This window comes from Gossypium arboreum, chromosome 9 (genome assembly GCF_025698485.1).
Source record: "Gossypium arboreum isolate Shixiya-1 chromosome 9, ASM2569848v2, whole genome shotgun sequence".
NCBI classification, from domain to species: domain Eukaryota; kingdom Viridiplantae; phylum Streptophyta; class Magnoliopsida; order Malvales; family Malvaceae; genus Gossypium; species Gossypium arboreum.
The window spans coordinates 9,525,882-9,597,970 of record NC_069078.1 but is presented as its reverse complement, the minus strand read 5'-3'; the positions used below and the strand labels follow the sequence as shown (position 1 = coordinate 9,597,970).

Below are 72,089 nucleotides of genomic sequence, written 5' to 3'. Positions count from 1 at the left end.
TCCAATTCATTTTACAATTAATACCCTTTTATTTTTCAAATTTATGTAATTATCCCAAACTTTTTCAATTTTTGCAATTTAATCCCTTAATTAATTAATCTATCAAATTAACTAATTTTCTCAATCAATAATCTATCCAAATATTCTAGGCCTTCATACAGCCCCTAATAAAGCCAAAATTCACTATCAAACCCTATTATTTTAACCTTTTCACAATTTAATCCTAAAATCAGTATTTAACAAAATCACTTTATAAAATCATTATACAACAAAATAAAAGCTCTAAATCCATGTTATTCATAAAAAAATATAATATTTATCAATGGAAACTTCCAAAATTTTTAATAAAATAAAAGCGAAGTTAAAGTTTAGTTAGACCTAATTGCAACAATCTCAAAAATATAGAAATTACAAGAAACGGGCAAGAATTGAACTCACATGAAGCAAAAATATGAGAAACCAGCTTAAAGCTCTCTCTCCTATGGCGGTTTAGGACGAAATTGAAGATGAATTGCATAGAAAGTTTTAAAATTCAATTTGTTGTTTTAATTTCATCAAAATTACCATTTTGCAATTCCATCACTTTATTTTATTATTTTATCTTCATATGCCGCCTCATCATTTTAATTTAGGTATATTTATTAATCAAGCCTGTAATATCCTGATTTTGGGCCTAGTCGGAATAGTGGTTTCGTGACCACAAAATCCGATATAGAAATAATTATTTTATGATTATTTTAAGGTCTATGATATGATTGCATGATTGTGTGAAAATTTCGTGAAGAAATTTTATGCATAAAGTGCTTAATTTGAAATTTGGGACTAAATTGAATAAATTGCAAAACTTGTGTTCTAGAAGTATTTTGCATAAAATTGAATTAGATTATTAATTAGAGGTCCTTAAAGAGTAATTTTACCAATTTCTAAGTCTATGGACAAAATTGGACATGGATGGAATTTTGGAAAGTTTAGTAGTAAGGGCATTTTGGTCATTTAGGGTAAAATGAATTAAAATACAAAATTAAAAGCCAATTTTGCTCATCTTCAACCCCATGGCCGAATATAGCAAGGAGAAACCATGGCTAGGGTTTTTCAAGCTTCCAAGCTCGATTGTAAGTTCGTTCTAGCCTCGCTTTTAATGATTTTTACGTTTTGGAGTCCCAGAGCTCGATTTAGCTTATGCTAGCAATAATTTAACCTAGGGTTTATATTTGGAAAAATACCCATAGGTGAAATTTGTGTATTTTGGTGTTTTATGATAGAATATGAAGTTTTAAATTATGTTAGACAACTTGTGCTACTCGGTTTTAAGTGAAAACGAGCAAAAGGGCTTAATCGGTAAAAATACCTAATAGTCATAAGTACATGTTAGAGTGAGAATTTGATGTTGCCATAGAAGGAAAAATGATCAGCATGTCATAAAACATAAGAAAATAGGCTGAATTTTAATTTACGAGCTTTGGGGCAAAAGTGTAAATATGCAAAAGTTTAGGGGCAAATTGTAATTTTTCCAAAATATGATTTTGGGTCAATTTGAATAATGTGAGTCCTAATTAGACTATATTTTAAATGATAGAGCAAGGAAAACTGAAATTCGGGCTAAAATGGGGAAAATACCAAGTGGTGGACGAAATGGTAAAATAGCCATTTTCAGCATACGAGGTAAGTTCATATGTAAATGTTGGTAACATAGTTATTATTTTAAATTTTTAATGTTTTTAAATGATATGATAATTATTATGAAATATTATACTTGTGATAATTGTTTGATAATATGTCAAATTATGTGATATACTTGGAAAATGTGAAATACTACCGAGTATCGATCGGCATTCCGTAGAAGATGGTTGAGACACATGATTGGGAAAAAGGTCCCGTTGAACCTCGGAATGGATTAGGATACAAGTGACATGTCATCGGGATATTTGGGCATCCGAACTCGTTGAGTTGAGTCCGAGTTCACTTATGGATGCGAGCGTCCAACTCGTTGAGTTGAGTCCGAGTTCGTGAGATGTAACTAGGCATCCGAACTCGTTGAGTTGAGTCCGAGTTCACTTATGGATGCGAACGCCCAAGCTCGTTGAGTTGAGTCCGAGTTCACTTATGGGCGGGTTACATGGTAGCTTGGCTACATATGTGGCACTTATGTGCAAGTTATCCATGTATCCGAATTATATTCCGATGTGTTCAACGGTAAAGTTCTACTCAAATGGAGGAATACTCAAGATGAAAGGGACGTATTGGTAAGTGTTGTGAAATGGATAATTTGAACAGGTATGTACTTAACCCTCGGGTTGAAAACTCGATATAACAACAATATGGTAAGATGATAAATGAAAAGGTGATATGAATGTCTTGGTGATGATTATGCAAATGATGTTTTATGTTTGCTTATATGGTTATGTTACTTGCTATTTGCATGTGAGCTTACTAAGCATTTATGCTTACTCCTCCTTTTCATTCCTTGTAGTGTTGACAAGCCAGCTCGGAAATCGGAAATGGTCGGAGGCACGCCACACTATCCGTATACCATCTTGGCATAATGGCTTGTATATTTTGAGTATGGCATGTATAGCATTATAATCATTTTGTATATATGGTCTTATGATATGGTTATTGAGTGGTATGGAAATAGAAATGCTTGGTAATGATTAGCCATTGGAATGGCTAATCATGATCATATTTGGTATTATGTATGTCAAATTGCTAGCTAATCCATGGAAACCATGAAATAGGTAAAATTTACCATAAAATAGATTCAGACAGCAGCAGTGACGTGAGTTTAAAAAATCACTAAAAATAGTATAAATGGAATTAAATAATGAATAAGTTATGGAATCGAAGCTTGATGAGTCTATTTTCATATGGAATAAGCGAAACAGGTATATGAGCTATATTTTATGAGATGTTTAAATTTTTGTGAAACAGGGCCAGAGCGATTTCTGGATCCCCTGTTCTGTCTTTGGAAATTCACCATAAATTTTACAAAGATAATTAGAAGTCACGCTTTATATGTACAGATTCCTTATTGAGTCTAGTTTTATTAGAGACAAACGGTATAGTCATTGAAGCTCTGTACAGGGAGATATCTGATTCGTAATACACAGAGGTCAGAGTAGTTGAACTCTGAAACAGGGGAGACTTTAACTAATAAACTGTACTAATTGGCCCAACCAAAAATTCTAGAAAAAAATTAGTAGATATATATATGAGTATAGTTTCAGGAAAAATTTACAGAATTGGATTTTGAGTTTCGTAACTCGAGATATGATTTTTAAAGCGACTGTGATGCAGTTAGCCAGCTTGTCTGGAAATTTTAAAATGAATTGTATGAAATGTTTAATTAATGAATTAAGTCCGTTAACACCTCGTGTTAGACTCCGCAACAGATCGGGTATGGGGTGTTACATTTAGTGGTATCGAGCAGGTTTAGTCGGTTCTCGGACTAACCTAGCATGTGTAAAAGTTTAGCTATACATGCCAGCGATCCGTGATAGTGTGATATCTTTCGACGCGTATGAGTACCGTCTTATTTAGACAGGTACTCTCCAACCGAAATGTGCCGACCATGTTCACGGTTATGTGAAGGTATTTGAGTAAAGTTATGATTATGATAAGTCTCGGTTCAGAAAAGTATGAATAAAAGTTTATGATACATATGTGATAATATGTGAGATGAAAGTTCATGTTGTGATAAATATCCATATTTGCTTAATGCTCATACGATGTAGTGTATGTGGCTTACTTGATAAGATGAACGGAATAAATAGAAAGTAGTAGAGGTATGAATAAAGGTCATAATATCATAATACGGATGAAAATGTCCTTGTCTTGATTGGACGTTGAATGTTGATGAATGTTAATGATATACAATTTTTATGAGATAAAGGATTATAATGAAATGAACTTATCTATGTTAAATTGTTGGACCTGAATTGTATGATTGTAATGATATGTACATGATGATGCACGAAATGAAAGTTGTGATTGTGATGCAAATATCTATGTTTGTTTGGCCTTATATAATGTCATGAGCATGAATTAATTTAATTAAATGAATGGATAAGTAAAGTCGTCTAGAAAACATAGAATGTATGCATAAGTATATTGTCTAAATGGGACAATAGGAAAATTGGTGTAAGCCAACATGAATGAATGACATGATTTTGATGATGTTACTATGATGATGGAAGTTGTGTCATATGTGTATGTATAAGAAAGTCGAGTCGAGGTCCTACAACCCTCCCCTTACCAAAGTGGTACTTATAATGGAATTTCATGAGATTTGTATTGAATAAGTTTCCGGTTGAGAACCCAAAGAGTTCAAAGGATAGAATAATTATAAGTATGATTCGAGATTGAAAATGAGCTGATAAGTAAAGTCGAGCCGAAAAGTATCGGATTGATATAAAGATTATTGGAATTATGCATCGTCCCAGTTAGAGAAGGAATTCTCTTTGGTAAATCGAATTACTCAAGTGCAAGGTCGAGAAAAGTGTAAATCGAAATTTATTCAGAACCGACATTCTTTAGTGAATGATTTAATATGAAATTTGTGACGGCAGAACTAGTTGGGGAAATGATATTTCAAATGTGAATTATCTCGAGTGTGATGATTATGACCGGACATATTTAGCGATCTCTTTTGAGATGTTCTATGTGTTCACCCGTTCTCGAAATATTTCTATGGCTATTGATCTTCAAGAAATTCTTGTTATATGGGAATGTCTTCTAATTTTGGTGTTGGATGAAAGCATTGGTAGTCCTGATGGTTTATAATTTATATTGCTCTATTTCATTGGGTATTCTATTTCATTTCGTCGATAAGAATTGATGAGAGAATTCATATGATATTATGATTCCGTTTCTTCTACTTGATGCTTCATCTGATATATATGTATGGGAAGATATATTGATCTTGTTATATTTGATTTCAGTGGGATTAAATGATGTTTTCTTTTGGACTTTCTTTCTTTGAAGAATTATCAGGGTATTCTGTATTTTCTCTATGAATTTGGTTTTCGATTCTCCGGCATAGTATCGTATCTTGGGTTTCTTTATCCTGGATCTCTTTATTCTGGATTTCTTTATTCTGGGTTTCTCTATCTTGGATTTCTTTATTCGGTTTTCTTGTTATCTTTGTTCCATAATTTGTCAATTATGACTCATGTTCGAAGTACGTTCTTCAGCTCGTGATAATCATGTCAAATATGACTATACTTCTAATTTGATCTTGGTAATGTGGTGATTTTAGTATTGGGATTTTTTCTAATTTCTGTGTAAGGATTTGACATCAAGAAGGCATAGGTGATAAAAGCGCGAGTTTTAGTCGGTATGGTAAATTATTTATTTGAAAGATTTCATGTGACAATTATGTCAGGATTATTTTTCCCAAGTCTGATAATAGAATTTCATTTTGTACGAATAAAAGAGTAAATAGTTTGAACGAGAAGTGTATATTTAATAGAAAGAGTTGAATATTAGTTTAAGTCACTACTGAATGATAAGGTTTCCATCTTGTGAAAGTTGAAAAGTTTATTACATGTTGACAGAGTTCGGATAGATGAGAATATTGGTAACCAAGGCGTCGAACTAGACTAGTCTACATTGAGCAATGACTTCGACTTTCAAGAATGTATTGTTGTATGAATTGTGATGTGTTTCAAGACGGTGAGGTAATGTGATAGTTTAGAGCATCCGATGTTACATAAAATCGGAGTTGTTAAAGGGTTAAAGCCGAGCATTGGGATCTATCAAAATTATCCTTGTCAATGTTGATATTGGGATGGAAATGAGAAGGATTATTCTTGAGGCCATATCGAATTATTTCTATGGCGGAAAGAGAAAATGTGATGTATCCTATTGTTAAATGTTTGGCGAGATCTATAAATCACATCAGATTGAATGAATTCCTACTCATCGATTCATGGAATTTCGTGTCTCTTTGATTGTTGGATTTCTTGGAATTCGGTCTCCATTAAATCAAGTTGAGATCCGGGTTTTATGTCATGATATCATGGGAAATTGAGAAGGGTTGAAAATTTAAGAACAGTTGAGAGTTGAGACTGTAAGCTTTTAGATCATATGAGAAATTGAAGAGATGTATTGGAGGTACAGTCTAAGTGCAAGTTCTTCGGCACCAAATATGAGATTAAAAGTGAAGACCACTTTTCTGGTAAGATTTTCGGGGACGAAAATCCCTGAAGGGGGGGAGAGTTGTAATATCTTGATTTTGGGCCTAGTCGGAATAGTGGTTTCGTGACCACAAAATCCGATATAGAAATAATTATTTTATGATTATTTTAAGGTCTATGATATGATTGCATGATTGTGTGAAAATTTCGTGAAGAAATTTTATGCATAAAGTGCTTAATTTGAAATTTAGGACTAAATTGAATAAATTGCAAAACTTGTGTTCTAGAAGTATTTTGCATAAAATTGAATTAGATTATTAATTAGAGGTCCTTAAAGAGTAATTTTACCAATTTCTAAGTCTATGGACAAAATTGGACATGGATGGAATTTTTGGAAAGTTTAGTAGTAAGGGCATTTTGGTCATTTAGGGTAAAATGAATTAAAATACAAAATTAAAAGCCAATTTTGCTCATCTTCAACCCCATGGCCGAATATAGCAAGGAGAAACCATGGCTAGGGTTTTCAAGCTTCCAAGCTCGATTGTAAGTTCGTTCTAGCCTCGCTTTTAATGATTTTTACGTTTTGGAGTCCCAAGAGCTCGATTTAGCTTATGCTAGCAATAATTTAACCTAGGGTTTATATTTGGAAAAATACCCATAGGTGAAATTTGTGTATTTTGGTGTTTTATGATAGAATATGAAGTTTTAAATTATGTTAGACAAGGTTTTAAGTGAAAACGAGCAAAAGGGCTTAATCGGTAAAAATACCTAATAGTCATAAGTACATGTTAGAGTGAGAATTTGATGTTGCCATAGAAGGAAAAATGATCAGCATGTCATAAAACATAAGAAAATAGGCTGAATTTTAATTTACGAGCTTTGGGGCAAAAGTGTAAATATGCAAAAGTTTAGGGGCAAAATTGTAATTTTTCCAAAATATGATTTTGGGTCAATTTGAATAATGTGAGTCCTAATTAGACTATATTTTAAATGATAGAGCAAGGAAAACTGAAATTGGGCTAAAATGGGGAAAATACCAAGTGGTGGACGAAATGGTAAAATAGCCATTTTCGCATACGAGGTAAGTTCATATGTAAATGTTGGTAACATAGTTATTATTTTAAATGTTTTAATGTTTTTAAATGATATGATAATTATTATGAAATATTATACTTGTGATAATTGTTTGATAATATGTCAAATTATGTGATATACTTGGAAAATGTGAAATACTACCGAGTATCGGTATCGGCATTCCGTAGAAGATGGTTGAGACACATGATTGGGAAAAGGTCCGTTGAACCTCGGAATGGATTAGGATACAAGTGACATGTCACTGGGATATTTGGGCATCCGAACTCGTTGAGTTGAGTCCGAGTTCACTTATGGATGCGAGCGTCTGAACTCGTTAAGTTGAGTCCGAGTTCGTGAGATGTAACTAGGCATCCGAACTCGTTGAGTTGAGTCCGAGTTCACTTATGGATGCGAACGCCCGAGCTCGTTGAGTTGAGTCTGAGTTCACTTATGGGCGGGTTACATGGTAGCTTGGCTACATATGTGGCACTTATGTGCAAGTTATCCATGTATCCGAATTATATTCATGTGTTCAACGGTAAAGTTCTACTCAAATGGAGGAATACTCAAGATGAAAGGGACGATTGGTAAGTGTTGTGAAATGGATAATTTGAACAGGTATGTACTTAACCCTCGGGTTGAAAACTCGATATAACAACAATATGGTAAGATGATAAATGAAAAGGTGATATGAATGTCTTGGTGATGATTATGCAAATGATGTTTTATGTTTGCTTATATGGTTATGTTACTTACTATTTGCATGTGAGCTTACTAAGCATTTATGCTTACTCCTCCTTTTCATTCCTTGTAGTGTTGACAAGCCAGCTCGAAATCGAAAATGGTCTGGAGGCACGCTCACACTATCCGTATACCATCTTGGCATAATGGCTTGTATATTTTGAGTATGGCATGTATAGCATTATAATCATTTTGTATATATGGTCTTATGATATGGTTATTGAGTGGTATGGAAATAGAAATGCTTGGTAATGATTAGCCATTGGAATGGCTAATCATGATCATATTTGGTATTATGTATGTCAAATTGCTAGCTAATCCATGGAAACCATGAAATAGGTAAAATTTACCATAAAATAGATTCAGACAGCAGCAGTGACGTGAGTTTAAAAATCACTAAAAATAGTAGAAATGGAATTAAATAATGAATAAGTTATGGAATTGAAGCTTGATGAGTCTATTTTCATATGGAATAAGCGAAACAGGTATATGAGCTATATTTTATGAGATGTTTAAATTTTTGTGAAACAGGGCCAGAGCGATTTCTGGATCCCCTGTTCTGTCTTTGGAAATTCACCATAAATTTTAAAAAGATAATTAGAAGTCACGCTTTATATGTACAGATTTCTTATTGAGTTTAGTTTTATTAGAGACAAACGGTATAGTCATTGAAGCTCTGTACAGGGAGATATATAATTCGTAATACACAGAGGTCAGAGTAGTTGAACTCTGAAACGGGGGAGACTTTAACTAATAAACTGTACTAATTGGCCCAACCAAAAATTCTAGAAAAAAATTAGTAGATATATATATGAGTATAGTTTCAGGAAAAATTTACAGAATTGGATTTTGAGTTTCGTAACTCGAGATATGATTTTTAAAGCGACTGTGATGCAGTTAGCCAGCTTGTCTGGAAATTTTAAAATGAATTGTATGAGCTGTTTAATTAATGAATTAAGTCCGTTAACACCTCGTGTTCGACTCCGGAAACGGTATCGGGTATGGGGTGTTACAAAGCCATTTAATTACTTAAATTATTATAATTAGTAAGTTTTGCACATGTTTCAATTTAGTTTTTGTTAATTAATTAAGTATTGAAACGTTAAAAATTTTTAACGGAACTTTAATACCACTACACTCCGTAAATATTTATAAAAATATTTACGACTCAGTTTATAGAAATGAGGTCCAGATACCTCACTTTGTAAAACCACTTGATCTAAGGTATTACCACTCGAACCTAATAAATCATTATAAAATATAAATTACCAATTCAAAAACCTTTTTAAAACCATATTTGACTCGTAAATATTAAATAATAATATTTACGAACTTACTCGCCGGATTTGGTGGCTTCGAAACCACTGTTTCTGACACCACTAAAAAATCAGGCTATTATAAAAAATAGAACCTCTTTCGATGGATTCTCACTCAGATGAACACTAAATACTTTACCCAAGATGGTGTTCTCACAAATATGATTGTTTTCGAATAATTAAACTAACTGATCTTTTAAGAAGAACTCAATAATGACCTTACCTTTGGCAAATTCTCATACTAATTCTGGTAATTATCATAATACCAATCAGATTGTATCTCAAATCGACCCAAAAATCATAACTTAAACTGATAATGATACGTTCTAAATTGCTTTAAAGAATTCCAGACAGCTATGTTACAAATCATGAGAACGCCCAACTTGACAAAACAACTTAGATTCCAAATGACCTCTATACATGACGTGAAAATAATTCAGACTTGGCGGTTACTAGATAGCTCAAATTACTCCCTTAAATAGCGTAGACGAACTTAGGACTGTCGATCAGTTACTTATTCATAGTTTAAAATACACCAAATTTCCTATACTGACAGACTAATATGGCGAATTCACCATTCTGATAACACTGTTGGAGACTCTTTTAGAAGTTTTAATTAAATCACATTCAAATTCTGTCATAAGACCAGCAAAGCTAAGAGATCATCAAACGTACCAATTCTCTATCATCACATTAGTTGGCAAAGAAGTCTCGAAGTTTACCCGGAACACGACACAGAAGCATTAGACCAGACTTCTCCACAAGGGCATTACAGATTACGTAACACAAATAACATAGAATAAGCCACGCAGACTTCATCGAATATGCCATAAAGGCATTACAGAACATGTCACGAAAGCTTTCTTTATATAGGGAGAGTTTAGAGAGTTCAACTATGATTAAACTTAATCACTTTAATATTGAACTTAATCCAATATTTAATTAGATTAAAGTAAGATTAATATTTATCTATAAGATAAACATTAAATTAAATTAAATATTAAGATAATCACTTTAATATTATTAATAAAATACTATTAAGATAAGTATTAAATTAAATTTAATATTAACTATTAAAATAATATTATTTTTGGAATAATTAACCAGAAATTAAATTTTTTGGTAGAGTCACAATAGGAGTGTAACCCTTCTACAACTCAACCACCGATTACCAACCATTGTCAGCCATCGGGACGCCACCGTCGTAGCCACCGGCACCGCGGTATCTGGTGATTAGGTGTGACACCCTTATGGCACCCTGAGCCGGTTCGGCTGGTACCGGTTCAATCTAGGTTAATGGCAACTGGACCAGTTCAGTCTAGCCACTGGTTGGATCGTCAGCCTATTTTCACATACCAGGCCTAGTTCGACCAGTTTTTGGGTCTTGGTATCAATTTTGGGCTCCCGAGCCCAATTTACGATCTTAGGTCCAATTTTCAAGTTCAATTATCCATTAAGCCAATTGTCTGACTTGAAAATTAACTTCCAAAAATATTATATTTATTTTAATTAATTTGATTAATTTAATTTTGCATAATCAAAATTAATTTTTCCAAAAATCACTCTGATTTTCCAAATTAATTTTTTAAGAAAATTCTTTAATCAAATTCTCTAGTTGAACAATTCTCATGACCACATAATTTAATTCCACATCGAATAAATTGACTCAATTAAATTATTCCCAAAGTCATAGAATTTTCTTCTCATTCAAATGCAGTTCGATCGAGCTTTTGTTGAGCTAGCTGAAGGACCAATCGGACATATACAATTAGGCTCTAGTGATTGTAATTATGTCCAAAAGCATCGTTCAGATAATTCGTAATTACTTAATCATGGAGTCAGTCTACAAGTAGTACCATGATTGAAAACTCCTTATTGTATATACTTTTTACAAAAGCAATTCATCCAACTTGTAACACCCTTCACCCGTATCCAACTCTGGGACAGGGTTCGAGGCGTTACCGGACTTAAACATTCACAAACATACAAAACCGGGTTACCAAATTTCGCCCAAAATTAAAACTTTTCAAACACATGCATATTGTCCCTTATACAGGCCTTTAAAGCCCATAACATATATCGAGGTGGTTCGGGACTAAACCGAGAACTTTTGAAAGTCTTTGGGCAACTTAACAATTTTCTAGCTTTGGAGAGTTACACGCCCGTGTAGGTTGGGCCGTGTGGTCGTACACGTCCGTGTGGCTTGGAACACGTCCATATCCTTAGCCCGTGTAACTCTCTGTTTATGATGTCAGCAACCGTTTAAGGGCACACAGCCAAGGCACACACCCGTGGCCAGAAGCCATGTCCTCCATACGGCTGAGACACACGGCCGTGTCTCTACCCGTGTGGTCAAGACTTAGGCTAATTTCCAAGCCTTTTTGTCATCTTTACATACACACACATACATGATTTCAATGGCATTCATCATGTACATATGCCATATACTTCTCATACATAGTGAACAAGCACAACCACATAACTACATCACAAGACATTAACACATATCATGGATAAATAGGCTTACAAGCCAAAATCATGATAAGCCATATCTCATGGCTATAAACAATAAATCAATATAAACCAATACCTTTGGCTAATCACAACAATAGTCATCATAGAGAAACTAAGTCCCTATACATGCCACTCACATGAAAACATTTAACATACACATGCCCATACTCCAAGGATAATAGCTCGATAGTGTGATGTTGCCTCTGACGATCTCTAACCCCGAGCTGACCTGACAAAACTAAAAGAAATGGAAAGGAGGGAGTAAGCTTTTCACTTAGTAAACTCGCATGAAAATAATAAGTAATGCGATAACATGCTATTTTCATATTCTTTCTAATTATTCAAATTCCAGCTAAGCTGTTTTCCCAAGTCACAGTCATTAATTTATTTATATCTGAAGCTACGGAACTTCAAATTAAGATATGTTAATTTTACTAGAAAATCATAATATTTTCAGAATTTTTGGTCTAGCCAATAAGTACAGTTTATTATTCAAAGTCTCCCCTTATTTCTCTATTTGACAACTTCGACCTTCTTTCACTAAATTTATTTATCTCATAGTACGAGAATCAGATAATGTTCTTGTGTCTTTCTCCTAAAATTAGACTCATTAATGATTTCAGAAATATAAATTTTAACTCATAATTATTTTTGTACAATTTCTAGTGATTTTCCAAATTTGAGATAGGGGAGTCTAGAATCACTCCGACTCTATCTCACAAGAATTCAAATATCTCATGATACAGAATTCTTTTGCTTTCACCGTTTCCTCTATGTGAAACTAGACTCATTAAGATTTAATTTCATATTTTATTAAGCTTCTAACTCAATTTCCACTATTTTAAGTGGATTTTCAAAGTCGGACCAATGCTGCTGTCCAAATCTATTTTGGTACAATATAATGATCACTATCATAATATCATTTCCAACTATCATGAACTTACCATTTCATGGATCCCTTACTCATTTTTCACAATGGAGCTCAATATAAAAGTTATTATTTCTCATGGGCACACGGCCGTGTAAATTTAGGGATTAGGGTTTCAGACTAGTTATGGGTACCATACGGACTGGCCACACTGGCGTATGGCTGATTTGGGGATTTTTGTCGAAAACCACACAGGCGTGTCACCTAGGGCACACGGGCGTGTGAGTTTGAAAATTTAGGGATTTGAAATTAGGGTCACACGGCCTGGCCACACGACCGTGTGACTGATTTGGGAATTTTAGGGTTCTCACATGGGCGTGTGTTTCGGGACACACGGTTGTATAGCCAATTTGGGGCTTAGGGATTCTACCCGGGTGTGTGTTGTGAGATAAACAGCCGTGTCTGATTGCCACATGGGCATGTGACACCTTCACACGACCGTGTCTACTCTGCACTTGAATTTAGCGAAATATGACAGGTCTTACACGGCCTGATCACACGGCCGTGCCTCTGCACCACATGGGTGTGTGCCTCTGCCACACGGCCGTGTGCTACTCCTTACACGGGCGTATAGATCCCCACACGGCCTGGATTACTCCATATGGCTGGAGTACACGGGCGTGTGGCCCTATTTCGCCAAGTTTGATTTTAGGATTTAAGTGTATTCGTGATCTCTGTTTGTTCCAACCTTTCGACTAAAATTTCTGTGGGTGATTATTACTCTGTTCTCACCTTGATTTATGTACTGTTTGTGATTGAAGTGTGACATGTTAGGTATCGAATCTGAGTGCACAAGTGTGCATGTTTCTGTAATTGATTGACTGATTGCAAGTGAATGTTTCTGAATGTCTATCTAAGATTGTATTGAGGATTGTGTATATTTAACTGCATACATACATACATTTGCATAAATATTTTTGGGTGGGATGTTGAAGATAAGGGAGATTTACGATCTGGTAGTTGATCTGCATTCTGAATGCCTTAATAACACCCTGAGGGTCATAGACGGTCCCAATACCCTGAAGGTCGTGGACATTTTCGTTAACGATATAGCGGTTTACCACCTTGCACTGTACCGCATGTACGTTAGCTACGCTACATACTATTATTTGATCTGCCAGTTTATATTGAACATCTGTACTGTGATTCACCGCATAACACATACAGTATAAGCTAGCTTTGCTGCGTAACATATCTGATCTGGCAGTTATACTACATGGTTGTACCGCGGGATCTGCATGGTACTGTACAGCTTTTTGATAGTCCCAATTTCCTGAGGGTCATGGACAATGTATAGGGGATATAAGGTTGGATGGGCCTTTCGAGGTCCTAATTGAAGTGATTGGTTGGATGAGCTTACAGCTCTATTGAGGTTTGATGGGGGATGGAGATGGTGTGTTGGTTAGATGGGTAGGTTATTTTATAACTCATTCGCACTCATATGCATCTGTTTGATTCTGTGACTGCTATATCTGTTTGACTGAAACATTTCTGTCTGATTGTCTAGGAAATCTGACTGCAATATTTGACTTGAGACATTCGTACCTAAAGAAATTTTGTGTGATGGGCTAAGGCCCAATCAACTCAGATTTTGGAAAAGGGCTTAGGCTAAGTTCGTGACTTTTGAGAATTTTGGGTATTGTGTTTAACAGAGCCATATAACTGTAAAGTTACATATGGTCTATTTTGTTAAGTCCCTCTGTAAGTATGTTCCGCTACTGAACTATTTTTTGGTTTACTGTATCTGTGATGGTTAGTTAGTTTGATCTCACACTAAGCTTGTATAGCTTACCCCCTCTTCTGTTTCCCCTTTTAGGTACAATTCTGGATTCTGAACACTGGACTCAATACGCGGAGGTCTCAGACAGTCTTGGTGGATAAACTATGAATTCTGTTTACATTTTCAGTTTTGTTCATTATTCAGTTAAAGTTTAAACTGTGAGGATTTATAGTGCTGTGGTGCAATTTTGATTTGTGTTTCAATTCGTATAATCTGAACTGGTTTTACATTGAACTTTATTTTAGGATTTGAACTGGTTTATTAATAAATGTTTTAAATGATTTGGTTTGATAAGATAAACTGTTTTGAAAATTTTTCTTACGATCACTTTGGTGATCAATGTAGCATTCCGAATTTGGTCTAAACTTCTAGGCTAGGTTTGGGGTGTTACATTACAAGCTTCTTAACATCCTTACTATTTCAAAAACCTATATGCAACACTATCAGGCTTACCAAAAGGTGGAATATCCACTGACTAATTCAAAACCTTAACTTCCAACTTGAAAGAAGAAGAGAACATTTAAGTTTAAGAAGAAAAACCAAAGAGTAATATTGGAAGAAGAAAAACCATCTAGACTTTCCCCTTCTTACCATATATATACTCAATACCTCATAGTGGATCTTGACAAGTGTCAATTGCATACAAAAATTTTCCATTTAATGTCCTACAAAAATCAGAGAAAATATAAAAGAAAATCCAAAGTCGTTGCTATTTGACCAGTCAATTGATATCCACGAAACCAACTAAAAATTTGACTAAGGAAAAAGTATCTATCAATTAGTAGTATAGCTATGGTGAACAAAGATATCATTCCTACGAAGACTAAAAGTACTAGTAATTACCGTCTTTCTATTATTTAACCAAATAATTTGAGTGATTGATTAAAAACTAAAATTAACTAAATTAATTAACTAACAAATATGACAAAAAACAAATCAAGAAAATAATCAATTAACAACCAATAAGCAAAATAATACTAATGAAAGAATTCACCTAGATTTCATTTTTTCATTTTCAATCTAAATTACGTAATTTCTTTACTTGGTAACTTGATCCGTAGAAATCCCTAATTTATGCTAATATCTCTTTTGAGAGTAAGAACATCTGACTCTAGGTTGATTAATTGGAATTTCTTTCTAATTAAAACCCCTATTATCGCATTCGATTTATGGATTCCCCTATTAGATTTGGCTCTAATATGGTAGATTTATGTCATCTTATTTCTAAGATTGCATGCAACTCCACTCACTTACGTAAGATTTACTCTTAAACATAGTCTATTTTTCCTCTAATTTAAGCACATCAAACATGGATTAATAGTCTAGAAATATTAAACCAAGAAATTAAACATACATAATTGAGAACAAGAAACTAAGAATTTATTGCGTAAAATAAAAATCAAATGGTAGAATTCATCATAGGGTTCATCTCCCTAGGAATTTAGAAAATTAGTTCATGGTTGAAAATAAAAATATCCAAAAGACAGTATAACTGAAAGAAATAAAGAAAGTCATTATAATCTCCTAAGAAATCAACTGGGAGTCTTCAATCTTAATGGAAATATACTTCAGAATCGACTTCAATTTTGTTTTTTGAGTTGTTTTCTTGAATATTCTATGATGGCTCACTTCCATATTCTTATTTTTGTCATATATATGTCTTAGAATGCCCAAAAAACCTAACTCGCATTTTTCACTATTTAGAGTGCAAATTCATGCTATCGACACGACTTGCCACATAGTCATGTTGTAGCCCGAGTGGCTCACACGGTCTTGTGTAATGGGTCAGCTCGTGTGGGTCATGTAGCTTGCTCCGGTTTTTCGATTGTCGCTCGTTTTCATTATTTTGCTTCCAAATGCTCTATTAAGTATAAAAACATGAATTTAAAGGATTAGAAGTATAAAATTCACAATTGACTCCCAACCAATCACGTTACAGAACCCATTTTGCACATTGTTCAAGTAAACTTGGCGTACTATACCTATTGGCGATAACTCATATATGGCATGTTATAATTAACCAAAACTTCTGAGGCGTATGTAACAGCCCATTTTCAGTGAAATCAGAATAGTGGTTTTGGAACCACAAATTTGATGAGTAAATTTTTATTTTATTATTAGTTTAATTTATATGGGATATTAGTAAGATCGTATTAAAACTTCGTTAAGAAATTTTAATGTTTGCATGATTAATTAAGTAAAAAGGACTAATCGTAAAAAGTGCAAAAAGTAGAGTTTTTTTAGTTAAAGGAGTTAAATTGCTATGAAAATTTAAAGCGAATGGGCTTGAATGGTAATTAGACCATTTAAATAGTTAGTAGACATATTTGGACGCGGTTTAAGTGATTTTAAGTTAAAAACTAAGGTTAAAATAGTAAATTAACTTATATTTAAACTAAAAGAAATATGGTATCGTCTTTCTAAATGAAAGTCACCACCGAAATTTGTAAAAAAGGAAGCCATTTTTAAGGTTTGAATTTTGGTTAGCTTAAGCACTTGCATGATCAAGATAGACCACGTACGGACCTAGATCGAGAGAAACCAAAAGCTTCAGAATAACTCGTTTTTACTTTTACGCCCCTAGTTGTAGAGGTAAGTTCGTGTGAATAGTTGTCATTTTAATGTTATTTCAAATCGTATGTTAATATGATATTTATCGTGTGAATTGATCGATGTTTAAATAGATCAATACGATGACGATTATCGAGTCCCGGTTGAACCTTAGAAATTCGTAGGATACAAATGAAATGTCATTAGAGATTTCATGTTTTGGGTGTTGGTCTTGAATGTCCTATAATGGTTGAAGTCTTGCATTTGTTGTGGATACTCCACAGCTTGTTTGAGCAGCATCGTATAGCTTACATTCTGACTCACAAATCGTGTGAGCAGACCCATTTCACAGCTCGTGTGAGCAATGATGTAAATGAAATGTTACAATTATGTGAGCTTCCCCAAGTATCCAATGATATTCTAGATGGTTCAACAGGCAAGAAAAGGGATTAAAATGGTAAGTTTCCAAGTGGAATTATGCATATGTTTATGAAAAGGATATATGAATCAAATGATGCATTTTCATATGCAAATGACTTATCATTGGTTAATTCAAATGAGTTATGGATAAATGCACTAACTTGTGTATTGATGATGATATATAGGCTTGTGCCATGCTTGTGGTTTGGGTTATATTATGCTTATACTTGTTGTTATGTAAATGAAATGGTAAGTTATGTTTTATTTTCTACGAACTTACTAAGCATTAAGTACTTACGTAGTTTATTTCCTATGTTTTATAGATTATCGGAAGCTCGTCGGAGATCTATCACACTATCCAACATAAATATTGGTAGTTTTTGAATGTTTTGGCCAATGTTATAATGACATGTATAGATGAACTTATAATGATGTTTAGTTGAATGTTTAATGGATGATTTGGTATGTATAAATGATAATACTTTAGAATGACATATTTTTATGTATTAATTACATATTTATTTTGAGTATGATCATACTAATTTAAGCTATTTATGGTTTTTTATCTTGTAGGGACTAAATTGAAGGCAAAAGGAAATTTGGGGGAAAAAACATGAATTTAAAGATAAAATGGGCCAACATGCGAAATAAGAAAGAAGTGGTGCCGAAAATACAAAGTGTGGAAGACTTGAGGGGCAAAAGTACAAAAAAGAGATTTTATAAACACAAGGCCCTGTTTAAATTTTAATTATATTAGGATAATTGTTAAAGATTATTATTTAGATTTAATTTTAGCTTTTATCTTTATTTATATTTATTTATCTTTTAGAATTTAATTAGGAATAGACTAGGTTTTCTAGTACTATAAACAGGAGATGGAGAGACACAAATTTGACTCATCTTTTTCTATAAACACTCCATCTTCCATATTATTCAATAAATTTCATTTTCATTACGTTTATTTCTTTTTTCCCAAAAAGCATGAGCCACTAAATTTATCTAGCCAGAGGTCGTAGAAATTCCCCAAAAAGGGTTCATGAGGCTTAGAATCTGCACTTAGTCTTCTCAACAAGTATTAATCGTTTCTCCGCATTATGGGGCTGACGTTTCTATCCATGTCCCTTCAAAGGTGAGCTTTTCAACTTGTGCAAAGAACGACCACTTTGTATGTTTTGGGAAGGTTACACAGTCTGTTCGTTAGCTTACTGCGTTAGTGGTTGCCGAGCCCAATAAACAAAATGGCGTGTCATTCGCCATTGAAAAGTTATGATCCAATGTAAGACAGTCCCACAAAAGCAACGGTTGGCTAGAGTCAGGTTCGTCTAAATTATAAGTCTAAAATCTAAGTGGAGTTGGTGGTCGTAAGCATCCTCTTCCAATATAACTGGCTTATTCTGTTCGAGAAGGATCATCTAAAAGCCTAGGATTGAACCAAAGGCGGATCAAGACAACTAGAGGCTGGAATCTCTCCATAAAATAAAAAAAACTCTTTTCCCTCAACTCTGTTTATCTCTACAATTTTAATTTTAATTTCTGCAATTTTAATTCAATCGAGTTTTTAATTCTATTTTTTTATTTTTCTACGTACGCAAGTTTTCTTGGGAACTGTTCTATCCAAGATCTCGAGAAATAGGAATTTGTGCAAATCCAGTCCCTGAGGATTTGACCATACTTCCCTCATACTATTCTTTTCATTATTTTATAGGATAAGATATTTTTGGTGCTTTCAACGACCGCATCAATAAGTTATGATCTTGTTTTGGCATCATGTGATACTTTGTCAAATTGTGTCAACTTGGTTATACTACTATGCATGTTTGAATGGTTCCAATGGTATATTTGAAATGGTGTGTTAATGGATATGTTTGTGGCATGTTTTGGTAAATGTTGAACTAGATATTGATGTTTGAATTTAGGTAAAGTTGACATGTTTATGTAAGTTATGATGATTGCTTTTGAGGTGCCTTTGAATGGCATATTGGTTAGTTGAATTAGGACCTTTTTGGAATGGAAAATATATGCATGTTTAGGTATGGTTTGATGCCTTGTAAATGTGCGCAATTTTTTCAAATGATTATGCATAAAATGGTATAGGAAATGGTTTGTTTTTAGGCAAATTTATGTCCACATGGCCTGAGACACGGGTGTGTGACTCAGCTGTGTATGACACATAGCATGGCGACACGACCGTGTGTCATTTGGGAATTCCTTTGTATGTAAGTCAGTGAGTTACACGACCTAGCACACAGCCTGGCACATGGGTGTGTGAGGCAACTCATAGAGTTACACGACCTAGCACACGGGTATGTGACACGATCGTGTGACCTTATTCAGAGAGTTACACGAGTGAGGACACGGGCTGGGACATTGCCATATGTCCCTAGTTCGAAGGGTATACAGTCTGGCCACATGGTCGTGTACCCCTATTTCCAAATTCTTGTGAATATTTCTTAGACTTTCCATATGTTTTCAATTTAGTCCTGAATCATTTCTAAGGTATTTTTAGGGCATTGAGGGCTCGATTTAGGGATGGAATGTGAATGTATGATTGACATATGATATGTTTATGTTAGTGAATGAAATTTTGTTTAAATTTTTTTGATTGTACGGTAATGCTCCATAACCCTAATCTAGTAATGGATGCGGGTTAGGGGTGTTACATCCTTCTTCAATTGAAGAATACTACAATAATTAAATCCAAAGAAACTTCTATGGGTGGGTACTCTATGTGCCAAACATTAGTTCACCAAAAGCTTATAAATTGGTAAACTAACTACCAAAGTGCGCAAAACAAATAATTTTCCCATCTATTCACCTTTCTCTTGGATTTGCCAAATTCAGGATGTGACATAGAGGCCAAAAAATAGGTTCGATGCAAGGGGTCTTGAATATTGCTGTGGGCGAGGTAATTAAGAAGAATAATGCTCTCAAAGTAATGGTGTCGGCCTTGAAGGAATAAATTGAGGAGCTTAAGGGTGAGCTCAATATCTGCAAAAGCTGCTTTGGGTAATGGGTTGTTAGTTGTGGCATAGGATAGATGTCCTGAAGCCGAAAGAGTTCAATGGGACGAGGTCCACAAAGGATGTAGGCAACTTCATGTGAGGGATAGAGCAATACTTCTGTGCCAAAGGCATCGTGGATGATGCTACTAAGGTAGATATTGCTGCCATATATTTTACTGATGTTGCTTTGTTATGGTGGCGTCATAGGTCTACAGATGAGAGACGGTGTAATATTGCTAAATGGACTTAGAAAGAGTTCTATAGAGAATTCAAGTCACAATTTTACCAGAGGATATCGAGGATGAGGCTTGGGCTAAGTTGCGCCGGCTTACGCAACAATACATAGTGAGAGAGTATGTTGGCTTATGTCCTTTCTTTTCCCCTTCAGCTTCACTTTTTTCTTTGTTTCAACTTGTTTTCACTTTTAACCTTGTTGACCTCTTTTATTTCACTAGCCCAGATGCCAACCTGGCCCCCAGTGGAGATGAGAATGAGAGTCTACCTTTTTGGGGTACAATAATGTATTGGCATTATTCTAATAGATGTTGGCAGCGCTTGTGGCCACCCCTATTGTCATGGTGGTTTTTGACTTCTTTGGTACAAGATATTGTCATTTGAAAGGTTTAGTTCCTATAACGGATTTTGGGATATCCCGAGATTACCTGATTTGCTTAAGCTTTTCGCATTAATAGTTTCAACTTAGCATAAATGTACCAATTACAAAAAAATCAAGGAGATGAAAGGCTCCAAGCATCATGGTGGTTTCCCATCTAACGGCTGAACACCAACAAATCTATGAAAGTTTTAGCCCTTGCTTAGTTTTTTATAAGGAATGGCAAGCTGATTCAAGTGAAGTTTGTTGTTTCTCTCGGAACTTGTTTCAAGCATGTTGGAACTCTTCTTGTCCTGTTTGTCTTGTACCGATTGTAGTTTTGGCATGGGAATTTGACACTTTTCTATGATTGAAAAGGTTTGGTCCAAAAAAATAATAAGGTAAATTACACTAACAATCACTCAGCTTTAGGGTAGCTAACAAAATAGTTACCTAGGTTTCATTTCAGTCACCCAATTTTTGAAAAATAACAAAACAGTCACTAACGTTATAAAAAAGTGACAAAACAGTCACTGACTAATAGTTTCTGTTAGTATTTTAACAGAACTGCTGATGTGGCAAGTTAACTAACTGATGTGGCCATGTAACAACCCGATTTAGGGCCTAGTCAGAACAGTGGTCTCGGGACCACAAATCCGAAGTTAGAAAAATTATTTTTATTATTTTTATGAGGTTATGGTATGATTTTACTAGTGCATGAAAAATTTGGTGAGCTAATTTTAATGTTTTCTAGCCCAATTTCGAAAAAAGACTAAATCGCATAAAAGGCAAAAGTTTCATTTTAGTACCCAAATGAGTTATATAGCTAAAGAACTTAAATTGAGGGCTTTTAAAGGGCAATTTCACCCTTTTTATTAGTGTTGGCTGGCCATGTGAATGATTTTAAGCAAATGGTCAAAGGGTTAGGTGGATGATGTCATGATTTAGTGATAAAATAATGCCTAAAAGCCTAGCTATCATTTCTTTCTTCTCCATTTCTCTTCTCCACCAAAAATATCAGCAAAAATGGAGTTTTGAAGGCTGAAAATTTTCAGCAACTAAAAGCCCTCACAAGTAAGTGATCCCCACACCCTTTGTTGATGATTTTTGTATTTTTGAAACCCTTGAAACATGAGTTTTCAAATGAGGGTGATATCTTGCAAAATGGTCAAGAGTTTAGAGTGTTGCAATGAAAGGATTTGTATTGTTTATTGAGTTTTTATGGAGGAATATGAGTCCTAGTTGTGTTATAAACAACTTTTATAAAATGTGTTAGCATGAAAACACCTAAAGGAGCTATTTTTCATAAGTTGTAAAATAGTTAATAAGTATGTGAAATAGTGAGAATTTGAAGTTGCTATAAGAGTAAAAATAGTTCAGTTAGGCCTAAGATACAAAGAAATTCGACAAAAATCAATTTTCGGGCATAGGGGTAGAATGGTTATTTTACCAAAGTTGTAAATTTATAATTGCCTAATTGTAATTGGTGACTAAATAGTGTATATTGCTATTATAGATCAAGATTTACCAAATTTCGAACTCAGATCAGAGGAAGGCCAAGCAAACCGACTAAACCAAATAGTTAAGTACTTTTTGTAAACTGAGGTAAGTTGTATGTAAATGTAACAACTACACTGTTAATACTTGTATTCATATTTCCATTGAATTGATATTGTATGAGTTGTTCAGTTATGAATTAAGAATGCATAGTGATATTTGAGATAATAGAAATATCCCGTTGAGACATTAGAATACAAACTGGATATTCGTGCCAAGGCATCAGGTGATTTGTGCGCTAGTGTAAGACATGTCTGAGACATGCTTCAGCCACATTATGAGAGCCAGTGTAAGACCATGTCTGGGACATGGCATCGGCATCCAAACAAGGGCTAGTGTAAGACATGTTTGGGATATGCATCAGCCATACTATGATAGCCAGTGTAAGACCATGTCTGGCACATGACATCGGCACAGAGATAAGTGCCAGTTTAAGACATGTCTGGGACATGCATCGGCCTCGACAGAGATAGCCAGTGTAAGACATGTCTGGGACACGCATCGGCTAAGATTTGTGCTAGTCTAAGTGTAACGCCCCCATGCCCGAGACCGTCACCGGAGTCGAGTATGAGGTGTTACTAAGCTTAATTTAACATTTTTAGAACTTTGGATTATTTGTTTCTACATTCACAGCTTTTAAGCTACTTGCGTCACAGTCACAAGAAAAATCATATCTCGAGTTACGAAACTCAAAATCAAGATCTATAAATTTTCCCTGAATCTAGACTCATATACCTATCTACTAATTTTTTTATAAAATTTTTGGTTGGGCCAATTAGTACAGTTTATTAGTTAAAGTTACCCCTATTTCAGGACTTGACTGGTCTGACCTCTATTTACTACGAACCACATTTCTCTCTGAAAAAAATTCATATGACTATGAGGTTTATTTCTCCTAAAACTAGACTCAATAAGGATTCTGAGGATATAAAATAAACCACCTAATTATATCTTTACAATTTATGGTGAATTTATAAAGTAGGAACAGGGGATTCAGAAATTGCTATGACCCTATTTAACTAAAATTCAAATATCTTCTAAGATATAATTCCTTTAACTGTTTCATTTGTTTCATGTGAAACTAGACATAAAAAGCTTCAATTTGATATGTAGTCCATCACCAAATTCAATTACTATGATTTTTAGTAAATTTTCAAACTCGCGTCAGTGTTGCTGCAGTATTCTGTTTATGGCAAATTTTATCCCTCTTATGAGTTTTTATGCACTAAGTATCTTAATAATTTTCCTTATCATCAAACATAATCTAAACTTACCATTTTCATAATTTATCATTATCAAATATTTTCTCAACCATTCTGTCACCATATCATAAAATCATTTACACAAAATAAGTATATTGCTATACATGCCATACTTAAATTTACAAGCCATTTACCAAAAATCTTCCTCGATAGTGTGGATGAGCCTTCGACCTATCGCGACTCTGAACCGGCTTGTCCAAAACTACAATGAGTAAGAAGGAGGAGTAAGCATAAATGCTTAGTAAGTTCATATGTAAATAACAAGTAACATAACAATACAAATATACCAAACAACTTTAGCATGGTATCACCAAAACATATATCATATTTCTAAACATCATTCATCATCTTACTACCTTATCGTTGTTGTATCTATTATCAACCCGGGTTAAGAACATACCTGTCCAAAGTGTCCATTTCACAACACTTACCAAAACGTCGCTTGCATCTTAAGTGTTCTTTCATTTCACTAGAAATTTCACCCGTTGAACACATCTAATACAACTTCGGATACACGGATAATTTGCACATAAGTGCCTCATATGTAATCAAGAAATCATGTAACCCGCCCCTAAGTGAACTCGGACTCAACTCAACGAGCTCGGGTGTTCGCATCCATAAGTGAACTCGGACTCAACTCAACGAGTTCGGATGCCTAGTTACATCTCACGAACTCGGACTCAACTCAACAAGTTCGGACATTTGCATCCATAAGTGAACTCGGACTCAACTCAACGAGTTCGGATGCTCAACCATCCTAGTGACATGTCACTTGTATCCTAATCTATTCCTAAGGTTCAAACGGGCGTTTTCCTCGATCACACATCTTTGCCGTCTTCCACGGAATATTGAAATCGGTACTTCGGTGATAGTTCATACTCATCAAGTAATTCACATAATTACATATTATTCAACAATAACCACAAAGCATAATATTTCATGATAATAATCAGCATCATATCATATAAACAACATTAAATTGCTTAAAATGTCAATTATGTTACTACATTTACACATTAACTTACCTTGGTACCAAAATATAAAGATTTTGCAATTTAGTCCACAATCTTTTCTTTTCCTCGATCGCGACTTGAATCTCGTTTTTCTTGATCTATAATACCAAATTAATCTTATTTAATACATACATTCATCAAAACAGCATTTAATACGAAATTTGGAAAAATTACACTTTTGCCCCTAAACTTTTGCATAATTACACTTTTGCCCCTAGGCTCGGGAATTAAACTTTATTCCTTATTCTTATCTTTTATAACATGCTGATAACTTTTCCCTTCTATGGCAACATCAAATTCTCTCTCTAACATATACTTGTGACTATTAGGTATTTTTGACGATTAAGCCCTTTTACTCGCTTTCACTCAAAACCGAGTAGCACAAGTTGTCTAACATAATTTAAAACCTCATATTCTATCATAAAACATCAAAATACACAAATTTCACCTATGGGTATTTTTCCAAATATAAACCCTAGGTTGAATTATTGCTAACATAAGCTTAATCGAGCTAACGGATTCCAAAACGTAAAGAACATTAAAACGGGACTTGGAATCACTTACTATGGAGCTTGGAAGCTTGAAACAAACCCTAGCTATGGAGAACCCTTGAAATTTCGGCCTAATGAAGAAGATGGACAAAAATTGGCTTTTAATTTTGTTTTTAATTCATTTTAATAACTAAATGACCAAAATACCCTTACTACTAAACTTTCCAAAAATTCCTTCCATGTCCTAATTTTTTCCATGAACTTAAAATTGGTCAAATTGCTATTTAAGACCTCCTCATTAATATTCCAAAACAATTTCATACTAAAAACTTCTAGAATGCAAGTTTTGCAACTTATTCGATTTAGTCCCTACTTTCAATTTAAGCACTTTAGGCATAGAATTTCATCACGAAATTTTCACACAATCATGAAATCATATCATAATCATCAAAATAATTATAAAATAATTATTTCTATCTCGGATTTGTGGTCACGAAACCACTATTCCGATTAAGCCCTAATTCAGATATTACAACTCTCCCCTTTTAAGGATTTTCGTCCTCGAAAATCTTACCGAAAACAGTGTGGATATTGCTTTCATAGTTTCTTCAGGTTCCCATGTGGTCTCTTCTACCCCATGCTTTTGCCACAACACTTTCACCAAAGGCAACACTTTTATTTCTTAGTTCTTTGACTTCTTGAGCTAAAATCTTAATCGGTTCTTCTTCATAAGTCATATCCTATCGTAGTTTAACTTCCGCTCGGTGAAATTATATGTGAAGGGTCCGAACGATACCGGCGTAACATAGATACGTGAAACACATCATGAATCTTCTCTAATTCGGTGGTAACGCTAGCCGATATGCTATCGGTCCAACTTTTCAATTATTTCATACGGTCCAATAAAACGCGGACTTAACTTGCCCTTTCGTCCAAATCTAAGGACTTTCTTCCATGGAGACACTTTCAAAATACCTTATCACCAACTTGAAACTCCATTTCTTTTCGCTTCAAATCCGCATAAGATTTCGCCTATCTCAAGCGACTTTCAAACAATCTCGAATCACTTTCACCTTTTCTTCGGTTTCTTTTATTAAATCAACTCCATAAATCTGATTTTTCTTGAGTTCACCCAATACAATGGCGTCCGACATTTACGACCATATAATGCTTCATAAGGTGCCATCTTCAAACTCGTCGATAACTATTATTATAAGCAAATTCTACCAATGGTAAGTACCTTTCCCAACTATCTTGAAATTCTAATACGTAACATCTGAGCATGTCTTCAAGAATCTGAATTACTCTCTCTGATTGTCCATCGGTTTGTGGATGAAAGGCGTCTGAAATTTAACTTTGTACCTAATGCCTCTTGCAACTTTTGCCAAAACCGTGAGGTAAACCTCGGATCTCTATCCAAATGATTGACAAAGGTATCCCATGAAGTCTAACAATCTCTGATATACAATTCAGCCAACTTATTAAGAGAATAATCTATACGCATCTTAATAAAATGAGTGATTTAGTCATCGCCAACTATTGCCCAGATGGCATTTTTCTTTCCTGGAGTTAACGGCAACCCTGATATAAAATCCATAGTAATCCTATCCCATTTCCATTCAGGAACCATAGTAGGCTGGAGTAATCCCGAAGGTACCTGGTGTTCAGCTTTCACTTGTTGACAAACTAAGCACTTTGATACAAACTCAGAAATATCTCTTTTCATTCCACTTCACCAGTATATTTTCTTTAAGTCATTATACATCTTCTTCGCCGGATGAACCGCCAAACAACTATTATGTGCTTCATGCAAAATCTTTTGAATCAACTCATCATTTTTCTAGACACAAATCTGATTTTTAAACATCAAACAACCATCGAACCGATTCAAATCGATCCCGTTTCACTTCACAATCGCTTTCTTTTGGCTAGCAAATCTTGATCATTTTTTGAGCTTCAAAATCTCTTGTAAAAACATCGGTCTTGCTCTTAACTTTGCTAGAATCGAACCGTCATCCGACATTTTCAATCGAGTGTTCATAACTCTCAAAGCAAACAACAACTTTCGCTAAAGCATCGGCAACCACATTCGCTTTTCCGGATGATAATCAATAACAAGCTCGTAATCTTTCAATAACTCTAACCATCTTCATTGTCTCAAATTCAAGTCTTTTGTGACATCAAGTATTTAAGACTTTTGTGATCGGTATATACTCGCACTTTTCACCATACAAATAATGTCGCCAAATCTTCAAAGCAAACACCACTGCAGACCAATTCCAAATCGTGAGTAGGATAATTCCTCTCATGAGGTTTTAACTGCCTCAAGCATAAGCCACCACTTTTCCTTCTTGCATGAGGACACACCCCAAACCATTTAGAGAAGCATCACTATACACCACAAATTCTTTACCCGATTCGGGTTGTATCAACACCGGTGCTTCAGCTTAATAACTTTTCAATTCTTCAAACTTTGTTGACATTCTTCCGTCCATTCAAATTTAACATCCTTTCGAGTAGTCTAGTCATAGGAGCAGCAATTATAGAAAATTCATTTACGAACCGTTGATAATACCCACTAGCCCCAAGAAACTCCTAACTTCGCTTACATTTTTCGGTGGTTTCCAATCAACAATGGCTGAAATTTTACTAGGATAAACCCGTATACCATCACCCAAACAATATGACCCAAAATCCAACTTCCGAGCCAAAATTCACTTTTACTAAACTTAGCATACAATTGCTTATCTCTCAAAGTTTGCAAAACTATCCTCAAATGCTCAAGATGCTCGTCTCATCTTTTGAATAAATTAAAATATCATCTATAAACACCACAACAAATCTGTCTGTATAGCCGAAATATGCGATTCATTAAGTCTATAAACACAAAGAGGAGCATTTGTCAACCCGAACGGCATAACTAAAATTCATAATGATCGTACCTTGTTCTAAAAGCGCTTTAGGCACATCTGACTCTTTTACTCGTAGCTGATAATACCCAGATCTCAAGTCAATCTTTGAAAACCATGTCGCTCCTTTTAGCTGATCAAACAAATCATCAATTCTCGGCAATGGATACTTGTTTTTGATTGTCACCTTGTTTAACTGCCGATAATCAACACATAATCTCATAGAACCATCCTTCTTTTTCACAAATAACACGGGAGCACCCCAAGGTGAAAAACTCGGTCTCACAAAGCCATTATCAATCAACTCTTGCAACTGCGACTTTAATTCTTTCAACTCTGTTGGTGCCATTCTATATGGAGCAATCGAGATCGGAGTCTGTTCCCTATCAAATCTATACCAAATTCTACTTCCCCGACCGGAGGCAAACCCAAGAATTCTTCCGAAATACGTCCGCAAATTCACACACAACCCAAGACTGATTCAACTTTCTTTTCAACTTCTTTTGTATTAATTACATACGCCAAATAAGCTTCATAACCCTTTCTCAAATATCTACGAGCCGACATCGAAGAAATCATACTAGATAATGCCTCGATTTGTCCGGCTCAACCCGAAATTTCACCACTTTCACACTTTAATTCTATAACCTTTTCTTTGCAATTTATTATAGCATCATGCAATGTCAACCAATCCATACCCAAAATAACATCAAATTCATCAAACGGCAACAACATCAAGTCGGCCGGAAAGTAATGACCCCGAATCATTAAAGGGCATTTCTTGCATACTTTATCAACTATCATGCATTTGCCTAACGGGTTCGACACTCTAATCATAAATTCTGTGTTCTCAACAGGTATATTCATACTAGACACCAGTTTCATGCATACATATGAATGAGTAGAATCGGGATCAATCAAAGCAATAACATTAGTATCATAAAGAGAAAATGTACCGGTAATTACATCGGGTGAGGAAGCATCTTCACACGCTTTAATAGCATAAGTTCTAGCCGGAGCTCTTCCCTCAGATCTAACTGCTGCATCTCTGGCTACATTCTTACTGCTTGTTTCACTTCTAGCTTTTCTCGGATACCTTCCTCTCGAGTTTGCACCACTAGCTTTTACACTCTGAAATTTTTCTTTCTCAGCTCTCTCTGGGCAGTCTCTAATAAAATGATCCAGAGAACCACATCGAAAACATTCATTTGCTCTAAATTCTTCAGCCCCTTGTTTACGAATTCTATCAACGGGGGTTCTATGAAATTTTATCATATCCACTCCTTGAGGCATCGGAGGCATAGGTTGAGGAATTGGTGGAGGTGGGGGAGGTCGTACATTTGGGTTCGTACGAACGAACTCAGTGTACCATGCACTCATCATTTGGAGAAAGGTTTCGGATCCTTTCTCCTCCTCCCCGACCAACAGAGGAGGTGGGTTTTCAGTCGGCTTGCCCTTCAAATGGAGTCATGGCGCATTACTCTCTAATTCATCTACCACAAATGGATCGGGATCCATTCACTATATAAAATCATTTAAAAAGGTCAAGTCGTCACACTATCACAATTCATACATATGGCATGTATAGCAAAATCAGACATACAACACGTAGTCCGAGAACCGACTAAACCTGCTCTGATACCACTAAATGTAACGCCCCCATGCCCGAGACCGTCACCGAAGTCGATTATGAGGTGTTACTAAGCTTAATTTAACATTTTTAGAACTTTGGATTATTTGTTTCTACATTCACAGCTTTTAAGCTACTTGCGTCCACAACACAAGAAAAATCATATCTCGAGTTACTGAAACTCAAAATCAAGATCTGTAAATTTTCCCTGAATCTAGACTCATATACCTATCTACTAATTGTTTTATAAAATTTTGGTTGGGCCAATTAGTACAGTTTATTAGTTAAAGTTACCCTGTTTCAGGACTTGACTGGTCTGACCTCTGTTTACTACGAACCACATTTCTCTCTGAAAAAATTCATATGACTATGAGGTTTATTTCTCCTAAAACTAGACTCAATAAGGATTCTGAGGATATAAAATAAACCACCTAATTATATCTTTACAATTTATGGTGAATTTATAAAGTAGGAACAGGGGATTCAGAAACTGCTATGACCCTGTTTAACTAAAATTCAAATATCTTCTAAGATATAATTCCTTTACCTGTTTCATTTGTTTCATGTGAAACTAGACATAATAAGCTTCAATTTGATATGTATTCCATCACCAAATTCAATTGCTATGATTTTTAGTAAATTTTCAAACTCGCGTCAATGTTGCTGCAGATTCATTTATGGCAAATTTCATCCCTCTTATGAGTTTTTATGCACTAAGTATCTTAATAATTTTCCTTATCATCAAACATAATCTAAACTTACCATTTTCATAATTTATCATTATCAAATATTTTCTCAACCATTCTGTCACCATATCATAAAATCATTTACACAAAATAAGTATATTGCTATACATGCCATACTTAAATTTACAAGCCATTTACCAAAAATCTTTACGATAGTGTGATGAGCCTTCGACCTATCGCGACTCTCGAACGGGCTTGTCCAAAACTACAATGAGTAAGAAGGAGGGAGTAAGCATAAATGCTTAGTAAGTTCATATGTAAATAACAAGAAACATAACAATACAAATATACCAAACAACTTTAGCATGGTATCACCAAAACATATATCATATTTCTAAACATCATTCATCATCTTACTACCTTATCGTTGTTGTATCTATTATCAACCCGGGTTAAGAACATACCTGTCCAAAGTGTCCATTTCACAACACTTACCAAAACGTCGCTTGCATCTTAAGTGTTCTTTCATTTCACTAGAAATTTCACCCGTTGAACACATCGAATACAACTTCGGACACGGATAATTTGCACATAAGTGCCTCATATGTAATCAAGAAATCATGTAACCCGCCCCTAAGTGAACTCGGACTCAACTCAACGAGCTCGGGCGTTCGCATCCATAAGTGAACTCGAACTCAACTCAACGAGTTCGGATGCCTAGTTACATCTCACGAACTCGGACTCAACTCAACGAGTTCGGACATTTGCATCCATAAGTGAACTCGGACTCAACTCAACGAGTTCGGATGCTCAACCATCCTAGTGACATGTCACTTGTATCCTAATCTATTCCTAAGGTTCAAACGGGCATTTTCCTCGATCACACATCTTTGCCGTCTTCCACGGAATATTGAAATCCAGATTTGGTGATAGTTCATACTCATCAAGTAATTCACATAATTACATATTATTCAACAATAACCACAAAGCATAATATTTCATGATAATAATCAGCATCATATCATATAAACAACATTAAATTGCTTAAAATGTCAATTATGTTACTACATTTACACATTAACTTACCTTGGTACCAAAATATAAAGATTTTGCAATTTAGTCCACAATCTTTTCTTTTCCTCGATCGCGACTTGAATCTCGTTTTTCTTGATCTATAATACCAAATTAATCTTATTTAATACATACATTCATCAAAACAGCATTTAATACGAAATTTGGAAAAATTACACTTTTGCCCCTAAACTTTTGCATAATTACACTTTTGCCCCTAGGCTCGGGAATTAAACTTTATTCCTTATTCTTATCTTTTATAACATGCTGATAACTTTTCCCTTCTATGGCAACATCAAATTCTCTCTCTAACATATACTTGTGACTATTAGGTATTTTTGACGATTAAGCCCTTTTACTCGTTTTCACTCAAAACCGAGTAGCACAAGTTGTCTAACATAATTTAAAACCTCATATTCTATCATAAAACATCAAAATACAAAAATTTCACCTATGGGTATTTTTCCAAATATAAACCCTAGGTTGAATTATTGCTAACATAAGCTTAATCGAGCTACCGGGATTCCAAAAACGTAAAGAACATTAAAAACGGGACTTGGAATCACTTACTATGGAGCTTGGAAGCTTGAAACAAACCCTAGCTATGGATAACCCTTGAAATTTTGGCCTAATGAAGAAGATGGACAAAAATTGGCTTTTAATTTTGTTTTTAATTCATTTTAATAACTAAATGACCAAAATACCCTTACTACTAAACTTTCCAAAAATTCCTTCCATGTCCTAATTTTTTCCATGAACTTAAAATTGGTCAAATTGCTATTTAAGACCTCCTCATTAATATTCCAAAACAATTTCATACTAAAAACTTCTAGAATGCAAGTTTTGCAACTTATTCGATTTAGTCTCTACTTTCAATTTAAGCACTTTAGGCATAGAATTTCATCACGAAATTTTCACACAATCATGAAATCATATCATAATCATCAAAATAATTATAAAATAATTATTTCTATCTCGGATTTGTGGTCACGAAACCACTATTCCGATTAAGCCCTAATTCAGGATATTACAGTAAGACATGTCTGGGACATGCGTCAGCACGCGTAAATGAGAGCCAGTGTAAGACCATGTCTGAGACATGGCATTGGCAGTATATCCCAAGTTGAAGGTTCATAGAATATCCAGTAGTATTCCAAACGTTTCAATGATGAGAGTTATAGATCAATTTTGATAAAGAAAGAATAATCATGTTGTAAGTGGTACAGGCACCTATACGGTAAGCATGAGAAATGAGCTTAATTTTAGAGAATGTGACTCGAGTAGATGATAATGAGTAAGTTAAATTATGTTTACCTTTGAGCTATAAGTATGATGACTAATGGTGAGATTATTGTTGTATATTTATTTATATGCAACTTACTAAGCTTTATGCTTACCTTTTTTTTCATTTTCCTTTTCTTTCAGTGTTGTCAAGCTAATTTAAGGATCCCTTAAAGTCAGAGATATCGATCACACTATCGACCGTAATACCCAATATAGTTGGATTTATATTTTTGATGGTGGCATGTATAGGGCTAGACTAGGATGTTGTATTAAGAGAATGGTTCATGTATTTTGGCTTAAGTCAAAGTCCCTTCATTTTGTATTCAAGCCTGGAACAATGGCTATTATTCATTTTTATGAATGTATATAATGTTCTTTCTATGGATGAATTAGTGCCCATTGTGATGAGATTTGTATATTGAAAAGATCTTGTGTAGGTTGTGCAAAATGGGTGACAAAAGGGCTTGGGAAATAGCCTAGATTGTCCACACGGGTAAGACACACAGGCGTGTGTCTAGGCCGTGTGTGACACACGGTTCACACCCATAGGCTTGTGTTATGGTCGTGCGTCCCTACACTTAAATTTTTAAAGTCATTTTAGCACACGGGTAGGCCACACGGGCGTGTGTCCATGCCGTGTCATAAAGTCAATATGCATGCTAGTAGAACACAGGCAAGAGACACGGCCATGTGTCTCGGCCGTGTGAAGGACACAGTTATAGGGCACGGGTGTGTGCTTGGGCCGTGTGGTTTTGGCAGAATGTCCAGGTTTTCAGACATGGGTTTAGGACACGGGCGTGTCCCTAGCACACGGTCGTGTGCTCTATACCCACACGGGCGTGTAGAGCTTTGTTGCATGAAATTTTTTTAAGTTTCCATGAGGTCTCGATTGGGTTGTAAACAACCCTGGATCTATGATTGGGCCTCGTAAGCCCATATACGAGATAGTCGCTTATGAAAGGAGAAGTTTTTAAATTGTTTTAAATTTTACGGCCCAGTTTTATACAGTTGGTAGAGTTTAAGTCAGGTAGCACCACGAACCCTATTCTAGCGTCGGATACGAGTAAGGGGTGTTACAGGCCAGTTAACTTGCCACATTGGATGAAGAAATTGAAAAAAAACACTAAAAAAACCCCTTTAACAGAGAAGAAAAAGAAGAAGAAGAAGAAAAAGAAGAAGAAGAAGAGGCAGTAGCAGCAGAAGAAGAATAGACTGTAAAAAGAAAAGTCTTATTTGCCTAATTTGGCGGGGTTTCATTCTTTGCCATTGAAACTCCATGTCTTTGCTCTTTTTCTATGTTTGCAGTTGAATAGCAGCATCAATTACCAAATCCTCTAAAATGCTATCAATTAACTCTGTAAAAACTTCCTCCATATCGAGTTGGTTATCCATCCATATTCCAGACTTGTGCAAATCCTTTTCAGCAAGTTGATGTAATGTCTGTTAGGGCAGCTCCAAAAGGAGTTGCCAATCGACATGTCTCAACACTTCATGAACCTGATTTTTTGATAACATAGCCGGTTGAAGTCGTTGATAGAGAAGTGAAATCCATAGGGAGCATCCAAAATAACATTGATATATATATCCAAAATGACTTCACTAATATAGCCAAAAAGCAGCCTACGATCGGTATAGGACTTCTCAAGCCATACTTCAACATTATTGAACAAGGATGCATCTGGCATTTGGTCTAACTGAAGCCATCTCTTAGAAAGCTCACCCCAATTAAGACCAAAAACTTAGAGAACTACTCTTATGCTTTCAGACAAAGATCCTTACTTATCCTTGGAAGTACCTGCAGTACTCTTCAGATCCAACTGGGATTCCAATAGCGAAGTTACATTGTGTTCTTTGATATCTATACAAAATGGTCCGACCGGTGGTTTAGCTGCACAAGATTCAAATGTTAACTCACCATAAAAAAGAAAACATATGCCCTATATATAATAAGCAATTTCTACCAAAGGAATTCATTCACCTGCTAGAGATACAGTGCTAGGAGAGTTAATGCTCTTTTCTACAAAGAACTGTTCAAGAATTGATACAGGGCTTGGCGGTTCGTCTTCGACTGTATAATCGTCGGCTCGATGATAGGGCTGTTAAATTGGTGGATGAAAACAGAGTAAGATTTGGGGTAAGTCATAGTTTATGAAAGAGGAAATTGAAATTGATTTCCACTATGAAAACCCAAAGATTTATGAAAGGGGAAATTAAAGTCTAATAGAATTTACAGAGGAGGGAACATGTCTTTCATCTGTTTTATCTCTAAGCATCTCCATTTTTCTCTTCTCCTCCTTCTTTTTCTTCTTTTCTTATTATACTACTATATAAACCCTAAATTACTGTTGATATGGCTGTTTAAATTGATGCTAACCGGTCAGCTGGACGCCGTCATCTGCCACGTTACATTACTGTTACGTCTGTAACAGAAAACGACAAAGATGACTGTTTTGTCACTTTTTAAAAGTTGAGTGACTGAAATGAAACCAAGGTGACTATTTTATCAACTACCTTAAAGTTGAGTGATTGTTAATGTAATTTACCCAAAATAATAATATAAGGCCTTGACGGAATCATTCGTAATAGAAGAATTAGACAATAAAAAGAATAAAAAAAGTGAATTTAATAAGGATGTCACGTTTAGTTCACGTTTCTCCAATCAAAATCAACTTATTAATTAATTATATTTTTATTTTAAAAGAAAAGCTGAAAAGATTCGTGGATCAAAATCCAAAAGGGTCCACCAATATTTTAATTGGCATAAAATCAACGGCCCAGATCATTTTAGGAACCTTCCTTCTTCTTCACTCCACCACTCTCACGATATCCACAACTCTTTTCTATCTCATTTTCCCTCCACTATAAAAACCTCAACGCTCTCCCTCTTTAGATCCAAAAAAGAAAAAAAAGAGTAAATTTTTCAGGGCTAAGAAAGAGAAAAAAATGGCTTTGCAAAAGGCTAAGGACATCATATCTACCAATACCGTCGTCGTTTTCAGGTATCCGTAGTTTTTATACGTATTCGTATACAATTTTTGTTCATTTTTTGCGGTATTTTATACGTATTCGTTGATGCAGCAAGTCCTACTGTCCGTTCTGTGTGGATGTAAAGCAATTGCTTCAAAAACTTGGAGCTTCTTTCAAGGTCATTGAGCTCGACAAAGAAAGTTAGTTTTCTTTCTTTTTCTTTTTTATTCTAGTTTTCCCTTTTTGAGGTACGATGCCGTTTCGTAACAATTTTGTGATTTTAAGGTTTTGAAATGAAAATACTTTTAATTGCTTGAATTTTGTGACTATTAATTTGATTCGATTCTGTTTAGTGTCTTGATATTGTGATATCTTTCAGTAAAATCAAACGAAACTTTTGTTCGTGATGGGTTATATCAAGTGTGAAAGTGTTTTCCCCACTTTTTAGGAAACGGTTCTTTTATAATCTAATGAATTATAGCTAAATTAGCAAAAAAAAAAAAAAAAAGGAAAAAGAAAAAGAAAAATCTTGCATAAAGTTTGTCATCTAAACTAATATTGAGCCCTAAATGAGTTGGTCTTATGAGTTAACTCAACGTCAATTCAGTTAGAGAAATTATGTATATTCATGCTGTGCTCATGTTAATTTTTCATGTTTTATTTATTTGTTTGTAGTATTTGATTAATCCAAAGTTATTCAGCTTTTTAACCCAAGTCTTTTAAGAACAATTAGGATTATTTTGGTTAGCCAAACTTTGCGTTCTATTAAACATTGATTAACTGATGTGGATCATGTTGATTCAACTTGGCTGCCATTTTTAGTTGGTTGCTTGAACTTTACAAGAAAAAGGAGCAGTTGGAAGCTTTATGTGGGCAGTAATCTTGAGTTTGAAGGTCTATTTACATGGTTGTATAGGAAAATCTGTAGCCTTGTTATCAATATCCATGTCTCGATCATGTTGAACAAATGAATTTGAAGCCAACTTCGATTGATTTGAATCTTGCTTTGAAAGATCCTATAAGACTGTAAGGCATGGTTGGTTTCATTGTTTGTGGTTCCATTGCTTTGAGACGTAGGTTTGGACAACACAAGTGTATGGTTTTGGGTATGAGGTAATGGAATGCAACTCCATCCATTAGCTATAATAATGGCTATTAAATAATGCCTTTAAAGTGATTGAATGTCTTTTCCTGGCCTTATAAAAGTGTGAGTACATTATCTTCAATTGGGGATTTGGTATCGTAGTTTAATATAGTGAAGCAGTATGCTCCTCACAGGATTGTTGTGGATGCTTACATGGAAATTTTATATTGTCAATATGAGTTGAGGGTTGGATTTGCAACTCTTTCTTGCTTTCAAAATAAATAGTGAGAATATATACACATTGGTTGTCAAAGTAAATATGGCTTTCGTTTTTTGTATTTTTCCAGGTGATGGAGCTGATATTCAAGCAGCTCTGGCTGAGTGGACCGGTCAGCGAACTGTGCCAAACGTTTTCATTGGTGGGAATCACATTGGTGGCTGTGATTGTATGCCCTTTAAACTCTATGCTATTATATTTTATTCATAGACAAATGAAATCCCTCGTACCATCTCTGTTTGTTTACTAATTACCGTGTTTCTGTACGTTTTTGCAGCTACAACAGGCTTGCACAACCAAGGTAAGCTGGTTCCTCTGCTGACTGAAGCTGGAGCTTTTACAAAATCATCTGTTTAGAATAGAGTTAAGCTGCTTGTCTCCCCTAAAATTAATAAACGAATACCAAGTTTGATTTCATGTTGATTCTGTCCTTTAAGTTGAATCCATAGTATAGCATATAGATATCGAACTGAATTGCTGTTGAAGAACTTCCTAGTAATATTTTCATGTTCAAAGTTTCTTTTTACAGAAATGTTTTAGCTGGATCTAATTAGAGATTTGTCATGTTTGTCCTATGTGATTTCAGCTGTTTTGCCTGTGACTTTTTTCTTCATGACTTCTGCCTTAAATGCCCTAAAGATTGGCTTGGACAGTTAAGTGGTTTTACCATAAACATAAAACAGGAACAGGAACTGGTTTATACGACAACAAATATCACAACTTTATTCCAAATTTTAAGAACTAAGCTTTAAATTATGGCTTTTAATGTTTGTTTGACATATATTCAGATATGGGTATATGATTTTAACTTATAACTGTATGAAATGAAATAGATAAATTTGAACGAACTTATTCTAAAGATGCTCGTCCCTGAATCCGATTGACATACAGATATATGCTTGAAATAGCTGGTACCGTGCTTACAATTTTTATCAGGTCCTAAAAGCTGAAACAAACCTGAATATTATACTCGGTTATAATTTGTAGTCTGTAGGCTGTATCTCAGGTCTCTCAATTTCCTGCTCGGTTATTAAATTTCTAACAAGGTCTTACATGTAGAAGTTCATTCATGCAGCTTTCGATGATGATGTTTTTGCTATTTGAATCTTTGCCAATGCTTTCTTCTTCTAAAAGCAGTCATATTTTGAGTGGAAACTCTCTGCTGAACTGCATTAATCATCCGCATGCAGAGTTTCAATCAACAGAGCTCTGCCTTGGAGATAAAGCCTGGAAATTCTCTTGAAATAAGGGGCCTTTTTATTAAAATAACCCATAAATTTTAAAAAAGTTCTAAAATGACCCACCTTTTTAATAAAACACTAAAATAACTTGAAATCTACTGTAAAAGTTAGTGTAGTTAAATTAAATGGCGCCACCAACTTGTCACATCAGTAGGGACCATAAAAAATTAATTTTTTGGTGGAGACATGTAGAATAGCGCCACCTGGATAAATATCAGGAAAATATTGAAATTTTTTAAAATATAGGGGGACTTAAAAAAATTATTTATTTTTCTCGTGGAGCCAAAGTAAATGGAGTTACCAGTCTGCTCATATGTCAGTATTTTTTTTTTTTTACTTTTTAAGTCTTTTACCTTTTTTTTTTGTCTTTATTTATTGGGTTTTTTACCAAAAAATATAAAAAATAAAATAAAATATCAAAATAAGTTGTTTTAAAAATTAGATACTAAAATGGTACATTTGTCTTGGTGGAGGGTGATGTATAGGCGCCATCACCCTGGATTTCTGACCCAAAACAGTAAAAAAAATAAAAAAAAATAATGATTTAAAAGATTTAGAGACTTGTTATGCAATTTTTCTATTTTTGAATGGCTGCTAAAAAGGAATGGTAAGCTACCGCCTGCAGTGTGGCGGCACTAAATTTTAATTTGGATAATTTCATTTTAAGCCCTCCTTATGTATTATTTTCTTTTTATTTTCCTTCAACTCACTATATTGTGTTTAAACAAACCATTAATTTTAATAATGCATACTTTATCCGGATGAAGTATGTATTAACAAATTCACTAATATGATTATATATATATATATATATATATATATAAATATTTACGTATGTATCATATTACAAAACTAAAATTTAAATACTTATACCTAATAAAACATGTATCTCATTACAATAATAGTTATTTTCCAAATAACATATTGTTTTATAATTTTATTTTTATTTAATATTTTAGTTTAATTTTAATAATGCATACTTTATCTGGATGAAGTATGTATTAGTAGATTCACTAATATGATTACATATATATATATAGATTTATTCATTCATCACATTACAAAAACAAAATTTAAATACTTATACCTAATAGAACATGTATCTCATTACAATAATAGTTATTTTCTAAATAACATATTGTTTTATAATTTTATTTCTTATTTAATATTTTAATTTAATTTTAATAATGCATACTTTATCCGGATGAAGTATGTATTAGCAGATTCACTAATATGATTCTATATATATATATATTTACGCATGTATCACATTACAAAAACAAAATTTAAATACTTATACCTAATAGAACATGTATCTCATTACAATAATAGTTATTTTCAAATAACATATTATTTGATGTTATCACATCAACGACATGATGTGATTTTATAATATATAATATATAATTTTAATTTTTAATTTTAATTTTTACTTTTTAATATATATATTTTAAATAAATTTATTTTTAACAAATAAATCTTTTTTAACAAGTATTTTTATTTTCTAATTAATCAAATTTCACTTTTTAATTAAAATACTATTTTTAACTTTTAAATAGAATTTAAAAATGGTTTGAATATCTTGACTTTTTATAAAAATAACAAAAAAATTTAATGACCTAAAATCTACAAGTTATTTTTATTAAAAGTAGAATATCTTTAAAATAATTTAAAAATCATAATTTAAAATATTATAAAACAAATTAAATAATATTTAAATTATTATAAAACTAATAACAAATTTGAAAGTTTAAAATATTTAAATATTAAAAAATAATATTTAAAATTTTAAAAATAATTTCAAAATATATATTTAAAATTTAAAAATATATATTAATAAAATATTTCAAATATATATTTCAAAAATTTTAAAATTAATAATAATAAATAAATAAAATAAATAAAGACAAAAAGACAAAAAAAGGTAAAAGAGTTAAAAAGTAAAAAAAAAAGTACTTACAGATGGGCAGACTGGTGGCGCCATTTACGCTCCACCAGAAAAATGGATAATTTTTTTTTAAATTCTCTTATGTTTTAAAAAATTTCAATATTTTTTTAGTATTTATACAGGTGGCACCATTTTACATTGCTCCACAAAAAAACTAATTTTTTATGGTCCCTGCTGACGTGGTAAGTTGGTGGTGCCATTTAATTTGGCTCCACCAACTTTTACTGTAGATTTTAGATTATTTTGGTGTTTTATTAAAAAAGTGGGTCATTTTAAAATTTTTTTAAAATTTATGGGTTATTTTAATAAAAAGGCTGAAAGAAGGCTTTGTTCTCTTTAAGCAACTCCTCCCAAACTGCAAAAAATGAACTTATAAAGGTAAAAATATAAATACAAAATGCTTTAAACATGGTTATGATATGATGAAATATACGAATGGGAGATTAAGCTAGGAAGTTGTTTTACCTGTTAGGGTGATGACTGGTTCAATGTTGGCATGCTTAGCAAGTGCTTCGACGCACTCATCTTTGCTCATCTGAAAAACCAGACAGCTCTCTATCATATGTTGAACCTACAAAAGAAATCGAATCTTTTCTTAGAAAACATTAGGAAAAAGGAAACCATAATTTAAATGTTTAAAATATGTACGCAAAGCACAAGATTCTGAAAGTATCCCCAAGACTTTGATTGGGAGATAGTAACGTAATTAATATGAAGTTTATACCATTCTAAAGTAGTCATGTGGGTGGCAATGCAAACAAGGGAATTGATGCTTATGGCACATTTTTGAGAAAACCAAAAAAGGAGAGCGAAAAGAAAAAGAAGTGTAGGGTTGAGAGATATTTTTGGTAGATATTTAGAATGGGGTTTTATAGGGAAAAGGCATAAAAAGAACAAAAAAAATGATGAAGGCCTAAGTGGGGTGAAAGAGAAAGAAAGAGAAAAGGGTGGTTGTTATCCATAAATATATCCAAGTGAAGGGCCAAAAGAGGCTGAGAAATCTTTAGTCTTTTGGTTCACCTCTGCTTCCAAGAGATAAGACCTCCTTCTTCCCTTTGTATTTACTCGTATTTAGTCGGATCAAGTTGTCATCTCTGTATTTTAATTTATTATAATTTTTGAATTCTTTTAAAATTGTATTTTTTTATAATTTTAAAATTTTAAAATTAAGATTAAATTATCATAATGTATAAATGTTAATAGTTAAATATTTAAAATTAAGAACAAATTGATATGATATATATACCAATTAGAAAAGCCATGTCATCTTTAATTATTTAACTATGAGTTAGTTAAATGACTAAATTATAATTTTTTACAGTTTAAAGATTAAAACGGAAATCCACATATAACTCAGTGACCTGCAGACCACGGTGTACTTTAATAACACTATAATCAAATATTCAAAACCCTATTTGGTTAACAATGGAAGTTGAATAAAACCCAGGGTTTTTGGCTGCTTCCATGCTCTTTTCTTCTTCATATCTGGAAAATATTGCTATCTAATTCAGAAGTACTTCTGGGTGAGTCTTTTTTTTTTTTCCTCAATTTTCTACCTTAACTATTGGTTAAACCATTCATCTTACATTCTTTTCCTATTTATATCCATATATTTTTTGATGAATTCGGATCTTCCTGGTATTCTGGGTGATAGTTTATTCTTAATGGAACTTTGGGTATGTGGTAATTATTTTCGTTTTGGGGAGTAAAGTTTGGTACAGAAATTACATATTAGTACAACATCATCTGTGTATTTAATTGAATATGTTTTCCATCTTTTAAGGATGTTGCTTATGGATTCCTCGACGAAGATATCTTTCAATCGTTGCATTAGAGATGGAGATTTGGTTATTGTATATGAGAGGCATGATACCATGAAAGCTGTTAAAGTGTGCGAGAATTCGGTTCTTCAAAATCGTTTCGGTGTATTTAAACATTCGGATTGGATTGGCAAGCCGTTTGGTTCCAAAGTTTTCAGCAACAAAGGTGGATTCGTTTACCTATTGGCTCCAACACCGGAGTTATGGACTTTGGTTCTAAGTCATAGGACTCAGATTCTTTATATTGCGGATATTAGCTTTGTGATCATGTACTTGGAAGTAGTTCCGGGTTGTTTGGTTCTTGAATCCGGGACCGGTAGTGGCTCATTAACAACATCGTTTGCAAGGGCTGTGTCTCCAATGGGACATGTGTATACCTTTGATTTCCATGAACAGAGGGCTGCCTCAGCTAGGTAAGCCTTAATGTTTATCGTTTCCGAAAGTGCATTGTGATGAAATATGATATAGTAACTGCTTAGGTTGAACATAAATTCTGGGTCATCTTGAGTTGATGTCTTCATAGATCTACATTTTGTTGCCGTGGTACTTCATTGTCTCTAATTGTCTCGGTTTACGGATCTTTATTAGTTTCATTAGTGAGGGCATTGTTATGAAATTTTGGTTTCAAAGATTCAAGTTATGAAATATGATTTTAGTAACTGCTTAGGTTGAGCTTGAATTCTAGGTAGATTTCAGAAGTCTGTTTGGGTAGATGTATTCTTCGATCGACATTCTGTTGCTTTCATGCTTCATAGTCTCAACATTATCTCGGTTTTATGGAACCTTGCGTAGGACTCATTTACGATGCATATTTTATCCTATTATATGGTTTTTGGTTTTCTAGTTGATAATAGAAAGATCCAAGGATGGTTTTTGTTTTTTTCTTTGATTCTTCTATGTGTCGGTTTGCGAAAGAAGGAATGTTTTATGATTTTTTGCTACTTCAACAGAGAGGACTTCGAGAGGACTGGAATAAGCACTTTAGTCACGGTGGGAGTCCGAGATATTCAGGGTGATGGATTTCCGGATCAGTTTTCTGGATTGGCTGATTCTGTATTTTTGGACCTACCGCAACCTTGGTTAGCCATTCCTTCAGCTCGAAACATGTTGAAACAAGATGGAACTCTGTGTTCCTTCTCACCATGCATCGAACAAGTGCAACGTTCATGTGAAACTCTTAGATCTGACTTTACAGGTAACATATTAGAAATGAGTTATCCTATCTTGTTCAAGCAGTTTTTCTTTTAAAGCATCATGAACTTTGCTTGTAATATGCACAGATATACGGACCTTGGAAATACTGCTCCGCATGTACGAAGTCCGTGAATGGAAAATGGATCACTCAAAAGTCGATGATGGTAATTCCACTGCATGCCCTCCACGCAAGAGGAGGCAGCCTTCGAGTGAAGCAAGTGTGGGGGACAATGCAAGTTCTCCTGCAGTTATGGCCCGGCCATCTGCTGAAACACGAGGGCATACTGGATATTTGACATTCGCAAGGAAGTGTGTTTCTTGAAAAAAAAAAAAAAAATTTACAAGTTGCAAACAATTTTAATCCTACTATTATGATTGATTCTTAGCTCACTCAATGACACATTCCTGAGTATTCACTTCACAAGTCACTATTTATATAGGACCTGTTCATGTGCAGCCGGAATTTTTTTTTTGTTTAAGCCTGTTTTTGGCCTGGTTTGAATTCACTGTTGTGAGTATAACATTGTCCAAGTTCAGCTCGGACCATGCCTACAGGTATCAGTGTCTTTTGATAGTTGGAATGGATTGATAGGATGGCTGAAAATGGGTTTAGGAATTAGGGGATGATTTAGATTTTCCCTTTGGGAAACAAGCCATAATTGTTCTTTTTTATCTGAAATGTGCATTAAATTAACTTAACCATAGTGAAATACAAAAAGAACATCACAGGCATCGGCCTTCTCTATATTAGGAGTGAATTCGATTTGATTTTGGTAATCATAGTGAAATACAAAAAGAACATCATAGGCATCGGCCTTCTCTATATTAGGAGTGAATTCGATTTGATTTTGGTTTTTTCATATTAATTTTGACTTTTGAATTTATGGACTTAGTTTATCAAAATAAATTTTATTTTTGATTTTTGGATATTATTTGATAAAATTTCATAAATATTTCTAAAAAAAAATAAATTTTCAAGTACGCAAGATAATAACTTTTATATTGTATTTTTCTGAAAAAGTAATTTTTAGTTTTTTTAGGATATTTTATTATTGTAAATATAAAAAATTATTTTTACATCGTAAAAATAAAAATAATTATAAATTAAATATTAAAATCAGTTATGAGTGTGCTTCGGAATAAATTAGTGTAGAGCGGTCTGCAATGAGCAAGAAGTCTATTATCACTCACGTTAGTATGCAAAACAAAGTTTATAACAAGCATGCGCATCAAACAACTCATAATGGTTACGTGTTTGTCTTTGTAGCTTTAGTGCACATTTGTGAAAATTACAAAACAGTATTTAATGTTATTAACTTATAAGCTTTTGGTCTCTTATCCATTAACACAACAACAAGCTCATCACATGGCATGTTCATAAGTGGGTTTAGTAGTTAATTTGATCCCTAAACTCTAATTAAAATATCAATTTGGTACTTTTTTTTTTTGAAATAAAATCGGGTGGATTTATTAATAATGAAAAGAATAAAATCAAATAAAAGTTCTAGTTATTTTGGTTCAGGCCTATGACACACTAGATTAACTATCCAATAAATGGCCTAATTCTTTTGGTTCAGGCCTATGAAGCATTAGACTAGCTTTCGACTTTAGCCATTAGTTTCAAAATAAAACAAATAAAATAACCCTAATAAAAGCTTACCTACTGATTGAAAACAATAAAAGGAAACTTACAGTACGTTTGGTTGGCTGTAATAGAATAGGGTTGTAATTGAATAGAGCTGTAATGGAATAGAGCTGTAATAGAATAGAGCTGTAATAAGTAATTCAACTGTTTGGTTGAATGGAATTGAATAGAACTGTAATAGTATTCTTGTGTTTGGTTGAATGGAATGATGTTGTAATAGCATAAGGAAAAAAACTAAAATGACCGAATACCCTTAGCGAATTTTTATTAAGGTAAATGATTATTGTTATTGTTATTAAATTTTAATAAAATTATTGTTAAATATATTTTATTAAAAAATATTTTAATCATATTTTAACATAATTATTATTAAATATAATATAATAAAATACTATATATTTCATAACATTCTTAATATAATTATTATATGAATTAAAAATCATAATATATAATACTATAAAAATAATATATAATCTATTTTATTATTTTTAAACTGCAATACATATTTAATGTGCTAAAATATCATTATTGAAACAAATAATTTAATTATAAACAAAATATTAGAAGTAATAAATAACTTGAGAATTATATTTCACATCCAAACATAATATTCATATATTAACAAAAGTTACATGATTTCATTAGTTTATATGTCATAATTAATATGTTATAAAATTTTACAACATTAAAAAGTTACAACATTGTAATCATATTCTATCATGTCATTATACCATCAAAAGCTACATAAGTATGCATATTGTGTTATTATTCGAAAATCGGTGTTAATTCCTTGAGAGCGACCACCTCTTGGTAAATTCTTGAGTTTCTAATCACTACGTTAAAACCGTACGTTGATTGCCGTGCGTTGATTGATTTGATTTCCTATGTTCGAAGTGGTTCTCCATGTTTGCTGCAAACATTGAGTCAGATATGAAAGGCTCAACTAAATCTTCAAGGGATTTACCTGGCTTAGAAGAAGATGGTTGTGAGAAAGCATGCAAGCTCAGTTCATAGCCAATATCAGGAAAATTTAATAAATTCAACCTCAAAATTTACACAAATGTTGCAAGATAAATTTATTAAATTATGACTCAATTGATAAAATGTATAAACAATAAGGGCTAAATTTGTTATTAAACCAATCAAAATCATGTATAATCCATGAAAACATTAACTCTATGATTAATTGTTCTTAATTTCTAACCTTCGAAATTGATAGGAAATAAATTGCTTTGATTTTCTTAGAAGGACCAATTTGCTCAATTCGAAATTGAGAGGAATTGAAGAGTTCTTTTTACCATATATTTTTTATGTCTATCTAGTTATAATAGTTATCAGGTAAAGGCAGCTCAAATAGATTTAAGCATATATTTGACCCCATAATCTCTTAAAGCAATTAACAGACAGATAAATGCGAAGTAAATTTAGACAAAAGACAATTTAAAAGCATAACAGCCTAGAGATAAACAATCTTTTAGGGGCAAAATTTGTTTCAGAAATTATAAAAACTCATCAATCCAGAACATGTGGATCATCTGACCACTTTCATTACTGGACCTTATTGTTGTTAAACCACTTGGAAATTACATAAAGATGTATATATGAACTTCTATATATGATCAACTTTGCTGGGGGTTAATCATCCAATAAAAGCAAACATGGTCACCTTGCAGACTATAGATATCTACCTACCACGTCTTTGTTTCCAATGAATACCGGCATTGTACTATTCATTAAAGGGACTGTCTCTCACCTTCTAGTTATATATTCATCAAATTTCCATTGCTTTATATCCAGAAGAGTTTCAAGCCTAAATCTTCCCTCTTTTTCCTTTCATCTCGGAGTTCTTTCCTATTAACCTTAGAGCAAAGCAAGATGGTCAGCGCTAAGAAGCTTATCAAGTTGGTAAGAAAATGGGAAAAAATGGCTGCAATCAGGAGAAAGAGGATCACACCATCAAGTGCCACCTCAGATACTGGCGCAAACAGTTGCAACACGTCGACAACAGTTGAGCAGGGCGATTTTGTTGTATACAGTATAGATCAGAAACACTTTGTGCTTCCATTGGAATATCTCAAGAATGAAATAGTCATGGAACTATTTAACTTGGCTGAAGAAAAGCCTGGTCTATCAGGCAATAAAGCTCTCATCTGCATGTATCTATAAGAAACTCGATGCCTTTGGAAGGATTCCTGTTAAATAATGAGCCACCTTTCTGCATGTAACCCATTAAAGTTGGTCAGTAAAACTAAGCTTGTAAAAGAAAAGGAGAGCTACACATAAAATTACGCTACATAAAATTACATGACTGAAGAGAAGTCAATAGTAATATGGCAAATTATAATGATATCCTTAGGCAGCCCTCTGTGACAGTTTCAGTATGATAAGTAACTGCTACTTGAAGAACCACTCATACTTATCCCAACATAAAAAAATTACCGACTTGGAGTTCAATCTTGTAAGCCAGGCGTTGCTCAAGCGTAGCAGTATCTGACAATTCAAAATTCATTTCTGGATGCAGCTCACAATCAGGGACAACTCTATTTTCTACAATTGAGGTTGAAGGTCTCTCTGATGAAGTGTCACTCTCGAAGCTTCTAGACAAGTCAGAATCACCTATCTTCAGCTCTATATCCATCCAAGCTCCCATTGACTTAATGATGCCAACAAAGCACTGCACTGATTCATGCCGGAGAAAAATATCCTAGGAAAGAGTATTCCAATTTCAGCTTTCAACCCTGACCTAAATTTTGTTAACAAGCTCATAAAAACAGAACACTGAAGCTGGAAAACTGACATTACTGACTTATAGATCCAACCAAAGTACTAGAATTTATAGTACAATAATAGAAAATCGAAGGCATATTGTACTTGGAAGAGGATGCAAATACATCTATATCTATTTCCAACTCCATTTATACCTGAAGGAGCCATCTATACTGCCCGCTAGCAGAACTTCTGGTTCCATTTGACCCTCTAGTGTCTGGACTTCAATTTGTGTCTGCTCCAAAGCACTATAATGTATATTTCTTAATAAAGTTTCGTCTGTTGCACCATATCTCCAAATCTGAAATACTGTAAAATACAATAATGAAAATTAAGTTATTATCAGTAAGAAATTTGGGAATAAAACTCTGATTTAAAGAACGACAAATATTGCAAAAGGGATATGCGTGGGTATTACAGACAATATAAATTCATCAACATTTGAGTTATCTCCTCCATTAATTAGTTTATTTTTGTCGTCTCCAGTAGCAAAATCGAAATAATAAAACAAGGATTAAGAAGAAGAGATCGATATGATGATTATGATTGACTCCTTGTAATTCAATTCTAGTCCGTAGGTTACTCATAAGAGAAAACGAAACATCATCTTCCCCAAAAGATAGAGATTTGGGAGTTGAGTTGTAGCTTATTTTTTTAGAAATTTTAAAGAAAACCCATCACCAAAACCCTTCTAAAACAAAATTTGATTATTGAAGAACAGAAACCAAACGAAATTAAACTTAAAAGAAAAATCTGCTAACCTGAAAGTGTATTGTTGTAATAAAAGAAGCAATTTTGAACGCATTTGCAGAGAAAGTCTGAAGGAGATTTTGGGAAGAATTTTCTTCATTTCTATTCAGCGATGGTCGGAATAGCCATTCCAAGCTTTCAACGCTGAATCCCTATTACGCGTTTGAGGGAATAGAAACGCTTTAAGTAATACGGCCGAATGAAGAAACGGTGAACCAAACAAAAGCATTACCAGTCATCACAGAATAAGGAGGGAATGGAATAGCCATTCCCTCCAACCAAACGTACTGTTATTGTAATGAAACTAGCCGGTTCCAAAGACACAGCTGGACTCCTTTTCCGTATTGTTCTTTCACATCTCCATCTCCTCTGTGTTGTCGATAGCCGCTCCATATTCCATATTAAGCTATCTGTTACATTTCATTTACCATAAGCAAACCTCAATCTGGGTTGCTTTTCCATCTTCCCTCCGATTGCGAATGGTGCTAAGTTAGATCCGCCCTTCTCTGGTACGTTTCCTCATTCTTTCTTAAAGACTCCTTCGCTAGGTTGTGAGCATAGGCATTCTCTGTTCTTTTGATGAACTAGAATTTTATTTCTCGAAAACGAGTCATACTACTTTGAATATCTCTAATTATTGCACCGATGGTTGATTTGTCTGAGTTTTTTGATTGGCATTTTTTGATAACTGTTCGAGAGTCTCCCATAACCGTTATTGAAGGAAGGGCCATCAAGATCCCTAACTGAACAGCTTGCAAGCCTGCGTAAGCCTCTGCTGTAAACGGAGATGGAACGTTTGCATTTACCACTGTCTTTAATGCAAAGAGTTCTCCCATCCGACTCCAAACCACTAAGCCCGATGCTGATTTGTGACTTCTGTTGTTGAATGCTGCGTCAAACTGAATCGTTGCCCTGGTGTTTGCATCTAGATGGTTACTCCTGCTACCAATGGAAGAGGTAAACTTCTTTTCTTCTAATCCCTCAATTTCAACCATATATCTTCGGATATTCTGTGAAATCTCTCCCCCTAACTCTATCTTCCTTTCATGCACGAGTTTATTTCTTGAGCTCTATATGATCCACAAATCGCAACAGAGCAGGCGACACTGTTGATGAGTACTATTCTGAAAGATCCAGGTAATCCATTCCCAGATATTTTGAGCCGTTCTAGTAATAACCCATGAGACCTTTAACTTCTACCAAATCTCTACTGTTACAGGGCATTGCTGGAAAACATGCACATAGTCTTCTTTTCCATTCCCCGCATCAAGGACATAAAGCACTATTAATCACTCGCTTATATTTTAGATTTGCAAAATTCGAAATCAAGCATTTAAATTGCGGTAACGGCCGCGTTTTCAGTTGCAGTTGCTGACATAACGGATGCTATTACGGTTACTGTGGTATTGCGGTTGAGAATTTTTTTAAAATTTGCACAATTTAAAAAGTTATTTTTAATGATTTTTAGAGTATTTTCTAACACTTATGAATTTTTATTAATATGATATGTATGAGAACACAATTTTATAATAATTAATTATTCGTATATTTAAATATACTAATTTTATAAGAATGTTATATTAATTAATAACAAAGTAAAAAAAAGTCAGGAAATATTAAACATTTATTATATTTAATAAGTTTGAAAGTTTTTATGGATAAAATAATTAAAATTTATACTCGAGAGATGTTTGAAGATTGTGAAGATATAATCATTCTATGTTACAAAAGGAAAAGGAATAGATAAATGTATAGATTTTCATTAATTATTCTTATTTCTTACCATTTATTCTCACTCTTATTCTATTTTCATATATAGTTTAACATGCTTAGATTTTTAATTATCTTTTCATAAAATATACTCCATTCATTTATCTAAAGATATATTTTAAATGTTTTAATATCATCAAAATTAAGAACATTAACAAAAGAAACATACATTACAAATAATGGTAGTGGGGCAATTTAGTTTTTACCAATTAGTGGAATGACGAGAAAGATTGGATCATTCACCTTTACTTTGAGAGCGTTCTTGACTTGATTCTCTTGGCCTTTGTCTAAAAAAAATTTAAAAAAGTAATATTTTCACCTTGTTTTTCATATAATTGATATGGAGGATATATTTGAGGAGGAGGATACACGAGAGGTGGAGGTGGGTGATACATTGGTGGTGGAGGATGCATTTGAGGTTGGTATAGCATACCATAATTAGGAAATGGTGGATAATAATCATATGGTTGTGGATAACCATGTGAAGGTTGAAAATATGAAGGTTGTTCTGGTGGATAAAAACTTTGAGTGCTAGTAGATGAATCACTGTACCCAAGGTTACTAGAACTCGATCTCCTACCGGATGAAGAGCCTACAGAAGTATGCTTCTTGCCTTTTCCTTTTGATGGAGCTCTAAGTTCACTTCTATCTTTTCTAAGTTCAAGAAACATATTTCCATCAAACTCTAATTTATCACGAAAATGTCCACTAGTGGTACCAACCCCATATTCTTCTCCATACCGACTAGAAGACCTAATTTCACCTCTATCACCACTAAATCCGTCATCCTCATCAATTGGACTTAAACCACCACCATCGGGTCCATCGCCACTCTGACTTGGCGTTGAACTAGAACTTGAATGAGATAAATTTTGTTGTTGAGATTGATCAACATCCATTTCATCATCAGAGGTATCCACAGGCAACACACTGACATTTTCACCATCTAATAATGGATTCTCTTTCCCATGAAGCCTTTCTGATAGTGGATCAACCTCTTCAAAGATATGATCAAGGCTGATAGGATTAAAACTAGCGTTTATATCATCAATGCTCATTCTTTTTTGATGCCTTATATTATAATAGGTAAACACTAGTTTCTCAAGTTTTTTATACTTTAACCTGTTTCTTGCCTTTGTGTGAATATAATTAAATGTGCTCCAATTTCGTTCGCAATTCGATGCTGAAGTTGTTTGACTAAGCACTTTAATTGCTAATTTTTGTAATTCGGGAACACATGTGTCGTATATTATCCACCATTCAGCTGCATATATTATTTAAATTTCAAAATAACTGCAAAATGTACAATATAATTAAATAATATAAATTAAATTAAATAATTTAATTAACTGTTTACCCGGATTCATTTGCTTCCAAGCTCTTTGTGCTTGTGGAGCACAAAATGTCTCTTGTTTATCTCTAAATAGTAACAACTGCGTAAATAAAAGATAGAGTAAAAATAAAAAATATATATTTCAAATTATGTAACTAAGTTACAAATAATATTACTTGAATCTAACCTAATTAACCATTCTGACTTGAGAATCAAAAGAAGGTTCTAATCTTTCAATTACTAATCGTGTACCTTCTAATGTTTCTATTAGTACATTCTCAGAATGTTCCACCCCAAATTGAAATTGAGGATTGAGAAAACAATCTAAGTATAATTTATTAGAATATCATCAAATAATAATCTAAAGCTTAAAATAATAAAATATAAAAATAGTTCTTAATTATATGAAACATTTTATCTTACCAGCTGAATGCAAGTCGGAATGCATAAAATTTCATCTATTGTCAATAATCTTTTCATACTCAGTGAAATATTGACAATCTTGTCGAATTGCTCGTTTAGCTCTATCAACAGCCTCATAAATAAAGCCCATTGTTGGTTTTTCATCACTATCCACAAGTCTCAATAATTTTACTAGGGCTCGTAAACTTTTATGAGGTCGTTAGCTTTTTTTCAAAATTCTTTTCCCAAAACAATTTTTTTGGCTTCATAAGCAGGCCCCAACTTTTGCTGTCCCCATTTTGATTCTTTAAATTCCTATATATTCATAAGAAACATTTTAAAATAATATAATTTAAATTATTTGGAACTAATAAAATCATTAAAGGTTGCTATATTTAAGTAATTATATTAACTAATTATAAAATACTAACCTTTGAATTAAACATTTCTCTCAGACCTTACTTTTGTCTTGTTATCTCTTCAAGTTAAACGAAATGAGTTGCAAATCGAGTAAGAGCGGGTCGAAGTATTTATTTCCCTTGTGTATACTTCTTTATCAAATTAACAGTCCAAATGTGATTGTATATAAAACAAGTCACTTTCTTTGCCTCTTCTAACACTTTTGCTACACTGGGCTTTTTCCCAACATCTTCAAGGCATAAATCTAAACAGTGAGCTACACATGAGGTCCAATATAGATGTTTTCTTTTCAACATTAATTTTTTTCCAGCAGCTTTCATTGCTACCTCATTATCAGTCACTATTTGGACAATGTAATTTTCTCCAATTTCTTCTACAACTGAATCTAGCAAACTGTAGTAGAATTCAACATCTCTACTACGAACACTTGAGACATCTACCGATTTCCAAAAAATGGTTCCTTTACTACAATAAATAAGGAAATTAATGATGTGTATTTGATTCAAACTGTTGGTCCAACCATCACACATTAGAGTTGCACCCAATTCATTCCAATGAGTCTTTAGTCCATTTACCCAATCACGAACTCATTGATACTCTGACTCCAAATACACATCTGAAACCTCATAAGGCGTTAGGAGCTTTACACCTTGTCCAACTTCTGTTGACACTTGAATTAAGTTATACAACCATGGAGAGCTTGCTAATTGAAAAGGAAGTCTTTCATATATTAAAAATTTAGATACTGCTTCACCTATCTTCCTTCGAAAACTCTTTAAAAAAGAGTCATTGACCTTTGCTTGCTTTGAACTTTTGCTTTTAACCAATTCAAGTATAGCTCCCCTTAAGGTAAACTCAGACTCACTTGGGATGGATTTACTTGTTCTTTCTCTATGATATTCTCTAGCTGATCCATGAGAAGATTGCCCTTCTTCATAAATGTTATTCCAACCACCAGTACTTCGTCTGAACTCTTCCCTTCTATGCCACTCGTGTTGTGATTGGATACTTTCTCGAGTTGCTTGCCTTATAGCAAAAACCTTATCAATGAATTCCTCGTGTTGATCCTCATCTTCTCTTAATTGAGATAAGAATTCATCTTTTCTCCTCTTTTTGTCTATTTTCTTTGTCTTGTTTTCTTTCAGTATATTCATCATACATTCTCTAATGACACCTGTTAATAAAATAAAAATAATTCACACTTTATATTATTATCAATTATATATAATCATTATAAAAAAATTTACAATAACATTTAAAAATAATAATAAAGTATCACATACAAGTAACATTAGGGCATGGTGTAACATTGCCAGTTTTATGAGCAATGTGCTCTTTAAATCGCGTTATTCCTCCTTTCACAACTTTACCACAAAGTTTACATATGATATCTCATTTCGTATTTGGCACTGGAGTTCCAAAGTGCCAACCTATATCATTCCTTGGTGCACCCTCACCGAACTTTTCACATGGTGGCATGCTTTATTTTTATTTATATATAAGAAACATAAAATTATATTTAGAAATATAAGCAACTCATTACTTATATTATCAACAATATAATACAAAAAAGTAAACATCATTAACATGAAAAATTTAAATTTATTGCATAATCCATACATAATAATAATAAATAATAAATTATGAAAGTTATGAAATTTTAAAGTAATAAAATAAATAATAAATAATTATCATTATAAAATATAATTACAATATTAATTAAAAATAACATATAAAGTAAAATTATAAACCTGATTAGATTGAAGCTTTCATATTAAAAATATAATAATATGATTGTTGTCAAAGTAATTTTCATTTTCTATAAAATCTCTCCAAACTCTAATAAATCAACCCAAATATACTTTGCTTCAACAAGTTAAAAGATGAAGAGGATGGGAGTGAGACGTGGATTCACTCTTTTCCACTTTAAATACTTACTAGTTTATAGAAACAACAGGTGAAAACATTTACGTAATATATTTATAAAAAATTGTTATGAAAATTAAAGGCATGAAATGATAAATTTAAGATGATTTTAATGTTGGGTTTCAACCGTCATTATTTACATTTATATGCATGTATTTTTTCTAAATTTATCAAGTATAAAAATATATAAATACCTTGAAATAATATTTGTTGTTTTATAAAATGAATGGATAATAATTTTCTAATTGAGTTTGGTCTCGCTTATTAGGTTACATCAACTCAATCAACTCCTTAAGTTATCGTATAAATGATTTTTTATGGTTGCATTAGCATAGTATATAATTACATAAGAAAATTATTAAAACTCCATATGTGTATGTAAAATTTAATTTCATAAATTATTAATATTTTATAATTTATATCAATAAAAATTAAACAAATAGAATATGAATATTTATATTATACTTAATTGTCGACAAGTTAATGTCAAGAGTCAACTAAACACTAACTTGATTGGAAATTAATAAAAAAACATAACCTTTTACAAAGTAGCAAATATTACAATATAAAAGTGTTTTTACATTTTATACAATATAAAAATCAATTTAAATCCAAAATACATATAGAAAATACAAACAATAATCAAATTTAAAACTTTCAAATCTTCAAATTTATCATTCAAATTAAATCTCGCTTTTTATAATAATTTTAATAAACATAGTGAGGATATCATTCTCATTAAATAATATATAGTGGTTTTATTTTAAAATGATTATATATATGTTTAACCGGTATAATGAATTTCATTTATGAGCTTTAATTTCAAGTATCTATAGCATATTAAGTCAAACATTACTCCCATTAAAGAGTGATTAGGAATAAATTGATCCTAATTCCTAACAGCTATCTAGCCTATCCTACTACCTGTAAAGGAAAATAAAAATGAAATATGCTGGCTAGGAGTAAATGCATGAGATTAAAGGAAAATGAAAATGAAATATGCTGGCTAGGAGTAAATGCATGGCAGCTGTCCTACTATTGGTAGCCTAGACAGTGCCTTGGTTTTGGCTAGGAGGAAAGGAAAATAAAAATGAAAAAAATAAAGAAAAAAGGAAATCAAATGGCAGAAAACTTAGAAAGAAAAACTGAAGAGGCCTAAAGTCTATCATCCTCTTAAAACTCTATCAAATTCTTGGAATATGCTGGTTGTGCCTTCTCCCTTCATCCCTAACCTAAAGTCTAAACTCTAAAGAACATATTTGCATTGCAAAAACAAGCAAGAAGCCAAGAATTAAGACAAAATTTCAGGTACTTACTTGAAAATTTTCAATCTCTGAATGTGAAAGTGATCAGGGTTTGCTTTGTTTGCCGTTTGGTTTAAAGTTTAGGGACCGAAATATGAGAAATAGAATTTCATATTTTCTATTGCTTTTGAGTTTTGAATTTTGATTGCTTTTTCTATTTATTTGGTCTTCATTTTTCTTTTTTTGATTGAAAACACTCTGGATTTACAGGCAGGAGAATATATTCCCTTTTGTTTTATTGTGTTTCACTGTTTTTGTTGATTTTTGTCTAGAGGAGATGGATTTTTTTAATTTACTGCAACAGAAAATAACGGGAATAGCGGCCCGTTATTGCCGCAACTGGCTGTTACCCGTTAAATTGCAGTCGCAACCCACCGCTATCAGTGTGACTCTGCTTCACACTGTTATTTTCAGTAGTAACGGTTTCGGACGGCGCCGCTACTGCTATATAGCGTCGCTATAGTTGTATCGGACTGCTATTTAAATCCCTGGTCGGAATATAGTTCCATGTAATTCTCCATATTGTAACCAGTATTTTTGAGGGTAGTCCTAGATTCCAAAGTTTTTTTGTAGAATTTCTTTGAGTTGGCCTGTATAAAATAATAACTAGGATCCAAGATAGCTTCTTGAAATAGTTTGTAGGCACTTTTGACAGTAAATTCTCCAGACGGTTCTCCTTTCCACACTTAAAGGTCGTTATGAGGACTTTTCGTAAGAGGAATCTACATAATTTGTTGAGCAATCTCATTTTGGAAGGTACTACTAACAATATTTGTCTTCCATGTTCTGGTATTTGGGTCAATTAATTCTGAGACTAACTGAGGCCCTTCGCTGTCGTTTCTATTGTTCCACTCATCAGGTTTCATTCTTGGAATCTGACGGCCCTCCCAGATCGAGATTCCATCATCCCTTCCAACCCTCCAACACAGTCCATTCTTCAACAATCCCTTAGCAGCCTACACGCTCTTCTAGGTAAGGGAAGGTAGATTCCTTAACTGAGCGTTATTAAAATTCGTATGCGGATAGTATTTAGCCTTGAGTACTCTAGCTACTAATGAATTCAGATAATTAATAAGGCGCACCCTTGCTTGGCTAATAATGCAATATTGAACTGACTCATATTTCGAAAACCAAGACCCCCATTTTATTTTAATAGACAAAGAATTTTCTATGCACACCTATGTATTCCCTGTCTGCCACGCCTCTTTTGCCACCAAAATTGAGCAATAATGCTTTCCAATTCTGTACATAAAGATTTGGGCAATAAGAAACAAGACATAGTATAAGTTGGGATAGATTGAAGGACAGATTTGATAAATACTTCCTTTACGCCCTAAGACAAAAATCTAGTGCTCCAATTGTCAATACGTTTCTTAATTCGATCTTTTAGATCCTGAAACGATTCTTTTTTCTTTCTTCAAACCGCATTGGGTAGCCTAAATACCTCTTTGGATTGTTTAAACTTCGCACCTTCAAAATATTTACCACATCCTGCCTATCCTATTCATTGGTATTTCTATTAAAAAAGACATTGGACTTATTAAAGTTAACACATTGGTCTGAGCAACTCCTATATTCCCTTAAAATTTCCTTCAATAAATTAGCTTCTCTTTTTGTAGCCTGGCCAAATAAAATGCAATCATCAGTAAATAACAAGTGTGATACCTGTGGTCCGCTCCTACTAGCTTTGGCTCCTTTCAATAGACCTTCTCTACTTGCTAATCGCATTAAACACGATAAACCCTCTTCGCAAATGAGAAATAGAAACAGGCTAAACGGGTCTCCTTGACGATGTCCCCTTGTTGGGTGGAAGCTTTCTCCTATGTATCCGTTTACAGCTACTGAATAGAAGATAATTGTCAAACATTTCATTAAAGTTTCAATCTAGTTCATATCGAACCCCATTCGTACCATAATTTCTTTGATAAAATTCCACTCAACCCTGTCATATACTTTACTCATGTCTAACTTGACTGCCATAAAACCTTTTTTCCCAACTTTCTTTAGTTGAAGAGTATGAAGAATTTCATATGCCAATAGAACATTATCTGAAATCAATCTGCCTGGTACAAACACACTCTGAAACGTCAATACAGTTTTTAATAACTCCTCTGAAACGATTTGCAGTAACTTTTGCTATAATTTTATAAAGCACATTGCACAGACTGATAGGTCTGAAATTCATCATAGTAGACGGATTATCAATTTTAGGGATGAGGATTATATGAGTAGCATTAATTTGTTGAAAGCCCATACCTTCGTTATGAATTTGTAAGCAGAATTTGGTGACGTCGTCCCCAATGATGTGCTAGCATTTTTGGTAAAACAGAGCTGGAAAGCCATTTGCACCTGGTGCTCTAGTGGGTCCCATCACTAACAGCCCATCTCTAATCTCCTCTGCCATATAAGGCTTTATAAGATTTTGATTATCCTCCTTAGATAGCATTTTTCAATACCCGACAACAAATGGTCAAAATTTCCTCTCCCCTCTATTGTAAATAAATTCTGGAAATAAGATCGCGCAATTCCCTCAATTTCCTTCACAATGTCCGTATCTACCCTTTCTTCATTATTCAATTTGTGGACGACATTTCTCCTTCTATGCTGCGTCACTTGGCTTTGAAAAAATGCAGTATTCCTATCCCTAAATTTTAGCCAATTTATCCGAGCTCTCTGTTCCAGTAATGTTCGTCCTTTTCAATCTCAAAGTTTAATTGAATTTTTGCATCAAGCAGTTCTGCCATGTTGATATCACCTCTGTCAGCCCCTGCAAGTTCTGATAGTCTAGCTATGAGTAGATCCTTTCTCCTTCTTCTATCAAATCGAATTTGTCCTGCCCATCGTCTCAATCCCCCTTTTAAAATATCTAACTTTTGCAACAAGTTTCTAGATGATGACTTCCATATATTTTTGACTTATTCATTAAACGACTCTTCCACTATCCACAAAGCTTCAAACTTGAAAGCTTTAACAGTCACCCAATTTTCAGCCCGTTTAGTAGTAATTAAAAGAGGACAATGGAAGAGTCGTTCAGGAATGTTTGTCTTGGAAAGGTTTCCTTTCTTCCATGTAAACCAATTTCTAGAAAACCCCACATCCAATAGCTGACAATCCGCTAAAACATTACGGAAATTCTCCATTTTTCGTTCATCACGGGGTAACCCTCCCTTTTTTTGAAAACCATAAATTATCACATTAAAGTCTCCACAAACGAACCATCAATTTGGTACTTTTAATTTAAAAAATATAAATCCAAAACAATAAAAAAAAACTTCTAAAAATATCATAAAATTGAAATTATAGGTGGGGATTAAGTTTTTAATTACCATTAGCATCTTTGAGACATAACTAACAATCCAGGCCCATCCTTGGGGTCGTCTAGAGGTGCGGCCGCCTAGGGTCCAAGGTTGAAAGTGTCCAAAATATTGTTTTTTTCAATTTTTAAGGGGTTTAATTTTTTTAATTTTTTTTTAAAAAAAACTAACTTTTAAGGTGTCTAATTTTTTGTTTTTTTTAGCTTTTATGGGCCCAAATATTTTTTACCACCTTTTAAGGGACCTAAAAAAATTTTTCTCCAACTTTTAAGGAACTTAAAACCTCATTTTATTATTTTACCTAGGCCCTAAAAAAAGTCAACACCAAACATCAAGAGACACATGTAAAACAATCGAGGAGGTCCTAATATGTGTCTTCTTACCAGCTAATGATTAAATGAAACATCCTCATCTTTTTGCCTATCTCATCAAATCTCTCCCTAAATGTAGTGCACCCACCAAAATAAAAGCCATTAAGAAATTACACCAAAAACATTTTTGAACTAAAAATGTATAATAAATATAAATGAGAAAATGAATATTGCATATAACATTGCAATATTTATAATGATTTTTAAAAATTTAATAATATTGCATATAACATTACAATATTTATAATGATTTTAAAAATTTAATAATAAGTATAATAATAATTTATATAAGGGATAAAGCAAACATTTAGAAGTTTATAATGTTGTAATGTTATATTAATTAAGTATAATATTTATTTCTAAAATTTTTAGGTCATGGTGTGATACAAATTTAAAATGTAATGTCAATATTTTTTAATGGTGTTACAAAAATTGACTAAATCGTTTAATGGAATTCAAGTTTGAGTATTAGTTTGCACTAAGAAAAAATTCGGGGACCAAGTTAAAAAAAACTTAATAATGACTATATGTTGTTTTATCCATTTATATAACTGTGGGATGTGCTTCGCATTTTCAGCCAAACAGAAGGCGACGTCATGACAAGAAGCTTTCTAATGTTGTGACGTGGCAACGTGTTCTCCATATAAATCGGGTTTCTTCTCTTAGTCAACTCTGTTATCTTTTCCCAGTTAAACTTTGATTACTCTAGGAATATTTTAGTATGATTAGACTTCTAATCTTAACCTATTTAAATGAACATTGTATCCTGTTTTGAGAAGTCAATTGAGATGCAATTAAAAATGTAGTATTATAGGGCTTTTCTTTTGGGGGCTACAAGATGTAGTCGCAAATGAGTTTTTGTGAGAGTTTTTGTGGTAGTTATGGAGAGAATTTTATATTCATTTTGAGAGGACTCTATGAGAGTTAGGATTTTGTTTGCAGGGTTTGAATTTGTACGTTTAATATATTTAAATTTATTTTCTCCATAATGTACTCTCGTTTGTTTACTCATTTAGTGAAAAGTTGGAGCCTCCTTTGCCAATGATTTTTATCCTCTTCAAAAGAGTTTTTCACATAAAATTTTGTGTTTGATTTTCTCTACCTTATGTATTTCGTTGTTTATACAATTGATCCTCAATAATAACTTATAATACTTTTAAAAATTTAAAGATGAATATGTAATATTCATATTTTCTTTATTGTAAAAATTATTTAATTATAATATTTATTATTAATTTATATATGTAATTCATATAACATTTATATTAAAATAATGAATATGATTATTGAGTGGATTTAAAAGTGAGTGAAAATTGCATATATATATATATATATAGAGAGAGAGAGAGAGAGAGAGAGAGAGATATTACATTATAAAACTTAATAAAAATAATTATAAATAGTCTACTTGCATTTAAAAATAATGATTGCAATATCAATAATTTATTCGGTTTTGGTCTACATTCACGAACAAATGTTCAATTATTAAATTTATCTTTAATCATAGTATAAATAAATATAAAATTATCATTCCTAATCATCGAATAACATGTATATATAACTACTTTATTGATGGGTCTAACATGCTAGGTGATTCTACTTTTAACACTTTTAAATTTTAATTTCGAATTTTATTTCTACTATTTTTATTTAATAATTAAATTTTAATTGATGACATCTTTTAAATTGAATTATTTTACCTTAAAAATTGTTTACGTGGTGGATACCATGGTAAGTAAAATTTTTTTTTACAATATTAGGTTCAATATTGTAACATACGTGACAATTTTTTTAAAAAAATCACATAATCCCAATTTAACCGAAATGTTATGGATTAAATATCAATTATTAAATAAAAATAAAATGACTTAATTCTTAAATTAAAATAAATAAATTTATTAAAAGTATATAAATATTAATTAACATGACACCTATAACTTATGTGCAATGTGTTGTGTTTAAATATTATTATTTTTCCTTGTATTAGACTGTACCTGCATATTTTCTATTCAACATTCTTTTCAAACTGAACTTTATACATATTATTATAGTACACATATCATTTTTACTATTCTTCATATACTTATCAATTATCAGAGATGTCATTATCATTTATATATATACTTTTACTTGAACAGCTTTTATACAAGAGTCAGGATAGAGACTCACCTGAATTGTAGCTTGAACTCCAAACTCGAGCACCTTTCTCAGACCAACAGACAATAAGAGGTGGAACATCCACTCATAAATTCAAAATCTTTAGCTTCCAAAGAAGAAAACATATAAGTTCTGAGAGAAAGAACCATAGGATAGATTTTGAAGAAAGAACCCCCTAGACTAATCCTTCTCACAATATAAATATATTCAATTTCCCTTAGGTGGGACTCTACAAGTGTCAATTGAATCTAGAGTTTTTCCTTCATAATGGCCTATAGATTCCGACAGGAACATAAATGAGAATCTTGTATATTTGATATTTGACCAGTCAATCCAGTTGACTTTTAACCAAATCATTTTACAAAACCCAACTAACACAGTACTCAGACTAACAAGAGGTACTATCCATATGGCGGTCACTCAATCGGCTTATACTTCACTTGATATACCATTCTTTTAGAATGATAATAGCCTAAAATATGTATTCACCTCTACGACGATTAGTATACGTCATAGTCCCATTCGCCAAAAAATTGTAACGTAGTGGATTACACTATACCAAACAGATAACTTCACAGCTCTATGTCTTAGACTTGGATCCGTTAGATTTGATGTATCACAACTCTCTCCCCCTTAATAAAAATTCGCCCTCAAAATTTTTATAACATAGAAAATTCAACTACAAAAACTGTATAACTAACTGTTTGCGCCAGGCGTATAATATGAATTGGCGAACTGTTCTTTAAATTTATAATGACTTCTTTTCAGAGACATACACTTTAGAAATCTCCTGTTGGTAGGAGTGCCAAAAGTTTATTTTAATTGGTGAGTTCAAGGTTGAAAGTCACTTTCAAAATTTCAAACCTTATATAACCTACCCTTTTGATAGATGTCGAACTTATATTAGAGAAGTTGCATAGTTATCACAAATTAAACTTCTTGCACATGCTTGTTTCTCTCTATAAAGTAGATTCTCAAAGACCCCTTGTAGACACTTTGCCAAATCAATTGAAACTCTAATTTTTTTTGCTTAATCCTTCAACTTTCTTCGTCTTTAGTCTTCTTCTTTTTCAAAGGTAACATTTTCTTTTCCTCTTTTTCTTTTTCCTTTCACCTTTTTTTTCATACAAAATGGTTAGAACAAAAATTAAAAGGAGGGTCGAGACCAAGTTAACCAAAATGTTAATCCCATAAATCCATTATCATATGGATCCCAAGGTTCCGATGATACTCCACTGCGTGTGGAGACTTCTCTGTACAATTGTAGTTCTACCCAAGACGAAATACATCGATACTGTTGGAAGCGTAATAAAAAAAAATCAAATACTAATTTCATTACACACAAATAAACACAATACAAAATACAATACAAACTCTTTTTTTTTTCTCTCTATACTAGCTGTTGCTAGTTTTTCTTTCTATACTCACAATACTTTTTTTCTCTCAAACTCTAGCTAATTTTTTCAGCACTCACAATACATGAACTATACATACATATATATAGACATAGTCTAGTTACCTTAATGATTGCTTATCCCTTAAGTATATCATAAATGATAATGCTTATCCATTATACATGCCTTGCCTTGTAGAACTTTTCAATATTGCTACCATCTTGATTTTTCATGAAGTTTCCAACATGATAAGCTTTATCCAATTTGTAAAGTTGTATCCAATTTGAAAACCAAGTTGTATAAGGTAGAAGCCAATTTGGATACAAACTCTTTGGTAGTAATTTTTGATTTTGAAAAGTTGGTTTGGTTTCTAACAGATACTTAGGAGCTTGAGGTATTCTTCATTCAAATTTTGATTATTGCTTCAGACGGCCACAAAGGTTTTGCTTAAGCTATAATACCATTGACTTTATCCTTCCCTTAATTTTATTGGAATTGGCTTCCATCTATCACTTCACCATTTCTTTTGTACAGTGTTAAATGAATATGACATCGCACTTGCACAAATATCAACTTTTTCATAGTGGACCTTAATAGCTTACTTCATAGATTGTTGCATGCACCAAGAGCCACCACTGCTGGGTGTATTCCAAAAGTTTTACCAGCTGAAGAAAAAAAGACAATAGACTTTTGCTGGAAATGTCTATTTCAATGTATGCCCAGTTGTGAGCCTATAATTCAGAATAGCAATTCAAATATTTATTTACAGAAAGATAAGTATGTGAGGGTTATCTATAAACTTAAATCTGGTTTTGGTTTCCCCACGTGGTGGTCTCTTCCTCGGAAGAATGTATGTGCACAGATTCAACCAATTGACTCCCAAGTTGCTTGGAAACAATACAAACGACTAAACAGAGGACATGTACTGGAATTGGTTGAAGTGGTTTCAATAAAAAATGTTTTCCAATACTATCTGCATGACTTGATTCCAAACGATTTTCGTGCAACTAGCCTTTTAAACTAGTTTGACGTTTTTAATATCCTTTTAGCTTTAGAAGCCTGGCTTCATAATGCTACTAACTACCTCTGGACGTACTAACATTTAGAGTGTGAATACTGTAGTAAAAAATATGGATATATGAGGCAGTATCTGCAAGTATACAGGTCCAATTGTAATATAGTTACAACGGAGTAGGTGAGTACTCCGAGGATCTTACCTAAGGGAGGTCAGTGCTAGATCAATTTTGACCTAAACATCAAAAGATCTAATTATTACTTTAATTTAGTTATAGTACGAAAGTAAAAAAAAAGAAGAAGGAGTTTTTAAGATTTTTTGAAATAATAAAATAAAATAACATAAATAAATAAAATTTAACAGATCAAAGAACATAATAAATCAAATTTGATTATGGGTGATTAGTTCGTTTCGGCAATCCCAATCAATTGTCGTTTCAGGTCCCTCAGCAATCAACTAGTCGCTATCTCAGCATGACCTTTCGATCTTTCACTCAAATAATGAGTTAGCAATGACTACTGATCTTTCGACTTCATAGTCCAGATTGGTTTGGGGTGAAGGCATTCACAGATAGGCTATACCAATTTTGGGTTAATTCGCACCTTTATGACTTCCCAAAGTTGTCAGGTTTAGGGTTTAGATTCTTCCTTTCCCAAATAGTTGATCTGTTGAGTAACCCTATAAAATAGTTAATAGATCATACCTTTACTTGCTAATTCCCCATGGAGGGATTAAACCTTCGTGATTTCATAAACAATATAGAATTTATGTAATGAGAGAACATGATAAATGAATTGAAGTGTAGAGTTTAAGAAAATGTCTGATTTTCATTAAAGATGAATATGAATCCATAGAGTTTGATTGTCTCCAGAAATCAAATCTCTAGATAACAATTTGAAAACAAATCTAAAAACCTAAAAGAAAGAAATTCTGAACTAGAATTAAAACCAAAAAACTACATTAAGGAATTTATGTCTATAACATGTGACAAAGGAACCTATTTATATATCTTAGGTGGTCATCATCCTTAACCCTAGGTTAGTTGACGTTCCCAAGCTTTAAATTTGATTGTGTAGGCCCAAACGCCCCCTAGCTCGTGTTAATTTCTGTCCAGAGTCAGTGCGTGACACAGTAGGACTTGTGTCGCGGCATAGGAGTCAGTATCCTCCTCTTTGGATATCTTCAAGGGTATGTCCGATACCCTTAGTTTGTATCACGACATCGAAGGCAGTTTCATGATTTCTTCATTCTACTTCCTATGTTGCGACATTGATTGTTCCGTGTTGTGACGTAGTGACCATCATTTATTTATTATGCCTTCTAATGGTCTCTGCACACTTACACAATTCATTAGCTCCCCCTTAGGCCTCATTTGACCCCTTAGGTCAATAAAAGACTCAATTTGTACATTTTATTAACTTCAAGAAATCTTGAAAAAACATAATTAAAACCTAATGAAAATGCTTGCTTTCAAGCTCCTAAAGTACAAAAATTAGTTTAATCTGCTACACCGAATTATGCCAGATCAAACTCCCCTACACTTAAGTCATTGTTTGTCCTCAAGCAACACAAACAAGAACAAAAAAATAAAAGAGACATCCCTTGAGCAAATATCATTCAAGTATTGACTTTGGGGCACACGACGAGGTATTTCATAGTCACAAACAACTTTAACATGATTAATAACTTATTTACGACTTTGGACCACAAACATCTAATTCAGTACATTACAAAATATACGAACATTAAGGGTCTCACCTATAGGAATCCAACAACAAATCATACAAGTAATTTGATTATCCGAGTAGAATACAAATAGTCGATTTTACGATTTGTTTAATGTAATGTCCAGTCATGCATAATGATATTTAGGTCACATAGGACTTTTCGGCTTGTAATGTTCTGAGGCTTAGGACAGGTATAAAATTCAAAAATAGTAAGCATAAAAAGGGTATCGAACACAAAAATAGTTTGGCACATCATATCGATCCCTATTATTCTCCTTTAGTGACCTTTACCCGCTTACCGCCTTATTTTTCCTTCTTTCACCTCCTTGTTGCTCCACATAAGAAATCATAACACAACAAAGTAACTACGCTAGCCTACGAGTTTTTGTGCACTAATGAACGAGTTTTTCTTATTCTTGTGACTTGGTCACTTTATTTTTCAATTCATCTCACTCATAAATGCTTTTTGCTTTTCAAGAAAATTTTCTACTCATATCGATTTTATTTTTGAATATTTCTTTTGTTTTGTACTTTTTAATCTAACCTATAGTTCCTATATCACACCAATCTTTCCTATTTTACTCTGGTTTTTCAAAATCCGTCGTGATGTATCTACTTAACCCTCAATATGTATGACCAGACGTCTATAGCCGTACAGTTCAGGACCAAAGAAAAAGGGCAAATACAAATTAACGTTTTAGGCTTGGGTTTTGTAATAAGGTTCATCAAGAAGTGTCAACAAGCTTAAAATTTGGTACTAAAGATGAATGAATTATAGAACAGCTTTTTGGCTCTGGATGTATTCCAAATAATGCCTTAGGTCATCCCTTAATATCTCAATATGCATAAATTTAATCAACCAAACAAACTCAAATTCAACCATTTATCATTCATACTAGTATGCTTGTTTCCTTGCATTTTCTATATCATTTGGTACAACTGATTACTTAATGCCTATTTACAGTGTAACATATAAAACTTAGTAGTCTAATAATAAAAAATTTAAAATCACCTATCATCATGCCAACTATATTTGTAAGCACAAGCAACCAATGCACGTGCTCGTAACCAATCACTTGTATTTATACAAGTTCAAGCACATGAAAGACAAGAAAAATCAAAGAAAAACATAAAAAATTAAAGTAAATTTTCTATGTTACCCCCCATGCTTAAGTTGACACATTTTCCTCAATGTGTGGCCTATAAAAAAATAAGGAGAGAAATTACCTGATTGATTGTGGTAACTCCAATTGCTAATGTTGGTGTTTCCTATTTTGACTGTGTGAAGCTCGAATTGTTTGTGTCTCCTTCGTGTTGGGTTCCAACATAGAAAACTTAAACAAAATGCTACATAACTAAGAATCTACTATTAATCCAACTCCTACAAAGTTAGATTAAAATCATCCAAAAATTTATACAAGTCTGTTAAAAATATAATTATAAAAATGTTCAATCGTCCTCCTCAAAATCCATATCCTTGTTTTCATCTCATTCTTCTTCCTCATCCTCTCATTCCCCTTCATTGTTATGCACATCTCCCTTCTACTCTAGATGTGTTGGCCCAAACATGTCAGGTGTATAATTGGGGACTTGGATGTTGTTTTTCCTAGCAAATTCTTGAAATATTGGCTCTGACTCATGCATCCATTGTATCATCCAATCTAGCTTTGGATGACTACTCTCACTAATTTCTTGTTAACCTAGTGTCAACTTCTGTGATGAAGCTGGTGTAGTCGTTGCTTTTTGTTGTCATTTGTTCCAATCTTTTATTTGTTTTGCTCATAGTCTTATGTACTGTTGGAACATGGTGTCGCCAATAATACTTTGGGAAGGTTTTAGCGACTGCTCAGTGGATGTCATAGGTACACTTGCCTTTTTACATAAGGTCGTCACTAAGTAGTGAAAGAAAACTCCCATTTTCTAGGTACACTTGCCTTTTTACATAAGGTCGTCACTAAGTAGTGAAAGAAAACTCCCATTTTCTAACCACTAATACATCTTTTTCATTTTTTGGTGGATTCATTTTCCAATAGATACCTGCTTTTTCTACAAAATAGCATAGAGTAAAACAACTCGAAAAGTATAAATGTTAGAGACGTTTAAAGCAGGGACAACTTGTGTGTATACAAATCAGATCCACATTTTAGCCATTGGAAACATAATAGCTTAATGAAATGATGCGAGAATATTGGTACCTGGGTGATATTTCCATTCGCCCCTACCTTCAGTTAAAAAGTTTATAATGTTATCCATATCTATGTCTCGAAAATACTCTAAATCAGTTTCATTGATAAGATCTCTTTCATAATATGAAGCATTATAAAAATAAAAAATAATTCGATGGGTTATTTGCACTTCCATCCCTCGCAGGTACTACTTCCCACATATGACCTTAAGTGTTTCTAGACTCTTGGTCCCGTAGGGATGCTTAAAAATCTTAAACAATAGGGACCACAAAATTATCTTTTGGGATCATCCAAAAATGCTCCCACCTATGATATCTAACCAAAAGCTATATTTCATTGTAGAGAATCATGGATGGATCAAATCCCCTCTTTTGAATGAATGTTTTTCCTTTAAGTTCATTAAAATATTTTTCAACACTCAGATTCGAAAAACTGGAGGGCTTTTGAACCATCGATGGCTCCATTTCCGTAATTCTTCTAACTTTTCTAAGAGGCATTATTACAAGACTGGGAATGAGAGCAAAATATGAAGAAATTCAATGGAATAGTAAAAAATATTAAATTAGGAACCCTTAACCTTGTAGAAGTTGTTTGAATTCCTCGTTTCCTACAGTGTATATTGTTCCTTAAGTGTTCTCCTTCCTTGTGGAACCGAGTATGATTGAGGTATGGAAGTTTTAAGAAGTAGAGATTGGGGGTTTAAGGTTTAAAGAGTTGTAAGAGATTTTAAGATGGGTTTGAGGATAAGGGGTTAAGATGTGTTTAATGAGTGAAATAATATGTTTTTAGGTTAAAATTAGAGGTTTAGGTGTTTAAAATTATTCTGAAATGGGTTTTTAATGTCATTAGGTTGCACTGTAAGGGTTGGGTCACTTGCAAAAAACTACAACTATGTCGCGACATAGGGGTTTCGTGTCTCGACATCCCTGACAGTTTACCATTGTTGCAACATCGGGGTTCGATGTCACGACACACTTCAGATTTTTGGATTTCTTAGTACACTGGCTTCGGTGTTGCGACATTCAAAGTCTGTGTCGCGACGTCAAGAGGATTTTCTCAATTTTATTAAAAACTGCCCTTGGTGTTGTGACACAGGGTTCCTGTGTTGTGACACTGGCTCTGTTTTTACTCAAGATTTCATTTTCTAGATTGATACGATTTCTATAAAATGCAAAGTTAATGAAAATTAAAATCTATCCTAAACATTTAGCTAAATATACAATAATTTACAAAAGTTTAGCATCAATCCAAATAATTTAATTTTTACTATCGGATTCAATTCATTGATGGACGATTCTTACATTCTATCAGTATTAGTCCATCATCGTTGTGCCATTCCACCTTTGCCCGCTTGTCCCTTTTCTTAAACTTATTTATTCTTTCTATATGCATAAAAGGAAGTATATCCCTTGCCTTGGGAGTTTAGAAACAAATAATTCTTTGCATTGTTCTACTAACTTCTTTTTACTTTCCTTGCTTAGTTGATTACCACATTTAAAGATTTCAATCTCACCATTAATTTTTATGGTTAATTTAATTTTTTCTAAATCAATGGTCGACCTTGAAGTGATTAGAAAAGGTCTTCCTAGTAAGATATGATGCTTGTTTCTTCCTCCATTCTCTCAAATGGAAAAAGATGTCTTAAAAAACTTAAATCTTTTGTTTTTCTCTCCATTAATGCATCCAACTACCACCCTGCATATCTAGTTTATTTACTGCCGTTACACAAGAGGTCAGATGGTTGGGCCGGTGAGTAATTAATGTTGGAAAACTTCACTTAATAAATCGAATTAACAATTACAAGGAATTTGCCTAAACTTAGTGATATCAATTTCATGGCATTTCAGAGTTTTCTTCAAGTTTTCTTCTTGGCTCTCATTTCCTTTCTGTTTCTATACCGCTTGATGAGATATAAAAATGGGTGTCCAAAGAGTTCTGCTGGCATTGTTGAGCTTCTCCTCAACGTTCATCGGGTCCACGACTGGTGTACTGAGACTCTAGAAAGCTGCAAGGGCACTTTTGTTTTGGAGGGCCCTTGGTTTGCTAAGATGAACTTGGTGGCGACATGTGACCCTGCCAATGCTCACTACGTTATGAGTTCCAACTTTGACAACTTCCCCAAAGGGCCTGAATACAAGCAGATGTTTGATATCTTAGGAGACGGGATTTTCAACTCCGACTTGGATTTGTGGAAAAACCAGCGGATAGCAGCTCAAGGATTCATGAGACATCACCTTTTCCACCAATTCTTGTTGAGGACTAGCCGAGACAAGGTGGAAATGGGGCTGATGCCCATCATTGACCATGCTGCTAAACATGGCTTGGTCATCAACTTAGAAGACATTTTCCAAAGGTTCACGTTTGATTCTGCATGCATCTTGGTTACCGGCTCTGATCCAAGTTCCCTCTCCCTTGAACTCCCTCAAGTTCTTTTCTCCAAGGCCGTGCATGATGGCGAGCAAGCAATATTTTATAGGCATGTTAAACCACGAAGCTTTACCAAGTTGCAGAAGTGGTTGAACATAGGACAAGAAGGGAAATACAAGAAGGCATCGAAAGTTGTTGATGATGTATTAGCTGAATATATATGTCAGAAAAGAAAAGAAGTGAACAAGCTGAACCAACAGTTGGTATCAAAAGATGGTGTGGATATCTTAACATCATACATAACTGAAAAGGAATCAACAGGTTTGAAATGTGATGATAAGTTCTTGAGAGACACCGCTCTGAATATGATAATTGCTGCGACGGACACGACGAGCACTGCTCTTACTTGGTTCACTTGGCTGGTTTCCAAGCATCCAATAGTGGAAAACAAGATCATAGAAGAACTTGAATCAAAAATACCTATAGGTGAAACCAAATGGAGGCGGCTATTCAATGTCGATGAGGTAAAGAATTTGGTTTATCTCCATGGAGCATTGTGTGAGGCATTAAGGTTGTATCCACCAGTCCCTTTCAATCATAAGGAACCTGTCAAACCAGACATACTTCCAAGCGGGCATCCAGTTCATCCAAAGACAAAAATCTTGTTTAGTGTGTATTCAATGGGAAGAATGAAGTCAATCTGGGGAGAAGATTGCTATGAATTCAAGCCTGAGAGATGGATTAATGAGAGAGGAGAAATCAAACATGAGTCATCGTACAAGTTCTTATCTTTTGGCGCAGGGCCCAGGATATGTTTGGGGAAGGAAACATCATTTATTCAGATGAAAGCCGTGGCATCTGCTCTAATTTACAATTATCGTATTCATGTAATGGAAGACACTCCGGTTGTTCCGGCCGTATCGGTTGTCCTGCACACCGAGAATGGACTGATGACTAGGATCTCCAAGCGATGGTAATAAATGTCTGATGGTCTGCTACAAAAGAAAAATGACTAGTGCAATATGATTAAAAATAAGTTCAAAGAGAAGGCATTGAATTTATGACAGCTTACTACAAAGTTGAATGCCAAGTGCAATATGATTAAAAATAACTCAGTTTAATATTTGTTTGGTAAATGTAATTGAGAAGTTTATATATGATTATAATAATAATCAGTTACCCTAAATAGTTTATATATGTAAAAGTTTTTACTTTTTAAAATTTAAAATTTAATGTTTATATTTTAATTTTGAGATATTTAGTTCCTATATTATTTTATTTAAAACCTTAGTCTCTTTGATTTAATCTTGTTGTTAAATTTAACAGTATCAAAGGCAAAATAACTTTTTAGCTCTCAACATTTATATATATATATATATATATTTATCAATTTGATCCTTGATCCTTACCTTTAAAAGTACTTTTAAGATTTTAAAATTTTTAAACCTTAATTTTTCTTTAAAATAAAAACATAAAACTGAAAATTTTAAATTTTTAAAAACAAAAACTCTTTAAAATTCAAAAATAAAATAAAATGATTTTAGAATTTTAACAAAATTCCAAAATTTAATGTTATCTAAACTAGATTGGATCAACCAATCAAGTGAGAATATATTGGGGCATTGTTCCAGCATGAGCTAAAAAATTAATTGACCCATGAACTGGAATGGACTAGTTGAATCGAGATAAAAAATTGTTTAAATTGATTTGAACTAGTCTAATCAATTGGTTCCCAGAACGATCAACCCGTCGATTAA

General features: G+C 33.4%; 3 protein-coding genes and 1 long non-coding RNA gene across 7 annotated transcripts; 3 read left to right on the top strand and 1 right to left on the bottom strand.

Moving 5' to 3' along the window:
- Positions 1-35,788: 35,788 nt before the first annotated feature.
- LOC108454096 (glutaredoxin) lies at positions 35,789-37,814 on the top strand. The gene is made up of 4 exons (XM_017752419.2): positions 35,789-35,953; positions 36,033-36,121; positions 37,353-37,451; positions 37,560-37,814. The coding sequence occupies exons 1-4, from the start codon at positions 35,898-35,900 to the stop codon at positions 37,637-37,639; spliced, it is 324 nt and encodes a 107-aa protein (XP_017607908.1). The 5' UTR covers positions 35,789-35,897; the 3' UTR covers positions 37,640-37,814.
- Positions 37,815-41,249: 3,435 nt separating this feature from the next.
- On the top strand, positions 41,250-44,184 carry LOC108454622 (uncharacterized). Its single transcript, XM_017753148.2, has 4 exons — positions 41,250-41,994; positions 42,255-42,704; positions 43,242-43,486; positions 43,572-44,184. The coding sequence occupies exons 2-4, from the start codon at positions 42,256-42,258 to the stop codon at positions 43,805-43,807; spliced, it is 930 nt and encodes a 309-aa protein (XP_017608637.1). The 5' UTR covers positions 41,250-41,994; position 42,255; the 3' UTR covers positions 43,808-44,184.
- Positions 44,185-46,602: 2,418 nt separating this feature from the next.
- LOC108454344 (uncharacterized) lies at positions 46,603-49,946 on the bottom strand. Of its 4 annotated transcripts, none has more exons than XR_001866708.2 (5): positions 48,658-49,946; positions 48,052-48,205; positions 47,570-47,834; positions 47,085-47,345; positions 46,603-46,989 (listed from the first exon to the last, which is right to left on the bottom strand). It is a non-coding gene; the product is annotated as an uncharacterized LOC108454344 (long non-coding RNA). The 4 variants fall into 4 exon arrangements; XR_001866707.2 differs by having other exon boundaries at positions 47,574-47,834; XR_001866710.2 differs by having other exon boundaries at positions 47,085-47,873.
- Positions 49,947-69,800: 19,854 nt separating this feature from the next.
- Positions 69,801-71,309, top strand: LOC108454964 (alkane hydroxylase MAH1-like). Its single transcript, XM_017753602.1, has one exon. The coding sequence runs from the start codon at positions 69,801-69,803 to the stop codon at positions 71,307-71,309; it is 1,509 nt and encodes a 502-aa protein (XP_017609091.1).
- The last annotated feature ends 780 nt before the right edge of the window (positions 71,310-72,089 follow it).

What these genes read in the sequence shown, in the direction of transcription:
- LOC108454622 (XM_017753148.2), top strand. Translation starts at nt 42,256, where the DNA reads ATGTTGCTTATGGATTCCTCGACGAAGATATCTTTCAATCGTTGCATT. An exon ending in CAGAGGGCTGCCTCAGCTAG is followed by an intron (nt 42,705 to 43,241) that starts GTAAGCCTTAAT and finishes CTACTTCAACAG; the next exon opens with AGAGGACTTCGAGAGGACTG. An exon ending in TCTTAGATCTGACTTTACAG is followed by an intron (nt 43,487 to 43,571) that starts GTAACATATTAG and finishes TAATATGCACAG; the next exon opens with ATATACGGACCTTGGAAATA.
- LOC108454096 (XM_017752419.2), top strand. Translation starts at nt 35,898, where the DNA reads ATGGCTTTGCAAAAGGCTAAGGACATCATATCTACCAATACCGTCGTC. An exon ending in AATACCGTCGTCGTTTTCAG is followed by an intron (nt 35,954 to 36,032) that starts GTATCCGTAGTT and finishes TCGTTGATGCAG; the next exon opens with CAAGTCCTACTGTCCGTTCT. An exon ending in TCACATTGGTGGCTGTGATT is followed by an intron (nt 37,452 to 37,559) that starts GTATGCCCTTTA and finishes ACGTTTTTGCAG; the next exon opens with CTACAACAGGCTTGCACAAC.
- LOC108454964 (XM_017753602.1), top strand. Translation starts at nt 69,801, where the DNA reads ATGGCATTTCAGAGTTTTCTTCAAGTTTTCTTCTTGGCTCTCATTTCC.